The sequence below is a fragment of the Arachis duranensis genome, chromosome 1, assembly GCF_000817695.3.
Source record: "Arachis duranensis cultivar V14167 chromosome 1, aradu.V14167.gnm2.J7QH, whole genome shotgun sequence".
Classification (NCBI taxonomy): domain Eukaryota; kingdom Viridiplantae; phylum Streptophyta; class Magnoliopsida; order Fabales; family Fabaceae; genus Arachis; species Arachis duranensis.
In genome coordinates this window covers 89456711-89525614 of record NC_029772.3, presented here as the reverse complement: position 1 = coordinate 89525614, position 68904 = coordinate 89456711, and the positions used below count along the sequence as shown (strand labels likewise).

Sequence of the window (68904 nt, the reverse complement as noted above, 5' to 3'; positions counted from 1 at the left end):
AAGGTTTCAGAAAAGTAAGAAAGAGAAAGAGAAAAAGCTTCCTTCCTAAGCTAGTAACCAAAGAAGCAAGAGAGAGAAAGTTTAAGCTTGAAGCACAGAAGCTAAAACAGAAAATCCAAACGAAATCATGCTTAGGTTAAAGGTAATCCATCTCATCTTGCATGCATCAGATCTTCTTCTCTTCTTCCCAACTCTCTGCTCTATCCGAAAATGGCATTCAAGGGAAAATTGTTCTCTGCCCTATTCTGCTTCACATCTACGGTCACAAGTGATACTTAAGGACCAAGTAGTTTTTCAATGGCTAAGATCAAGTTGACCATGAGAAGATTTCTATGGTTGCTATTTTATGGCTTTCGGTCAAGATGAGGAAGTCAGAAGCAAAGTTTCTACTCTGAGGATTAAAGAGGAAAAGTGAACATGTGGGTTGGTGAAGCTCAAGGCTCAAGGTGTTGACCTTGGAAGAAGAACCCAGCAACATGCAAGGAGATAAAAGAAGCTTGATGTTCATTCATAAAGCAAGGAGAGAAAACCAGAGAGTGAGAACAGTGTTTTGTGAAGAAGTTCCTCTACTTGGATAATGCTTTCTTTCAAAGAAGCATTCGGCCAATATTGAAGAACTGCATCTAAGGTTTGCGAATCTGGTTTTGCACATAGCAAAGAGGCTGCTGATGAAATCAATCTCTTTCATATTTTACTAATTGTAATGTACTTCTCCAAGTTTATCTTTCTGTAATTTCTTGAGAGAAAATGCATTGTGAGAAAGCTTAAGAAAAAGCCATGAGTAAGGCTGAGAGAAACACTTAAGAGAAAAGCCTAGAGTTATTTTCTGATTTCTTTAGGTTAGTTAAGTGTCTTGTTTCTTGTACCTGTTTTGGTATCCCTTTCTTAGTTGGGTCAGCACTAAGAGAAATAGTTAGGTATTAGCATAGCCACTATAGTGAAATTCTTCCATAATTGTGGAGGAGACTGGATGTAGGTTGCATAGCACAAGGCAACCGAACCAGGATACATGCTGGTGTTAGCTTTTCTCTTCTCTGCTGAGTTCTATTTTTTGATATTCATGAGACAAAAATAAATTGTCTCATAAATTTCCGCTGCTAAGTTCAAACAGAATCAGAATTGTAATTTTGTTTAAAAGGGTCAAAACAGCAACTTAAAAGGAAGGCATAGATTCAAACCCCCCTTCTCTAAGCCTACCACAACATTCATCTTGTATTTGACATTTTACATATATATTGTTTAGGGTTTAGGGGTTAGGGTTTTAGGGTGTTAAGGTTTAGGGTTTAGGGTTTAGGGTTAGGTTTTTAGGGTTTAGAGTTTTAGGGTTTAGGGTTTAGGGTTTTAAGGTTTATGGTTTTAGGGTTTAGGGTTTATGGTTTTAGGGTTTAGGGTTTATGGTTTATGGTTTTAGGGTTTAGGGTTTAGGGTTTATGGTTTATGGTTTTAGGGTTTTAGGGTTTAGGGTTTATGGTTAGGGTTTTGGTTTTTAGGGTTTAGGATTTTAAGGTTTAGGGTTTTATGGTTTTTAGGATTTTTAAGGTTTTGGGTTTAGGGTTTAGGGGGATAGAAGTTTGGGTGTATATTAAGTAATATTGGGTGTATATTAAACTTTCCTTAGGTGTAAAATTTTATAATTTGTGTTTATATCTGGTTTGATGTTTTTCTTCATATTTTACCACCTGTAATACAGAGCTTTTGAATACAGCACATACAGTTTAACAGCACAGACAGTTTAACTATGGAAAAAAATTTCATTGAATAGAAGTTGTTTATAATTGGCAAATTTTTACACCATGTGTTCAATTTACAAACTAGCTAGCAGTTACATTACTCAGTTTCTATATCATTAGAATCTATCTGACAAAATGGACTCAATAATACTGAGGATGGATTGGACAGTCTTATTGCATTACTCCCTCTAATTGCTTCAGCTCTGTCTTTATTCATTTCACTGAATAGTATCCGGGAAGCATATTCTACTCTATAGTGGTCCACCTCGTTCTACAATTAAAAAGAATATCCTGTTTAAATAACAATATTAATTCAGTAAAGTAATATAGAGTTATATAGTTTTAAAGACAGTTACCTGTGTCCAATTATCCCACTCATACTTCGCCCTTTTAATGTTTTCGGGCTCAATTAACTCAAGCCACTTCATAACGTAAATAGCACAGTCATAGCTGAAAACGAAGAAAATAAATTACAAATCACATTTAAGAAAGTTTAATGTTCAAAGTCACAAATTTATACCTTATCTTTTGGCCTGAGATGTTAACGTATAGTGCTGTAATTTCCTTCTCCTTCTCCTTTCTCTTAAGAGGTGCCCCGCCAGCATATACTCTCATTCTTGAAATTACATATCCCTTAAAAAACAAAACAAATCAATAATACACCCGAAGGAAATACACCCAAAGGAGAACATACTTACACCCAAAGCAAAACATACATACACCTTATATTGAATTGAAATACACCTAACTATTAAAATAAAGAACACAGAGCCAACTTACAATGAATTTATTAAGCTCCTTTCTCTCATCGGCTGGACATTTCGTGTGATACGGGTCGAGTATATAAAATCTCCGCTTTCTTGTATCAATCAGCCATAACCACCAATGGTTTGAGTAGCAAACAGGTGTAAAAATCTGAAGCATGGCCACATTTCAATAGTGTTTTATTTTATTTGCCATATAAGTAAAGAATGGTACTAACAAATTTTACAAATGAAAACTTACATATGGATGCGATGTTAATTTTTTTGCATCTATGAAGGGAATAAACATTGGGTAGTCTTCCACCCTGAATTCTTTATTGGTTTTAGGTGATATGAATTCCCCCTTTGGATGCTTCGCAATGGCCATGTTCTGCAACAATTGTGAAACAACAAATGAAATACTGAAAATACACCCAACTGAATACTTTAAATAAACCTAAATGAATACACAACTTACACCCAATTGAACGTAAAAAATACACCCAAATGAATACAAAAAATAGACCCAGTTGATCAGAGAAAATACACCCTAAGAAATACAGAAAATACACCCAATTTTTGTAGAAGTAACACTTACCACAATATCAGGGGGGAGACAGTATACTTGTTCTTGAAAACTTTTATCATTTTTCTGGTTGAGGATGAGGCACATGGCAGATACAATCTAGAAAAATATGCCGAAATCAATTTACATTAATAAATATTGCAGTTAACTTTGGTGTAAAAATATTAATGTTATTCTAATATTACCTCAGCTTCTATATAACTTTCTACTTTGAGTGATACAAGGTGCATTCTTGTCAAAATGTATTTATCTTGGGCAATAAGAGTGCACACGTTGTCAAACTCATTAGTGCTGCCATATGCGTATTTCTTCAATCGCGTCCCCCAGATGTAGCACTTCTCATTCATCTTAGCCGTATTCTGATTTATTCTCGCAGGAGTTTCAAACTTCCCAGAACTTTCTCCACCTCTCTCCTTTTGAATTTGTCGACTTTTACTTTCTGCTTTCACCCCACTGCTTGCTATTTTTTCCACCAAATCCCCTAATTGTTCTAGCAGTTTTGGGGGTTTTGGAGTTTTTTTCCTCCCTCCTTCTTGCGTTGACGCCCCCTCCTGCGTTGCTGCTTCTTCTTGGCTTGAATCAGTCAAGCCAAGGCTGAATGATGGCAACGGATCTACTTTAGATACATACGATGCTGTCCGTGCCATCATCATCAGCACAGCAGTGTCTTCTGGGGCTAGATTACTGCGTGATCATGTATAACATATTATAAGAATAAGAATATACGGATGATAACCAAACATTGATTTTACTTTGATGAACTTACATTTTAGATTGAGCTAGGGGAAGCGCGGGTGTACTTTCTTCAAGTTGTTGGGGGGGTTCAGGAGTGCTGCACAGTACATAAATTTAATCATGATGTAAAAAATTAGTCCTGGATCAATCGTGAAAATATACACCCCAACAGGGGCAATATACACCCAAACTATAACCAAATATACACCCAACATTATTTATTATCTTTTTTAGTTTCTTCAATTTGTAGTAGAGGGGTTGGTTCATTTTCTGTCTCAGGTGTTTGTTCATTTTCCGGTATAGAGGTTGTTTGAAACAGTGGTAGACAAACTTGAATCAGAACTTTAAACAAGAAGAAAAATAAAAGGTTAAGAATGACTTCGAAAATAAAAATGTTATAAGGTTGAAATATTTCTGAAAAACTCACATTGCAAGCCCTTCAGATTGTGTCTCTTCCCTCACAACCATTATATTCTCTTCAAACAGACTCAACCTAAAATACACCCCAAGAAAATCAAAAATACACCCGAATAATTCAAAAAAAAGACAGGCTTTGTTTTTTGAGAACTTACATACTTGCAGTTTTTACTTTTTTTTCATGCCTTTTTTTCTCGAATAAAACAATAAAGGGCTTTTTTTTCTAAAAAAATATATACAGTATTAGAAGTAGAAGGTAATAAAAGAATAAAAGCAATGGTTATTTGAAAGAGAAATTACATGCTCTCTGCCGATTTGTTTACGCTACTTTGTTCTGTGTGTCCTTGAGAGGAAGGATCATCACTTCCCAAGTTTACGTCCAGTATTCTATACATAATAAAGTACATGTTATTCACAAAAAATACCATACTGTTAAATCATGATAACAAGATTTTATCAAATAAAGCTTCTTACGTTTCAGATGAGACATAGTGACCTTCCGTCGATCGCAGGTCGGCTTCCTTCTCCCTGTGAAACAAGAAAAAATTATTAGCAAAAAAACACCCCTAAAATCTGAAATATACACCCCAACAAGACATACCCCTGTGCAGCAGATTTTTCATTGTTTTCCCTTAAGAATTCATCTAATTCTTGAGTTCCAATTTCAGATCGGACAGTACATACATAAAAGAACATGTTAACAAATATAATTTTGATGATATATGGTAATATAGCTTAGAAAGTACTGTACCCATGATAGGATTGAGCTTGCTCAGGAGATGAATCCTGCACAATGACCTTTTTCTTTTAGGATTGTGTCCTGGGGGGAAAAATAAGTATGAATCAGAAATACAAAATTAATATGATCACAGAACACTATCCAAAGAAGTGCTTACTTTTTTGGTGTTCTCTCAGTCTTTTTCTTTGTTTTTTGCTTCTCCACTAGTGATGATTCTTCGCTTCTATAAGTTAATCAGAGACACTCTGTTAATACATGAAATCTTGATAATAAACCTAAAGGAAAGGAGTAATAATTTCAGAACATTACTCATCAGTTGATTCAGATTCTGAATCAGAATCCTCCTGAATCTTCTTTCTTTTTTGGACTCCATTCTGGAAGGCAAACAATCATATTTAAAAACATAATAAAAGGGATAAAATACACCCAAATGAATGCACAAGGTACACCCAAATGAATGAACAAAGTACACCCAATTTGATAAACAAAATACACCTAAGTGGATAAACAAAATACACCCAACTTGATAAACAAAATACACCCAAGTGTGTTACTTACTTTTTGGCTTTCCGGTTGGGTTGTTTTCTTGTTGAATCCTCTGAGTCTTCCTCAGTCTCAGATTCAGAGGTAGAATGGTCACTTTCAGTTGTTTCAGTCTCAGATGATGATGTTGAACTCGCCTTCCTTTTTTTGTTTTTTTTTCTTCTTTTTTTCTTTTTTCTTTATTTCTTTCATTTTTTCCTTTGTGTCGGCCATCTTTACAATCTCATGAAACATTAAAAATTTTAGTTAGCAGCATTCAGGTAAATAAAATACACCCAAGATATTTTGTTCACTTACCATATGATCCTCCATTTCTGCCCTCATTCTTTCAACCAACTGCTCCTTACTCCAGTTGGCAATTCAGGGTTCTGAAGGTCTTTCTACCCTCTTCTTGTCTTTATTTTTTGATAAATGAAAGTAAATTATCATCAGGGCAAAGAGGCAGCCATCAATTGCCTTTTTCTTTTTCACCTTGTAATCTGTTATGCCCTTGATAATAAAATTCAAAACATGTCCTCTCCAGTTCCACTCTGTTATTGTGTCCATCTTGAAAATTGGGGCCATGTGCACAGCTGAGATTTTGTTTATTGTCGTTGGTAACAAGAACGCCATCTGTATATAGAGGATGAAAATTCTCTTGAATATGAGGCGATCCTGTTCATTATCAACGGCAATAGCCATCATCTCATCTGTCAGATTTTTTAGGGTTTTACCCTGAAATCTTCTAAAAATTTGTTTGTCATTTTCAGAAAGATCCTTATAATTGACTTTCCGAGGAAGTAGATCTCCTACAAAAAGGAAAATAACATAGTATGAAAATCAGTTCAAATACACCCAAAAATCAATTGAAACACACCTGAATATGGCTCATATACACCTATGTTTGTAGCAAGTTACCTGACGCATTGATGCCAAGCGCAACCCCTATTTTTTTGGTGTTACTTTAAATGAACCGTAGCCCGTTTCGAGTCTATTTTCCCCTAATTTAAAGGAGTTAGCCAACTCCCTTAATATTTGGTGATGCACCCTTAGTGGCGGGATATGCGTCAGGCCACCAAATCCCAAATTCCTAACAATTTTTTTTCTCGCTCATGTTTCTAAATTTCTCACTTAACAAATGGGTTGCACACTTAAAGTCTTTGGTTTGCTGTAAACAAAGCAAAATTATAGTCAAATATATTTCTATTACATAAAACTGATTTCATCTAAGACATATATTTGTTCTTACATTTTTTGCATCTTGGTTTCTGCCTGCTATCTTTTCTGAAATAAAAAAATACACCCATAGATATGATTCAGATACACCCATAGATATCAGTAAGATACACCCATAGATATCAGTAAGATACACCCATAGATATGAGTCAGATACGCCCATAGATATCAGTCAGATACACCCATAGATATCAGTCAGATATCACTCAAACATGCATTAATATACAAGGTCAAGCAACATTACAAGGTCAAGCAATATACACCCATGGACAAGCAAATATTAGAACAGTTGCAACGGTTGACTATATTACAGTATATCAGTTCATAAATATACACCCAACAAATTATGCCATACACACCCAACAAATTACTCCATATATACCCACCAAATTACACAATATACTCTCAAAAATTGGTTACCAGAAGAACTAGAATAACAACAACAGTAACACCTAGAACAACGAAGAAGAACAGTATAACCTAGAACCAAGAATAACAGTAAAACTTAGAACAAGTAGAACATTAAAAACTGTAAAATGAGGCCTAGAACAAGAAGAACAGTAAAACCTAGAAGAACGTAGAAGAACAGTATAACCTAGTTCTTTGATTTCGAAATGTGAAAAATATACAAGATGAGTAAAATAGTAACGTAACATACCTTGAGTATTATAACTTCGTCTTTTGATGGAGAGTTCTATGTTGTGTTGATGGAGAGTTCGAATCTTCGCAACGAGTTCTATCTCTGCAGTTTGTAATGTTGCTCGAAAATGAACGGTTTGCGTTTTCTTCGAATGGCTTGGAGAAGTGGAAGAGTGTGCTGTTAAGGAGCGCTTTTCGCAAAGCGCAACCGTTGAGTGGCGCGCGTGTATTTTACGCTCCATTCAAAGTGAGTGACTGCGCGTGTGAATGAAATCTGGGCTGGGAACTTGTAATACTTGTAGGGCCTTTTTGCTTGTATGTGTGGCAGGCCCGTTATAAGAATTCTGTTGTAAATTTTGGATTTTTATTTTAAAAGATAAAGTGTGATATTTTATTATTATTTTTTTATTTTACCTATAAAATAAATGAACCTAACCAATTAATTCTATTTTTTTATTTTTTTTATTTAGTCACCAAAAAAATTAATTGTATTATTTTTTGGTACATAATCATATTTTTCATTTTAGATAACGACATAAACAACAACTAAACTTATCACCTTTTATAAGTTTCCCTTTGTCTCTCTTTCTTTTTTCATATATTTGTTGAATTTGATTTTTTATTGTATTTAATTTTACATAAAAAATAAAAATTTTATATAAAATACATTAAAAGAATAATGCAAATAACATGTAGAAAACTTAACATGTTAATAAAAATGTGTGTGGTTGACTTTATCAACGTGAGCAGGTAAAAACCTAAGTATACGGTTGTTGTACTTGGTTGTCTTGTGTCACGTTGTATATAGTGTGATATGATCCTACGTCAGCACCAAAACAAGTGGCTTGTGTATTCACTAATAATCACTATACTTTAACCGTCTTCTACTTCAATTCCTTCTAATCCGTACGTCCCCTCGTTCTTCCCTCTTCCATTTAAATCCAATCACACTCCATCACTCTTTAATTTTCATTATTCCATTATCTTCTCAAGTGATGTACAATAATTTAGTTCCAATATTATTGTAGATGGAATTGGAGGAAGAAATGACGAAATAACAAAAGATGGTGCTTATTATTATTATCTAACGATGTTGTACGTGCAACAGCAGCCGATGATTAAGAAGGCGGAGAGGAGCGGCGGCGGCAGCAGCAGCTGGAGCAGAGGCATAGAGGAAGAGAGGCTTGAGATTGTGGACCTCAGTGGCATGTCTTTGGACTCCCTTCCCAACCCTTCTCTTAACTTGGCCATCATTTGCAAGTTGGACCTCTCTAACAACAATCTACAGGTAATTACAAATACAACAAATTTGTAAATTCAAGTACGTCACGTGAAGTTGATATCTAATATTTGAGAGATATTAGATGATTTGACTGACTAAATTTTTATCTAACGACTCTTAGATATCAACTTCATATGAAGTCAACTTCATCTGAGTTTTCACTATTATTTAACGATAATACAAGCATTTAAATAAGAGGATAACTACTTCAAAATTGCAAATTTTCCAAATTTATCATTTTTAGTTATAAGTTAATCCTTTAGTTTAGTAATCTAATAATATATTTTTAGTGAATAATTAATTATTAATATTTAAAAGTATAAGATAAAATATATTATTAAATTATTAAACTAAATAAACTAAACTAAAAAAAAGTAAAATTAAATTAATTACTAGTAATAGTGAAAGACAATAAATTCTGAAACATTTCTCTTTTCTTTGTTAGCGATGAAACGATGGATTGTTTGTACCTTTGACGTATTGACATGTTGTGACAGAATATTCCGGAGTCATTGACAGCAAGATTGGTGAATTTGGTGGTGCTGGATGTGCACTCGAACCAGCTTAGAAGGCTGCCAAACTCCATTGGCTGCCTGTGTAAACTGAAGGTCTTGAATGTGGCTGGAAACATGATCCAATACCTTCCAAAAACCATTGACAATTGCAAATCATTGGAGGAACTAAACGCCAACTTCAACAAACTGATACAGCTTCCAGAAAATATTGGTTTGGAACTCAGAAAGCTGAAGAAGTTATCAGTAAACTCCAATAAACTACTCTTCCTTCCACGCTCCACCTCAAACCTCACCTCTCTCAAGCTCCTGGACGCCCGCCTCAACTGCCTCCGCTCTCTCCCCGAAGACCTCGAAAAACTCGTCAGCCTTGAAACCCTCAACATCAGCCAGAACTTTCACTTCCTCCGTTCTCTCCCTTGCTCCCTCGGTCTTATCTTCTCCCTCGTCGAACTCGACATCAGCTACAACAGAATCACCTCCTTGCCTCCTTCCATTGCCTGTCTCAACAAGCTCCAGAAGCTTTGTGTCGATGGTAATCCGCTCATGTCGCCGCCACTAGAAGTGGTGGAACAAGGCTTATATGCCGTGAAGGGGTACCTCTATCAGAAGATGAACTCTCCGTCGTCGTCGTCGGAGAGCCCATCAACGAAGAAGAAGTCATGGGTTGGAAAGTTGGTGAAGTACAAAACGTTCAGTAATGGAGGAGAAACGAAGAGGAGCAGCAGCCATGAAGAACGCGAAGCTTTCGTAATGCCGGATTATAAGCCCATTGATACTCTTGCTTCACCGCGTTACATGGGAATCTTCTCACCTCGCCGCCTCTTCTCGCCTCGTAATTACTTCACCAACTACTCATGAACAATTCATTTCACTTCTTCCATTTTTTCTTTTTACTACTCGCCTCTTTCTTTTACTCCATCAACAATTGCCATTTTTTATTCTCTTAGAATAATTTAACAACGATTATTCACAGCTAAACCAAGGTGTCTATGATTTTAATTAAGATATCATCGATCATCATTTACTCTATCTCAAACTTATCCTTTAATTAGTTTCATCCAATGGAAGATGTTGTCAAAGTGATACAGTACATGTAGTTTGATGCCAGAAATTTAAATGGAGTTATAAATGATATTTAAATGTAGTTATAAATGGTATTTGGTGAAAATTCAGGTGGAGTCGACTTTACGTAAAGTTGATAGTTGAGAATTAATAGATAAAAATTTAGTCAAATCAGTCAAATCATCTAACGACTCTCAACTATCAACTTCACATCAAATTTTTTCACCATAATATTTGATTTATTAATCAGTGAATAAATTTTGCATAAAAAAATATTATTTATACATTAAAATTAATTACTAAAATTAATCATTTATATATAAACATAGGACATTCAATTTTAGTTATTTACAAAAGGAATCTCTTGACTACATAATTTGTCTGTCTGTACTCTTAATCATTCAGGATCTGTATTTAACAAAGAAAACAAAATTATATTTATATTTGCGTCATGTCTTAACTAATAAATCGGGCAAGGAGGGCGTTCCCCACATGGGGCCCAGAGTTCCTTGTCGAAACCATTGTTTACACAAACTTTGTTTATTGAATAATTGTCTGAGAGGTACCTGGAACAGCGACAACATTCATGTGCAATATAATGCTGCCAATCCATTTTTCTCTTACTACCTTCCAAATTGGAACTCATATTAGCAATAATATAAAAAGGACAAGACACCCTTTTGGAGTTGCACGTGATCCACAACATGTTGTACTCACAACTCAAATTGATTCTTCTTGTTTCAATTAATTTTTATATATATCTCATTACGGTGCTCACTTGTGTGTTTCTTAAATTCTATCTTAAGCACAGACACCGCTGATTCCTGCTCATAAGCATGGATGATATTGGTGAGATTATAAGGAACTTGGACACATGTCATGTCTCTGATCTAATCTCATTACTTTGATTAATGCATTATTTTTGTCTTATGTACCAAATACAAATGATTTTAGACTTATCTATCATTTCCAAGAACCTTGCGTTGGTCAACCAGTACATGTTTAAAAGTTTTCATAATAAAATGCTTGCAACAACGTATAATTATTACAAATATAACCATTAATATTATCTTCTAACAGATATTAATAAGATGCAAGAAGGTAACATGAATTAATAATTTTGCTCTAATTAGAGCCGTTTACTATCATCTATGTAAGTCACATGGCTTGTAAAGACTAAACTAGAGTTGAATGTTATTAAATATTATTGGAAATGCGATTGTTACCATGATAGAATTGGCGATGCATATATAAGTCAATGAGTATATTTTAATAATGTGAAGATTAATATTAGTATAAAATGTAGAGTTTACTACTAATGACGAGTTTTCGTGCCATGAGTTCAGGCTTTTAATTAATTTCAATACTTAGAATGAGGCCATTCTCTTGAGTCTTGACCAGTGCTACCGTTAATCACGTAGCCAAAGTAAAATTCTTACATTAAATTGCTTGATACGATTTGCTACATTGATATTGGTGTTACCAAAATTCAAAATAAAAATGTGAACATCTCTAATAATTAAGGCTGATCTATAATAGCTAGAAATTTTGCAACAAATAAAATCAAAACTTTGATATGAATCAATAGTACTATACTACTATATATTATATCTTGTACAGCATCACACACTTGTTTAGTTTCTTCCAAGATAAGTAGCTAGATAGATTCTGATTAGAGTCCAAGGAGCACGTAGTAAAGAATTGTTATGGGCAATGCTACCAGCATTCCAAATATAACCCTGCACATATATTCTTAAGTCTTAATTAATATAATCACATTATTAATTAATTAAGAAAAAATTCAGGTGCAGTCAATTCAGTATAAAGTTAATAATCAAAAACCGTTAAATAATTTGATGGATTTGACTAAATTTTTATTTAACGGAATCTTAATTATCAACTTTACTTTGAAATTGACAACTTGAGTTTTTACAGGAAAATAAATGCGACTTACGCAGTGCTGAGTATATCCGCGTGGAGATTGTATTCTTTGGCGAACACAAAGGGAACAATACCCTGGGGAAGTGCAGCCTGATGAATCAATGGCTTAGTTAATAATAATTTAATTAACAAGTATATATATATAATATTATTATTAGTAGTAGTAGGGAATTGCATGCATTGACCTGAACAATTGCAACATGCAGTAGAACTCCTCGAATACCAATGCCAATGGAGGTAGCAGCAATCACAGCTGGACCTGTCAAGAACCTAACTGCCATAGAAAACGCCGCAACAGATTTTCCACATGCAATTATCTTCGGCTGCAATGCCATGAACAGACCTGAAAATTAAACCATTAAACAAAAACATACAATAATACACAGAAATTAAAGGGTTTGAACAAGAGACAAATTAAAGACAAGTACCTAGACTGAACATGGCCATTCCAAGACCTGCGTCAGAGAGTATAGATATGGATCCTTTTACAATACTCGGCATTTCTATGTGAAATCTAAATGATATGAGAGACCATGTGAGTCCCAAAAGGCTTGAATAAGTATTTGGATTTCTAATCAGTTTCCTCCAAACCATGATGAGGATGAGCCTTGTCATCACACTTGCCGGCGGCATGTGTTGCTTCTTCTTTGCATCTCCTTCTTCCATCTCCACCACCTTCTTCCCTCCTCCTTCCTCAATCTCCGCCTCTCTACGTGCTGGACTCATGTTCTCAATCAACTCTTGCACAGCTGCATGCATTCATGCACACATGCATTACACTCTACTCTCTCAAAAATCTAAAAACTTTACGTGAAGTTGATAACTAAGAGCCGTTACATGATTTGACTCAATTTTTATCTAATGGCCCTTAACTATTAACTTCACGTGAAATCGACTGCACCTAAGTTTTTACCAGTTAATTATTGATAGAAAATAAGGTACAGTTAAACTATTAGATAATAATTTAGTCAAACTTATCAAATTATTTAAGGGTTATTAATTATTACCTTTGGAGGCAAGAGTCTCTGGTGTAACCGCCTTATCAAAATCAGTAGATGCAGCACTATGAACAGCTTGTCTGAGATTCCCCTCAGAGACTGGGGAAGCGCTTGAACTCCATACAAACATGTGCAACTCCTTGTTGTTAGGAGGAGTAGTTCCGCTGCCGCCGCCATCTTTCTTCTTTAAGCCGCTTGTAGATCCTGAAAACATAGGGTTCGGAGGCGGATAAGAAGAGTTGAACAGTTCGCCACTCATGCTTCTCGCTCCTCTTTTCTTATTATGCATCTTCATCGTCATCTCCTCTTCAAAATTCGATGTCCTCGGAGTCGCTCCTTTGGAGTACTCGCCATTGGTGTAACCGTGTTTGGGACTGGGTGCTTTGCTTGCATTAAACATGGCGAAGAAGTCCGTTTGATTGAAACTGGAAGCTCTGGGTGTTGGTTCCCTGGATGATTGAACGGAATAGATCTCAACACCGGTGAGATTGGAAGCTCGAGGAGTCATGGAAGTTAAATGAGACTTGTTGAAGGAAGATATCATGGAGGAAGCACCTGATCTCTTCACCACAACATGAAGCTTTCCATCTTCACCAATCTCTGCATCCGCTTGCAGTGGATCCCTGCCGTTGAGGGACACCACATCGGAGTCAACCCTGAAGGAGGTGATGGAGCCTGCAGTCTCCGGGAACTGCTCGGAGATAAGAAGCTTAGCACCCCTGTATTCGAACATGAAGAGCATGAGAGTGTACCATATAACGCTCTGCAAGACAACGATTTGGACCATGAGGGTGCCGGAGAAGTCGCCGTACATGGCCTTGAGGAGAGGGATTCCCATGACGAGTGTGTTTGGGAGAGTGGAGAGTGAGAAGAGGGTGATGGTCCAATCCAAGGTACCGTGTTTTGTGAAGGTGTTCCATAGAAAAAGCGCAGCCAAGATGACAAGCTTCTGAAGAGAATCGGCTGCTATGAAGTGGTAGTTCATGGCGTAAGGGTCATTGGAGGAGATGAAGTGGAAAGAGAGGAGTGGAACTGCAAAGACCGCAACGAAGCGGTTAATCCCGGAGCATTGGTCCGGCGTGAAGATCTTCCACCACCGAACAGAACCATATGCTAAGATCATAGCCACATAGAGTGGCACAATAGCTGCAAACACATCGTAAATATCCTTACCCGTGATCATGCTTGTAGATAGAAGGATAATTATAAAGAGGTTGAAATCTTTATTCTTAGGCCTCTCTTATAGATACATACATACCTTCAAATTTATTTATTTATTATGACATGATATAAACATAAAGCAAACCAAACAAGTGGGTGGTTTAAATAATAATAATAATGAAAGGGTTGGAATTTCCATGATATAGTATAAAGAAGCTAAGGGCTACTAACTCGGCGGCATTGTAGTGGTTCATGCACATGTGAATTGGGCAGTATTCAGTGATCTGCGCTTGCAGCAAAGATCTTCTTCCCAAGGGAATCCTATTATTTTAATGTAAACAATAGTCTTAATCTCTCTTAGCCTTAGCTTATGTATCAAAACTAGTTTATGACGTCCTCTCTTCCAATAATTCCTCATCTAACTTTCTTTTACTTCTCAAAAACAAAACAACACCATACGCAGATCGTCCATCTGTTGTTCATTTCTTTTTTTAATTTTTAATCATTAGTTCACAATTTAGTAATAATATATGTTTCACTCTTATTTTGATTTAGTGTTGTTGTCCTCCATACTAACTTGCATCGCTCCTTTCCTTTAGGTTTTATGAACAGACATAAATTAAGACCAAATTCCATGATTTACATAATAAAATTGATGATAAATTTGTAGTTAAATTCCTTTTAAGATATGTTGGTCTGGTTTTGTTATAGACAATAACTTTTGTAAATAATATAAATAATAAATTTTAAAATTGATATAATAAAATAAAAACACACTACATAACATTGAGTTGCAAATGTACATATATGTAAATNAAATATTAATAATAATTAATTAATAAATATAAATTATAAAATATACTCACCTTTAACACTATTGTTTATTACTATTCTATTGGACAATATATTGATTATTAATTTATTATAAACCAATATATCATCACACTTAATCTTTGCTATTATCCATTTTTTAAACAATTCTCTTATCTGTAGAATGTATAAGCTTTAATTATCTATTTAGCTAGTATTATTGACTTTCTAACACATCCATCATTTCCACATTCCCAATATTTTTTTTAAGCAATATTTTTTAAAAAAACATTGTTTAACAATAAAGAAAATGTTACTTTAACTTTAGCAATATTTTTTTAAATACTATAGTCATAGTACTTATGATACCGAGACATTGACATAGAAACATTTTAAAATTTTATATGACACTAGAATACGGTATTTTTTATATAAATTGTAATGATATTTTAATATTTTATTAATATTAAAATATAAATTAAATTTTTTAATTATTTTTAATATCTTATTTTAATTATATCAAGTATTTAAAATATTTTTTATTTTAATGAATAATAATATATACAATATTTAAATTTATTTTAAAAATATATGTTAAGAATAAAACTGACCACGCTGACACATGATGGTATTTAGATGTGTCTAGACGTGTCTGGAGAAGAATTTTTTTTATTAAGACAATTGGATAAAACAAACATGTGTGTCGGATAAATGTCAATAAATATCGCATTCAAAATATATCCGACATACAGACACAACAACTCAACTCAGCAAAATTTCCGTTTACTTAGTCACGATAACATAGTTATGTTGGAACGATTCTTTTTTATTTGGGTATATAAACGGGGCAAAAGCCCAAAAGAGTTTGTCTCTCTCGTTTTGTTTTCCTGGGCACTCAATGTTAGGCCTTATCTTTGGATTTCGTTTTCTGGGTGGGAAACGCTCAACAGATAACAGCCCAATACAATAAAAGCTTTTTGCAACGAAGTACATCTTGGTCAATGATATTTAAGGTTAACTAAATCTATATTTTCAATTGATCACCAAAAGCAGAATGTTTCTTACAATTTTCTCATATTAATATACAGAAAACACTTGCACATCACGATTCTTTTCTTCTATATTCATTATGCATCTTCTTTTTTTCATTAGCGAATCCCAACTCATAAACACTTAAAAAACTTTACTCGAGCTTTTATATAAATTTGTTGGGTCATATCATGATGGTTGGATTGATATAAGAATTACAGGAGAGAAAATAGCTTATCTAGCTAGTTCCTATCTCCCTGTTTCAAGTGACATGTATTTTCGTTGTAGTCCACATAAATAAATTTGAGTCTTGTCGGACATAGGTTCAATATTAAAATGGAAAATAGCAATTAAAGTAGTGGGACTCGTTCAAGTCATTATACATTGAAATTTCTTCTTCAATAGGTGTAGCTGAAATGGCCGTTGGCGTTAATTATTATATGATAATTTAATCAAATTTATTAAATTATTTATCGATTCTCGACTATTAACTTTATATAAAATTAATTGTGTCTGAATTTTTAGCTTGCATTTACGAGTTACAACATTGATCCCGATAGAAAGATAATAGACTATTGAGTTATAAAATGAACATCTTTCATATTATCTAAAATAACCATCCGAGTATTGGGGTTCACCAAAAATCGAACTTTTAATCTGTCGGATTTAATGCTCTAATATCATATCATGAGACCACTCATCCCAAAAGTTTCAACTGATGAAAAAAGATAACACTAATGATTATATCTCTAATACTCCATAAACCTCAATTGTATCCATTGTATAAATATTTTATTGGCTCCTCATACTTTCTCGTCTCAGTTATATAGGTTTTCATGCAAGATTCAAACTTCACGGCACCTGCAGGGTCTTTGTCTACAAGGTTACGTTGCTCACCAACAATTTGTTTCCCTGGACCACTTTCTTACCTAAATATCAATTGGTTTGAGTTTTACTTAGAGATAGCGCAAATTAAAGAAGAATTTCTTATAATATTATGTGTTTGGCAACCGTATTTATTGTTTGAATAGTTACTCCTTCCCAAGTCCCACGTGCTCCAATTTGGTTGACGCGCACTCATGTGCTTCTCTTTATTTAAATAAATGTCGCACAAATCTTAGGTCAACCACCACCACATGCATCTCGCCCATTGGACTAATCCCACGGTGCTTGATCGTCCTTATTCATCAACTCACTATGGGCTTTAGGTTTCAATTAAATCAAATTGGAATATTAAACATCTGGCTCATCATGAAAAGCATATTATCATTATTATTAGCATAGAATAAATTCTTCTCGTCAGCTCTTGATCCAAATCAAATCAAATGGGTGTTACTTTATGCGATTTCATTTCAATTTACAATTTATTCAAAATAGCAAGAAGTACTACTCCTCCTATTTTATTCTCATATCGTTGAATTGAAGTAACAAAAATATCATAACATTATATTTTGGTTGACTATATTTTGGTTGACATGCCATCATAACGTTTCTCTTCCTCTATGTCGTGATGCTGCCCAAATTAGACATTGACCTAACAAAAAGATTCAAGTTGAGTACTCTTGATTACGTTGTTTCATCTTTATTAATATTATAGAATTTAAATTTAATTAGTCTATTATTACTTCTATCATTTTATAAACTTATAATTAAATTATATATATATTTATAAATTTAATAAAATTATAAAGGTAATAAAATAATTAAATCTATATTTTACTTTTCTCATTGTATTGGAAATCCAAGCTAGCTAAGAAAAAAAATTAATTCAAAATTAAAACTCCATTATTTGCTAGTTGCTGCTTTAATAAGTAGAGATATAGTCAACGATAGGCAAAATGACAAAAGGAAAAAAAGATAAAGATAAAGGGAGAAACTTCCGAGGAGGCCACTCCACTAATTTTATATATTTTGTTAGTGGACTATAGTACTATACAGTGTGGAATAACAAAGCTTTTCCATCATGGCCGATAAGAAAATAACCCCTCACTTAATTTAAAAGTAACAACTTGCTTTTTAAAGACTTGAAAAGTTATTTCAGTGGTAAATATTATACATCGTTGATGTGATTTATGCAGAGTCTCCTGAGCACCAACAAATTGGCATTAGTTTTCCTTTCCTTTTCTAATTATTATTAAAGCGAACCAAAGTCAAAACCGTATCACAAACGTCTCTATTTTTTATATATATTTAAGCTACTATATATGCTATGTTGAATAGGAGTCTTAAATTTATTTTACCTATTACCGTAAATATTTATTACAGATTTCATTATTTTCTCCTATTCCTAACATGAATATAGAAAAATTAAGCAAATACAGCAAGATATTAATTGATTAGCGTGTTGAAAAAGGAGTACGTGAAAGTGCGTTGACCATTTTGGGGTTAGAAAAAAACCTTAAGAAATGCGGTATTAATTAATAGAAGTAATTAGTTAGTTAAAGGAAGGATATGAATTATGGTTGTTTAGCAGTTTCGTAGGAACAAGTGGGGAGGACCCACCACGAAGTATTAAGTAATCTGGACCGTTGGATTGAAGAGACTTGTTTGACTTTCCCAACCCCCAATCTCTTTTATAACAAGCTCTCCTTCCTTTATCCCTCTCTTCACCACAACCCAAGATGGAGTCACAGATAGCCATACAAGAAGCTGCTTCCGCTGGTTTGAAGAGCATGGAGCATCTCATCCGACTTCTCTCTTCACAATCCCCTTCTTCTTCTTCTTCTTCTTCTCACTACCGCATCGATCTCAATAACCGTGACTGCACAGAAATCACCGACTTCACAGTTTCAAAGTTCAAACAGGTTATTAACTTGTTGAATCGCACCGGTCATGCTCGCTTCCGTCGCGCACCTTCTCAGCTTGACGACGACAAATTCAACCATGTCCAATCAAAAGTCGTAGTGCCACCTCCTCCTCCTCCTCCTCCTCAGGGTTTGACTCTAGATTTTGCTAAGCCCGTTCAGGTCAACAAGCCATCAATTAATAATAATAAGGATACATCATGTAGCACGTCGCTTTCTCCTCCCATGTCCACCACCACCTCCTCCTTCATGTCCACCATCACCGGAGATGGCAGCGTCTCCGACGGTAAGATAGGTCCTTCCATTATCGCCGCTGGGAAGCCTCCCCTCTCCTCATCTCACCGTAAAAGGTGTCACGACGCCACCCTTTCGTCGGGAAAAGCCACATCCTCCTCCTCCTCCCAGTGTCATTGCTCCAAGAGAAGGTAATTACTAGTTAATGACTAGTTTTCTTCGACTAAGAAGTGTCCTAATTAAATTTAAATAAGATAATAAAATTATATTATTTTACAGGAAATCCCGTGTGAAACGAGTGGTTCGAATGGCGGCAATAAGCTCAAGGATTGCAGATATCCCAGGCGACGAATACTCATGGAGAAAATACGGTCAAAAACCTATCAAGGGATCACCCTACCCTCGGTATTATTTTATTCTGTTAATTAGGAAAATGAATTATGATTATTTTAAAAGGTGTAAATGTTAATTTAGTTTTAATGTTGGATGGTGGCAGTAGTTACTACAAGTGCAGTAGCGTGAGAGGGTGTCCAGCCAGGAAGCACGTGGAGAGAGCACAAGACGACCCCAACACGCTCATCGTTACTTACGAGGGTGACCACCGCCACACCCAAACACAACCACAACCCGTTGGATTTTCCCCTCACCATCTTTCATCAACGGCACTCACGCGTGCCACCTGAAATTCACCTTTGAAAATATCCAAGGCAAAGTCAACTTTTGCCTTTCTTGTGACTTTTGTGGACGCCAAACAAACACTCGTCTACAACTTGATGTAAATTTGACACCAAATAGTATGAAATACAAGTTTTCCTTCTTTGATGAGATTATTCTTGTGATTTTATATTATTGGGATATCTAATATGAAAGTCAATGGTCGGGGTTGAACAAATGAAGAATTGGAATAACTTTTATGTATGAAGTGGGACAAGTACAAATACGGGTCCCATGCCAGCTAATTCAAATCTTCTCACTATATATTGTGACTAATATCAATATGCCTTAGATTAGATTAGTGTCTCCACCAACTGGATTATATTAGTGGAAGGAATTCATTTCTTAATATAAAAAAAGAGTCCTCTAGCTTTAATCTTACATACTCCTCCTGTATTATATGCTTTCGTAAATTTCAATATCCCACCATACTTAAATAATTATTATTCCCTCTTAGTTTCAAAGGTATTCACATGAACTAGACAATAATAATGAATAATGGAATAATCCTCATCAGTCGTCACTTTGCCTAATTTTGTTGGATTTTGTATTTGACCAGTATTAGCTGGAGAAGTCAAATATAGTTCATGAATCAGGACAATGAAGCTAATGTGAAACACTGTTCACATGGCGCTCATGCATGGTCACACTTCCTAGTCTCAAGTTCGCAATCATAGTTAGGTGGTCAAATGATTTCTCATATGGCCCCATTTAGAAACTTCATGAGCAATTCTTTGAATTCTACACAGCCTTTAATATTGCATACGCTTACGAGAATTGATCAAAATATAGAAAGATTACTTCAATCTAGAAGGTGAACAACAGACTTTTTAGGTGACCATGGAGTAGGTGATGAAATTGACAACTAGCATAATATTAGAGAGATAATAATCAAAAGTATTTAATTTAATTTAATATTTATTATTTTATACATGTAATATTTTTAATTATATATTTATTATCTTTAAAATATTATCTAATTATTTCAATAATAATTAAAAAATATAAAATAAAGCTAGTAAATAATAATTAAAGAATATAAAATAAAATATTTTTAGACTCTATTAATATGATTTTTTTTTATTTTCTTCTGAATATTTTTGGACAAATAGTAACTCCACGAAGGTTATTATATAACAATAATGCTAGAGAATAAAGAGGGAGTTCAGCCAAAAATCTATCAACTCCTGTTGGGCTGGGACTTCAAAACCTACTTTACCTCAGTAATATCCAAAATTCACCTAGGTAAATAAAATTAACCCTAACAAAACTCTCTCCTCTCTTTTTACTGTTTCATTGCAACAAAACTCCAAAATCATCCACGGCAGCGCCACACTACCAGGTTCTTCGTGTGACGTTCTCCTCCGCCGTCAATGGATGCAGCGCCTCCGTCCACCACGTGCGGGCAACAGCCGGCCTCCAAAGCTCGCTCCAGAACGCCGCAAAGCTTCCATCCCATCAATGTGGTAATTGGCCCGTTAATCAAAGCTTCACCCATTTCCACCGCAGCGACGTCGTGCCACCCAGGTGCGAGGAACAAGGGAGTTCTCCTTCTTACCAAGAGTACGCTGCTGCTATTGCATGTCGCTGTTGGCAGCGCCATTAAAGCTTCCCTGTTCTGCTCCGACGAACACAGTAGGACGTCCACTGCTCCAGCCTCGAAATCTTGCTTGACATAATTAATTGGTTAGTGTTTAATAATTAGTGTTGATTGATGTAGGGTTTGAGTACCATGGATGATACTTGTTGGATGTTGTCTTTGATTTGGGTATAATTAAAAAATTGTTAGATGTTACTTCTGATTTCATCTGCATGTTTTATTAAAGGATTTGGACATGGTGTTTTATAATTGTTTCTTGTGAATTTTTGTGTTTTTATATGAACCAGAAAGTTGTATTGGAAGCCTACTCAAGCAGCTTTGACATTCAGTTTCTACCTTTTAATGCGTAGCTTTGAAGCTAAGAATAGGTGGATTTTTATAACAAATGTCATGCACCAGATCATGTTTTCATTTTGCTAGATGATCTTTTCTATTATATTTACATTCTTTAGGTGGGAACTATTAAATGTATACATTAATTGAGTTTGATTTTCGAGAGATAAAAGTTGATTTTTCTATTTTACTTTATGATGTAGTATTTTCTCATCTACTTGCAGATTAAACTTGGTTTGCATATATTTTTTCTTTATTATTATTCGCTTCAAGATATAGTTTATTAGGATTGTGTCTTTGATGTGCACAGCAATTTCATACTGATTTAAGAAATAAGCTATATGTTCACTATTTAAGACTTCGCACTATAAAGTTTTGATAAACCACCCACACAAAAGAACCACGAAATCTAGCTAAGTATGAGAAACTACCCACACAAAAAAATGTACAACTAAACGAAAGGATAACTATCTATGTCCAAAAGAGTTCAATAGGAGATGAATCTGCCATCATATGATGCATTCCAAGTAGTAGAATCCTCAAATCCTTTCTCTACAGAACCATCATAATCATTATCTGTTTGAAGGTCAACAACATCCTACAAAATGCACAACAAAAAACAAAAACAACATATATGAATCAACAACACCATCCCAGAAAAAAAATTGAAATATACCTCACTTCTAGCACATACCGGATGCGATTTTCTCCTTTTTTTGCATCAATTTCTTAATTGACTTGTCCAACTATGCTTCAAGTCTCTCACTCTTTGGCCGTTCCTTAGTTTTAACTCTTGAGGGTCCCTGTATGTCATGTACAACAACACCACCTGTGCTATGTGTGGGCATGGTATTCTGAGTCGCAGCAACAGTAGTGGAACGTATGCTGACACGGTAATCAGTCAGCTTGGACTTTGCGTTCCAAAGGGCAGATCGCAAGATGGCTGCTTCCTCATCACAAGTAACGAACTCCTGAGCAACGTTATAGAACTTTGAACACAAACGCCTGAACAGGTTGTGACTTTTATCGGTCCGAGCCATATCATGGTTACTCTTAAAATAGGTGTGCTTGTGCATGACGTTCTTACTCCACCGAGAAAGAACATAGCAGCTCGGTACTCTATCAACTTTGTAGTATGACCACACAGCAAGGGTGTGGCAACACAATATATCAGTGGATTCAAACTTGTTGCACTCGCACTGAACCTCTTGACTCAATGGGTCAAAATCTACTGGGAAAGTATGGTAAACAGTCTTCTCCCAAACTATCTTCTGCTCGTCCATTTTAACAGAAATTGAATCACCCTGTTGTTCAGTTGACCGAACCATGCAATCGATTTTTTTCCTTACCTCCAGCTGAACATCCCTGAACATATTACTGGTGTATTCTCGCTAAAATTGTCTCTCAATGCCTGTGCTTCTTATACATAGGTTGACTTCTTTCGAGTCCGCAACATCATCTTCCAACTCCTTCTGCTCCTTGTTTCCAAGCTTATGGATGAACTGGACCAAACCACTCTTGCAATGCAGAAACCTCTCGTAAAATACGTACATACTTTCACTCCGCTGTGTACTCCTCATACCAGTCCAAAATTCACTCTTGAAGAATATTGGAGCCCATTTCCGTCGATTGGCATAAAGGTCTACATAAAAAAATAAAGCATAAGAGTGTCGCTTAGACACAACATGATGACCGCTTCCAAAGAACTGATAAAACAAATAAAACACATCCAGTTTCCTAAGAGAGAAACCATCTGTTTGTGTATTGAAAAGAACATCCACTGACTAGGTAAAAAAGAAACATTGACTACACTCCTAAAAAAACACAACAACCAAATCAAACCGGCAGAATTATCAATAGTGAATAATAGGCAATATGCAACCAATAGACGGGAGTTAAGTTAATGATAACAGACTTATTAACCATCTGTTCTGACCTAGGTCGAATTCTTTGATGAATCCAGCCCAATCAACTTCAAAAGAGTTAGCAAAAGGAGAATTCCACACAATGTGATTCATCTTAGCATTCAATTCTCCGTACCTAGTGTAATCTCTAAGCTTGAATTGTGACATCTTCAGTATGTGCCAGATGCATCATCGATGAACAGTATCCCATAGCACCTTCCTAATAGCACCGGCCATGGCTTTGCACTGGTGTATGATGATCTCCCTTGGCGCAGTCTCGACGCATCTCACCCATTGCGTGAACACCCACTCAAAATTAGGGATCTCCTCGCTCCCATGTAAAGCATAACCAAGAAGAGTAGACCATGCCTGCGAAAACACCAACAACAAATGATAGACCCAAAAACAAATTTAAAAAATAACTACTTTTGCGATTGACCATAAGTATACAGACCTGTTTCTTCTATAAGTGGTGTCGAACAACACCACATCTCCATAATATTCATACGAAGTCCTGCACCTTGCATCTACCTAGAGTGCGCTCCTGAACTTATTAGCATCGTCAACATCTATGACGTAAAAAAAGTTTGGATTGATCTCTTTCATTCGAACGAAATAATTCATCATCTCCTTAAAGTTTGCATTGTCATCAGCACATTAGAGTTTGCTTGTGATGTAATTTCTGACATTCTTTTCTAAAAAACTCAGGTTTGAAGACCCACCAACCTTGTTTGTGAGTGCTAGATACGTCTTGTTGGGTCTTATGCCAGTCTCGTCGTTATTCGTAATGACGCACTTAGCATGAATCGTCAACTTCGTGTACTCATGATAGTGGACCGCTTTCTTAGCCGAACAGGTGTGAGAATGCCTCAATTCTAATCTAGACATAATCCAACTTTCCTTCTCCCTGTCCAGCATGACATACATCCTTACTCTGCATCTCGTGGCTGTAATTCTGTTTGTCCGAGTTGCTACCTTCACCCGAGACTCCCAATAATCCTCTCGCGTGTAGTGAATAGATTGATTAATGGATATTTTTGATTCCTTCTACGTCTTGTCGAAATTCGTGTTTCTGACTTTAGTTACGAAACCAACTTTCTTTTTATAATTTGCATTAAATTTCTGTACCAGAGGTAACGAATCAAAACACATTCTTATGACTAGGATTTCTTCTTCATTGATCCCACTATGATCTGGCAACTTCTTCATTGATCCCACTATGATCTGGCAACTGTAATGTCAATTCACAAAGCCAAATACCAATTAAAACTAGCATTAACACACTAACTATAACATGGTAACAAATAATAAGGAATAATTCAAACCTCGTGTCTCAATTCCAACTCATCCTTTCTCATCACAATGATGTCGGTAATTTCGTCAACCTTTAATTAAAGATACCGAAAAAAACTTTTATCAACTTAAGATCATTATTATATAATAAATCACTCCAATAAAACATATAAAAAATAGTGCAAACACACATGGGCTTCAAGCTTACTTTATTAATATCTCAACTAACCACATCACTGTACCAGATATTTTCAAATAAATCAACTTAAGAATCATCTAATTAGCATGAATAAGAAACATTCACATAACACATTGTCATAAAATTTCATCCAATGCAAGACCATCCTATTCAACATACCATAGACCCCTCTTGAATAACTTCACCCACACTCAATTCTTCATTGCCTTCATTTGAATTGATCCAGGTACTATTCGATCCGTCTTTCGGAGTTAAAAACTCCATAAACGATGCTCTTTTCCGGAAGTTTTGCACCGCGACGGCAGCTTCTTTGTGCAGGAAATGCTCGGCGTGATGGTCTTTGTGGGAGAACAAGAACGTCATCGAATCGGGAATACAACTTGAACGACGCTCACGAACGTCATGGCCAATGGCGGCACGCACTGGGGAGAAGCGACGAGGGAGCCACGAGTTGAATGATTTGATGGAGAGGGTGGGGGCAATTAATGTGCAGAATAGTGTAAGGTTGCACCGCAACCGGGAACGTCTTGCACCACGATCAATCGCAGCATCGCTAATGGCGACACGGACCGAGAGTTACCGAGAAGGGAGCGCTGGGAGGATGCCTTGGATGGAAGAGGTTGGCGCCTTTGCTGTTTGGATGAGAGAACCGATGCACGGCAGCCGTGGAGAGGGAGAGAGGATGAAGACTCGAAAGCGTTGAGTGCACTTCCGTGATTCCCGTCGCAAGGTTCTGAACATATCATACCAAACCTGATTTTGGTATAAAAAACAATTAATAACAAATATTCTAAATTATAAATGAATTAAACTAATTAAGATAATTATAATTAATTAAGTTGTTCAATTTTTAGCTGGTTAGGAGTTAATTCTATATACTTTTCTTTATGCAAAAATTTTCTAACGAATAAAGAATTTGTATGTACTTGATAATTAAAGAAAAAAAATATTTTTGGTACTGAAATTAGGCCACTAAATAAACGAAAGCACAAAATCTATTATATATTAAGATTATTTAAAAATATTATTTGTATATTAAAATTAGTTATTATATATTTTTATATAAATATATATAATTAAATTTATTTTAATGTATATTTTATATTTCAATGTATATTTTAGATTAAAAAAATAATTGGGTTTAATGTTTACCTAAAATTATAGATTATTTGGGTCACAAACTTGGTGATTGTTGTGTTGTACTAGTTTTCTTATTAGTAATAAGCCCAACCCATCATGGGTTCTTATGGGTGAAGATTTGACTGCTTTATTACACCAAGATTAAATTATAAATTACTTAAGTATACATTTTTTGTATACATCTCTTATTTTTGAGATTGGCATGACAAGAGTTAGCAGTGTCCACCAATTTGTATTCATGTGTTCCTTCCAATAATGAGTGTTAAGAAGTGTACTCAATTTTTTTGTTGGGCCATGACAGCAGTGTACTCATTTTTTTAGTGTTGGGCCTGGTCCATGAATCCCAGCCCAGTTATTCATATGCGAACTCCATCTCTGGGTAGATTAGTTGCGTGAAACAATGAAGAAGAAGCAGGAGCAGCATGCAGAGGCTGCATACGCCAAACGGAAACGGAAAAAGAAACTGAAACCCTCTGGTTCCGCTCTTCTTAGTCTTGAAGGTTCCGATTCCAATTCCATCTTCGGTTTGTTACTTGCATCTCTTACGAAGCACCACCGTCCCCTTATCAACAAATGCTTACTCACAATTCGCCCTTCCCTTCTCTCCCAATCCTCCTTCACGCCCATTCTAGCTCTCCTCCCTGCTCTTCTCAGCTCCAACTGCTCCGAAATCGCGTGCCGCGCCGCCGATATCGTCGGCGCTGTCTCGCTCGTCTCCTTGGAGGCGAACGAGCAGGTTGCCTCCGATTCCCAGGCTCTTAAGGGTTTGATATCGCTGTTGGAGAGTCCCAAGAGAAAGGTTCTGTTATCTGCATGCAATGCGGTGTTGGATTTATCCGCCACCACCTTCGGCCAACGCCAGCTGCTCAAGTTTTATGCTTTGGAGAAACTAATGTAAGCATTTAATTGAATCGGTTATGATTTTAGTTCTGATTGTATGATTGTGAAGATGAAAATTTATATGCTTGTTTGTGTGATGGTGAACTAAGTAGAGTAGCTAAACGGTTGGCATTCCTTAGGTATGTGTTTCTCCAGATTTTTAAGCGTGTAGAATCAGTCTCTCTGTGGTCTGAAGGAAATCGAAGTTTCGGCTCTCTTAAGATTGGGATTAAGGAAGATGAAGTTTCAGCTGGGTTTGTCAGTGCAACTGTTACTCTTATCAATACCTGTGAAGTTGAGCAACTGCAAAGTATCCCAAGAAGCCTTTCTGACGCATTTCTGAGGCTTTTAAAAGCGTTATGGACAAAAATAAGTGATCAAGTGGTAATGAAAGCAGCTGTGAAATATAATGAAGGAGGTTACCTTTGTAAAAGCAACATTGGAGTTAGTAACCTTGCTGAAGCCATTTTTAGGCTTTCTGCTAATGCTTGTCGACTTACTGTCTCTATGCCGTTTGAAGTGATCAAAGCAGGACTTTTTGGAACAAGTGAGTCTAGTTTTGAAGATTTTTTATCAAACTACTGGGAAGTTTCGCCATTTCTGTTACATGGGACAGTGAATGATCCAGATGTCTATGATATGTTCAGCCCATTTAAAAAATCTTTGAGTTGGACAGGGTGTGCTCCTTCCCTTATTTCCTCAATTCTCCATAGTCTAGTGTCATGTTTTCCTATTGCCTCAGATGAACTGAACATCTTCAATTTTCTCAATGAGGTGAAAGACAGATTGGGTTGTCCCATAATCTATAAGCAGGATATAAGAGTTGTAAAAGCAGAATGGCAATCAAGAAAAGAGATGCATTATTTTCAGGATTTTCATCCAGACTGCATTAAGGAACCTCAGTATTTTATGATTGATGATGTCTTGAAGTGTGTCCAAGCATATAAAGAGGGGTATACTATTGCCCTGCGTGGTTTGGAGTTTCGTTTTCAGAGCATTGCTGCTGTTGCAGAAACATTAGCGCTTATGTTTGGTCAACCTTCAGTAGGTGCCAATTTGTACTTAACGCCACCTAATTCTCAAGGGTTGGCTTGTCACTATGATGATCACTGTGTATTTGTATGCCAGATTTTCGGTTCTAAGCAGTGGACTGTATTCTCTCAATCCAGTCAGCTGTTACCACGGTTATATGATGATCTAAATGGTTCTGATATTGACTATACTAAAGCTGGAAAAAGGGAGTTCTTTCTCAAGGAGGGTGATGTGTTGTATATTCCCAGAGGTTTTCCTCATGAAGCTTACACAACCTCTGGAGATGGTTCTCCTGAGTTTTCTTTGCATCTTACACTTAGTATTGAGGTTGAACCTCCTTTTGAGTAAGTAAAATTTAACTTACTTTCACCCCGCTTGTTTTTTTTCTGCCCCTTCAAATTTGGTACTGATGGTTAACATATCTCTGATAATGTTATGCTTAGCATAATATTTATGTGTTCTTTTTGTACAGACTTTTCATGTTTAGGGTGATCCTGGTATGGGGTTAAAAATGGGGAATATAGCTTCACGCATGGGAAGAATTTTTTTTATTCTAGGCTTGGATCTGTTATGAAAATGAAAGTGCTGCTTTTCAAAATTGAAAATCTTGAAAGCAAAACAAGTATATGATGATTAAAATACAGAGAAAACCGTTCACAGGTTGCAGTTCCTTTTTACCTTGCATTTTTCTAAAGAGAGTTACTGCTACAATGGAGCTGAACTCAGTAATATTTTGCCAGTATAGAGGATACTATGAAACAGATCATACTGAATCTTTCATGCCCATGCATGAAGTTTGTCTATATATTGTCAAATATAATGTGCCTATTGAAATGCAATTAATTAATCCTTTTAATGCTCAAAGAAATGATAGTAGAAAAATATATGCTTTCTTTCTTCTTCTTCTTTTCTCCCCATAAAAAGGATGCAATATTTATTGACAATACCATAATTTCATTTTGTTTACTCTCAATGGAAAACTAGAAATTATATTCTGAAAAAGGGAAGTATTATCTACACATATTCTTACTGGTCTTGATTGTTATATTTGACAAACATACTCAATCTCAGAAATCACAATCAATTAACCGTTATATAATAGTTAGGTCTTGATGTTCTTGTCCCATAGTCAAAGTTGGTCCATCTTTGATTAGTTATCTCTACTATGCCCTTCTGTCCTTCAAAATGACCATAAGTTTGATTAGTTGGTTATCAAATAAAGATGGGAGTAAGGGACATCCTGTTAATCAAATCAATAATTCCTCATGGTCTGATTTGTTGTAACATCAGAAGTCCTACCTGTAGCAAGATTGTTTAAGTACTCAGATTTTTCGTTGATGCCAAGAGTCATGATTCATTCTTTTCTCGTTGATTTATCCTTTTCTTCCCACAAAGTTGAGCATGTATAATATTGACTTATTATAAAATTCATTTATTTTATGATAGATGCTTTTCCTTTTCTTACCTTTCCTTTGAGCAGAAAACTGAAACAATGCATGTGGAATGACCCACACTGAAGTCAATTATTAAAATTAGATAACTGTGTCTGCAGGACATAGGGTCAAGATTTCAGAGTTCAGACCCATGTCTTTGGAAAGTTCGTTCATAGATCAGCATTTTTGGTCACTTAATCTAATAATGATTCTATGTCAATTATTTCCTATTTGCAATCTTTTATTCTGCTGCTGGTGTGTTCTCAGAAAGGCCACATGAGAGCGTGAAGTTCGGAATTTACTCAGTTTGGTTTATGAGATATGTACAACTACTTTATGTTATTTGTTATTTGGGAAGATAAATCATTAGGATTTCCTAAATTTATATTGAATTGTCTTCTACTACTTTATTATAATTTCCATACCCAATGATTTCAGGAAGTTGGGTATCCTTTTTTTTTTGGGGGGGGGGGGGGGGGGTTAATTTTACTTTACCATGCTTTGATTTTGATAAATGCAAGATTCTTCTTACTACTTAATGTTCGCAATATTGTCTTGATGTTTAAATTAATTTGTTATATCTCTGATGATTTGTTATATGAGTTTCACTTATTATATTCGGATTTCATTTATAGGTGGGAAGGAATAATACATTTTGCACTTCATTGCTGGGGTGAAAACCAGAAAAGACCTTGTTTTGATGGCTTGAACTCTCTGTCTCAAAAACTCCATCTTGTGTCTGTTAATCTGTTACATGTTGCTATCGGGATCATTGGCAATTTGGATTCTAGCTTTCGGAAAGCATGCTTAACTGCTGCATTTACCTTGCAGCCAGATGTTTATAATAGGATTTCTCAGTGTCAGAAAAATTATTTTTTGCTCTTAGTTGATAAAGTTCGTACTGAATCTAGATTCTTGGAAGTGCTGAATAGCATAGAGGTTGCAGTTCAGAAAAATGAAGACCCATTTCAACAAATTCGATGGCTTTGGGTTCATCTGGAAAGTGGGACCAGTGATGTATATAAAAATAAATCTTCGATGATTGAAGACATGCTCTCTCTGTGCGACCAACACAAGGATGAATTAGAAGCTGCTTTTGTTAATTTAATTTCCAGGTTTTGTAGTGAGGTGGTATTTGAGGATGTAGTAACTAGGCACATGCTGCTACTTCAGAAGTATAGCAAGATTAGAAAACAATATATTGATGGTATGGTTTCACTTCATGATAAATTATAGTATAACCGTTTTATTTTTTTATCTAATTTTCCGCTGGCTGGTTCAGGGATATCTTATAAACCTCGTGGAATGTCTTGATGTTAATGGTTTTGTAGTTGCCAACTGGTCATATTTGGCATGTTTCGATAAGCTCTATAGCATAGTTGTGGATGTGTTCTTATAGGATGGTTGTGTGTGTATAAATTGAATAAACAACATAAGCAATGAAAATGTATCATGTAATCTTAGCATGTAAACTACAGTTGATCTTTCCATATAGTGAGCATCACATTTCATATGAATAAAAACTAGGATACATAACTGCATATATCTCTCACCAAGCAAAATTAAAACTGCAGCCTATGGTGTGGGATGTTTAGGAGTTGGATGAGTTGTTACTCCATGGTAATCTGTATGGTAGACAAGATCACGAGGAGGAACGTAACCGTCGCTGGTAAGTATTACTTCCATGGAATCTTCTTTGGCCGGGTTACTTTCCATTGCCTCATCTGCTGCCTGCATTTTATTAGCAGTATTATAGAATGAATATCTGGTTTTTGCCTTATAAGAATGAATATGCTGCATCCTGTATCTGATATAAACTGAACCTTTGGTTTTCACTCTTTACAGTCTTAGGTAATTAAACAGGCACAAACATACCTGGATTTCATGGTGCATGTGATCTTGGGCAATGCCTGAAATACCTAACTTCCGAGTTGGCATCACATCTTGAGAATAGCTTGTGTGTTGAGAGAGAAGTAGGGAGAATATGAGAAGGCAGTATAGGAGGAAGATTGAGGAACTCATCGTGTGATCACTCTGAAAATTAAGGTTGCCACCCATAGGGCAAGTTATTGCATTACTTTAAGAAGGCATTATATAGAAGAGCATGCCAGAGAGGTGAGAGAGTATGCAATTATTGGTTGAGGAGCTGGGGAAACATGTCTGAACCCTTGTGTGCCCACGGTTCTGTTACTTGTGTTGGACTAGCCTGCCTATTTTCCTTTCAATCACCCTTTTTACTCGCTCCTCTCTCATAGTATATGGGTTTTTCTTTTCTTCTCCTGATATTACAGTCAGAGCAGGTAAACAAAGCAAATCAGTTCATTTCACGTGCACGTCTCGTGCCAAAAGAAACCAATCACACTGCTTATGATCAATCCCATATTTTGTCGTCAACAATAAATACTAGTTGTGATATGCCACCCCTTTGGCTGCTATATTTATATTGATCTCTCACCCTCTCATTGTCTTGCAGATTTTGTTGTGATCTTAGACACTTGTTGATTGCTGCCATATCCGTTTGTACCTTCATTTCATTTTCAGCAAGATTATTGAGCTTCCGGCAACCAGCATATCCATTCAATACATCATCCTAAATAATTCTAATTGGAGTAGAGAAACAAACATCGGTTTGACGGGTGGCTATAGTTTCATAATTAAAAGCAATGTGTCACGAATCAAATTAACTTACGTCATCAAGCCAATACATGATTTTATCTTTATTTCACACACTACTAATTCAAACAAAGCATGATCTCCAAATCAACAGTAGTTTATGTATTGAAATTGAGGAGCTAGATAGGATCATGTTTGTACTAAAGTTGTGGCGCATGTTCCGTTAAAGGCATTTCAATCATGCTGAAAAATTGATGAGTAGCATAATGATCGTCTGAGTAAAAGGTTAAGAGTGGAGCAAGTAGTGCATGAAAATGACCAGTTTGGATGTACTTGCTTCTAGTTCATGACTTTCCATGACCAAATTCAGAAAGAGTATAACCCAAAATCAGAGCAACATAGGCAGGTTCACGCTTGGAATCTGAAACTAGCAGACATGTTATGTCCACTTTGGGTCCACACCCACATGGATCATCAATTTTTTTTTTTGTTAGACGGATTAGACAGCTTTCAATCCTAGACATTACAAATTCACTTACCCCACACAAATACAATATTAAGGATTCTATCCACTACTTAACACCAGCCAAATTTTAAACTCGGGTGTACTAATTGCAAAGTATAGAAGATGATCACTAGACCAAGCCCTTGCGTGCTATGAGTTATCAAATTAAGGGTGCCTTACCTAACGGGATAACAATAACATGAACCCTCATGGCCTGAAGTGACTACACAACTAAAATGATCAAACTTAATTTGGATTCAAAATGAATACTATACTAGTATATGACCCCGGAAAAAGAAAAATGGAGAACTTGCACTTGTTCTTTCCTTTTGAAATGTTATTGTCCTTACACAACTTTAACACCTTACATTTTCACAAGTGGGGTTATCAACTTCATTCAAGGTACACTCATGAGTCATGGGGTTCTTAGGTTAGGCCCCACTGACCCAAAAACTCCCGAATTGATGAAATGAAATACTTGTACTTAAAACTTTGGTAAGATATCCTCAGGTATGATATAACATTTCTCTAGTAAAAAACCGGTGATAAATAAATGGCACGGTAACAGTAGTAGCAACTAGCAACGGTAGCTCGGCACAAAACTGAGTTTTGCGGGCTACAACAAAAACTGTCGCAAATAGTTAGGATCGTACGTGTACGTCGCTTTACCTCTGCCGCCAGCTGCTTCAATAAATGAATGCTTTTTCTGCCAAAAGTTTAACCGCTATTCTTATTAGGGATAGGGATAGGGATTAGGGGAACCTCACCCTCTTAATCTAATAAGGTAATATATCAATTTTTAATATGTGATTAAGGGCTATTTATTAATACAATTAGAGAGAATAGTTTTGATCAATACTCATTCAAATAATGAAGAGAATCATTATAAATGAAAAATTTTGACTAAAGTGACCGTAATGAATGTCTTTAAATTATTTGTTAGAAAATCCTTAATTAAATAATGATAACTGTCGAATAATGGGTACACATGCCTTTCAAATTTCAATGTTAACCCAAAATCAGTTTTGCCTTTGGCTTGGGTAACACTGTTCAGCCGTTTCTTGAGTACCGAATAATTTGACTACTATATGGAAACGCTAAACCTCCATCAGTATGGTCCAACCTCAATAATTAACAATTAAAACTTAATTACTAATTAGCATTAAATTAACATTCTGTTTCACTAAAATGCCCCTCATTCTCTATCTTGCACATGGAAAGCATGCCTTCTAATATGGGAATATTGCTATTGCTACCGCTACCGGGACCAATGTTCGGTTAAAACAGTTACATAGCATCTTTCATTATTTGGTTTTAATTTTTCTGTTCAAATTTTTTTCTGTTTAATACTTGAAATATTATTATTTGTGTCATTGTGTGACAATAAGTACGTCAATAATATATTTTTGACGTTAATTTAATGAATAAAAGAAAAGTTAAGAAATGTGATCGTGTTCGAAAGAAAATTATTTGATATTAAATCGGTAAATACAGTGTTTTAACTTATAGGTAGTAGCACACCTAACCTTTACTTTAATTTACTATTTATTTAATTAATTAAATTGGTAGTCTAATAATAAGACTAAGAGTCTTGTATGTATGTGATTTTTGAAAATTGAATGATAGAGTTGAATAGAAGGCAATAACTTAGCGTCAGTGACAAGTATTTATACCCATAACAGCTTATTAGACCCCTATTATTTTACTCTCTGTTGGTGATTATGATGTTATCATCTACTAATAATAATAGAGTGATGAAGATGGAAGATGATGCAGAAGAAGAAGAAGAATGCATGACTGGGCTTTCTCTTGCTCTAGTGCCAAACAAGAAGAAGAACAAGCCTCTTATGGTTTCCCTTCATCAGAAGAAATTCTGTTCTACTCATCAGAGAATCGATGATGATGGAGGACACCACCACCACCACCATCACAACAACAAGAAACTCAGGCTTACAAAGGAGCAATCAACCATGCTTGAAAACAGCTTCAACCAGCATACCACTCTTAATTCAGTATGTATTTATATTCTTAAACTAAATCCACAAATAAATTCCTAAAAATTTATATTTTAGACAGATTAAATTTTGAAGAAAAAAATATAAATAAAGTCTTTTACAATCATAAAAATAATTATCGTAAAAGACTTTATTAGTATAGTTTTTTTTAATTCATTCAGTATTATATTTGTTGCACTGCGAAGCGATCAACTTGATAATTGGTTGCAAATGCAGGCCCAGAAAAAATCACTTGCTGAAGAATTGAATCTAAAGACAAGACAAATTGAAGTTTGGTTTCAGAACAGAAGAGCTAGGTTAGTGAGGATGAGGTGGTTAATTAATAATTAAGAAATAGTTGAATTAATTTATGAATTATTTTGATAATCAGGACGAAGCTGAAACAGACGGAGGTGGATTGTGAGTTGTTGAAGAAACGGTGCCAAAGTTTAACAGATGAGAACCGAAGGTTGAAGAAGGAGTTGGAGGAAGTAACTGCTGCACTCAAAGCTACAACAACAACATCGCCACCATCATTATACATTCAACACTCCAAAGCTTCACCGGCTACCACTCTCACTATGTGTTCTTCATGCCACAAACTGCTTATTCCAAATTCAAATTAAACCCACTCAATAATAGAATAGATTAACTATACCTAGCTAGGTCGCTGCTTCTCTTTTTTAGTTCATTATAATTTACAATGCAAGTTCATCAAATCTTAATTAATTAATTAATTCATCATCGTAAGTGTTTGAATGGTTGAAAGTTGAAACCCAAAAAGAAGAAAGAATTCCCATAAGTGAGTCCATTAATTAGAATGAAACTAGGGTTCGATTCAAGGTTGGAATATTGAATGAATCTGCGGAGCTAGACAACATTTCGTTATATAATGGTCATCCATGACGCACCATCCAGCTATGTATTTGTTAATGTTGCAAATACTAAGAGTAATATATGAAATTAGTCTCACATTAAAAAAATAAAAAATATATTTATAAAATAAAAAATTCATTAAGTTATTAAATTTAGTACTAAACTATTACTAGAAATTAAAGGATTGAAAGAGAAATTCATTCCATGTGAAAACGTGTTAACTATTTCTATCTTGATGTCATGTCGAAACCAAGTCCTGTTAATTAATCTTTGACTTTGATTTTCTGTTTGACGAGTTTGCATTATAATGACATGTATATAACGTATGCCGGCTATATAACTCTATATTACTTTTCTCTTAGCTTATATCTTTACTCTTTAACAATAACAACTAAGATTCTATTGGTATTAATCTTTGAAAATCTATATCAATTAAGCTAGTGATAAGTTACTAATAAATTGTATATTATATTATTGGTGCGCTTATATTCGGTTATTGAACCAATTCTGCATTAGTTGGTCCAAAACCATAAGAGTGGTTACCAATTAATTAAGCTAAGTGCCAATACTTCTAATCTAAAAATATAATAAAATCATTACCAATAGATTTAAGATGAGATTACAGTATTATACACCATACATACATATGCATGGCGGTGCAAAAAGGTAATAGAGAAATTTCATAAGCGCGTTTTAGTGGGGTCATGGGCTAGCTAACCAAGGTGGATTAAGAATTGTTCCCTATCCCAAAACACCTATAAAATACTAAAATCAAAGAGACCAATAATATGAAACTGCACCAAAGAATAAGGTAGTCAAAATATCTGTATCTTTCTAGTTTTCATCCTAAGTACTAAATCCCCTTATCAGATCCTATTATTAATTAAAAATTAGAAGAAAACAAATTATTAATTAAGAAACTTTTTTTCCTATACATGCTTTTAATATTGACCCCTTTAATATAATATAGACATTAATGAAAGAGCTTAAAAACATTCTATTTTTTGTTTCTTAAGCAATTCCTCTAAGAGTGCATGTGGTTGACATTTTTTGTTATACAAAGAAGACCTCACCAATTCTATGGGCATATTATTATATATAATTTTTGTACTATACTATATATTACTTTGTCAACTAATACTATATTTGAAAAGGACCCATAATTATTTAGTTGACCAAGCATAAGTAGTTTCAACTGACTACAAATAATTAAACATTCTGCATTTCTGCCAACTTTAGCCCAAAAGATGAGCAAGCGTTACAAATTAAGGTCTTAAACCATAATTAATTGATATAGCTAGTGTCACAATGACCATTATGAATTGGTTTATAACTTAAATAGTAGCAGTAGCATATATACTTAATCTTCTTGTGTAAGTATTAACCATTAGTTATTACTGTCATGTCATAAACAAGTACACTGAATTATTAAATCTTATAGACTAGTTAGTAGTAACTCAAAAAGTTATGATTTACTGATATGAACGCAAAATAAAAAAAAAACGTAGGCTTGAAATTAATGAAATAAATTATGGACATATAAAAAATTTAAGTAAAATTGATAAAGCATATCAGGACGTGATATTTACATGCATATTTTTCATGCTGAGAAAACCATCTCCTGTCCTTTTTGCATGTGTCTACTTTTTTGACACATAAAATTCCATAGATTTCGAAACCATCATGTCCCCATAAAAGGCATGAAGAATGGCTATGGCTGGTTTAAGCAATTGTCGAATTTCAATAATGGGTAAGGAGGCATATAGGATAAGATACTTGAACCTTATCCAATGGTTTCTGCCATTAACTGAATTGTTTTTTCGTGATGGACTAAATTATTTTAAAATATGTTTAGGAGGATTCATTAAATATCACTATAAAAATAGTTAAGAGTTTCAATATAATTATGTCCGTGGAATTTTTGGAAAAAGATAAACTTGACCAAATCGTTGAACAAGGATTCTTCCAACATGATTATCCAAGGACCCATTTCCCACTGAACAAAATTTCGAGGCTGATAGCTTGGGATTCAAGCTAGGTCCTCCTTCTCTGTTTAACGCTTTTAAGTTTTAATTTGACTTTTTCCCTTGTACAACGCCACATTATCATAAATGCTGTTAAGCCATAATGATGATGAATTATTAGATTATTTTATCTATTGAAAAATCACTTCACCATGTTGAATATAAAATTGGATTTTGTTATCTGTGTCCTAACAATATTGATTAAGCATATTATAAAAAAATATTTTAATATTATTTATTGTAAAAATAATTTTTTTAAATTTTTAATTCATTAAATATATCAAAAATATTAAAATATTTTTTTATAGTATGCTTAATTAATATTTTTATAGCACAGGATAGTAAAATTCTATAAAATTTTACCATTGATTAATAAGGTGATATTGGCTAAGACATATACTAAAGATAAAAATTAGTTAATTTGTATCTTAAAAGGTACATGTTAAGAGTACATTAATAAAAAATTTTAAATTTTAATGTATTAATTTTTTTTAAAAATTAATTTGTTAATAATTTTTAGTCAGATATTTTTTTATGGTATTTCTAAAATGTGCTCTTAGAATATAAGTTAGTAAAATCTTTAAAAATATTATCAGTACAAATTTTTAAATTTTGTCTTATAAATATACACAAACATATTAAAACTTAAATTTTATTAATTTTTTTAATTTATAACATTAACATGTTAGCTAAACCTTAATATGAGAATTAAATTCTTATAGTAAATTTATTTTAAAATTTTGATATTTAATGAATTTCATTTCAAACTTTATATGATTAATGAAATATAGTTGGCCTCTTCTTTTTATTTTCAATACATGGGTACTTTTCAATTGAATAATAACACAAACAAGATTTGGCTTGCTTCATGGAAATATGAATACATAGGCTCATAAGATTGCGTTGAAAAATTAGTATGGTTCCAGAAAAAGTCCGGTTTTGACATTTAACTCTCTGAACTTGACTAGATGCTTATAGTAATGATATAATAATGGCTATATTGCAGAGAGTGACCTCTGCGCACCAAGAATTTAGTCAACTTTGCGAAAACATTGAATCAAATTATTGAATACGTAGACATAGGATCACAACTTAGATTTGAGTATAGCCCCACCAAAAATCGCTACCCTCCTACCCATAATGATGCCACTTAACGCAATTTGATATTGGTCTTGTATAACAAATAGTTTTTGGTAACTTGTTAAGATTTTTAAAAGAAAAAATAAACTTTTATAAAGGGCATTAAATATTTTGATATATACATAAAAAAACTTTGAAATATACATCTTTAACTCCTCCTTTTTAAAATAAAATGTATTGTTGAGTTTTTGCAACTTGTGTTTACTCTCCTTGGCTGTCGTAGCAGTCATGTTAATTTGATGTGCAACATTTTTGGATTCTTCCCAAGGCACAACTGATTAAGTCTAAATACAGATGTTATATTGTATCTATAAGTAAGATCAGATCTCAAAGGGTGGTGGGTCAATATTGCAAGATTTTTTTTGTCTAGTAAGCTCCGATTTGTTAAATTTTCTGTGAAAAAATATGTGCATAAATATTTTATTGTGTTTAGTAAATAAAGATATTTATATTTGTAGTTTTTAAAAATTAAGTGTGTTTTTTACAAGCATTTAAAGAGGTATCTTTTAAAATTAATTTGTATTTATTAAAATTAAAAAATTTAATATAAACTTATATATTAATAAATATTTAAATTTATGCTTAGTTAAATTATTGATTCCAAATTTTAGTTTTCACTTATATTTATCATCATCATTTTAAACTTTGAAAATAACTTTATTGAATACAAATGTTAATAATTTGTGTTTATTAAAAGCCTTTTAAGTCAATTTAACAAATACATGATATATCTAGTACAGTTTTAGTAACAATTTTTTAAAAATCAACTTTAATAAGTTATTTTTAAAAAAGCAAAAAAATTAGTAAACCGAGACGAATTGCCTAACAAATCAATTTAAATAAAATAAGAGTCCTGCTAAAGAGCCAATAGAATAAGAGTCTTGACCTTTCGGAGCTCTGATACCATGTCATGATATCACTCATCCCAAAAGCTTACGCCGATGGAAAAAAGTAACACTAATGGTTATATCTCTAATATTAAATCGAACATCCCTAAACCTCAATTGTATAATTGTACAAATATTCCATTGGCTCCCTATACTTCCTTGTAAAATAATAGTGTAGTGTAAACAGATGAGCATTTCTATATTCACACCTCATTTTAACAAACCTTTTTGCCATTGATTTAACATAATTTTATAAGTTATGCAGGTCAATATAACAATGATGTAGATTTAGCAATGTACAACAAATAACATTCCTATATTTGTATAATTGTATCAAGAGGATTCAATAGATGGAAGCAAAACCTAGACATATACAAGAAGAAAGTCCTCTCTTGTTTCTTCCCTTGTTTCCCGCACAAAAATGTTGAACTCTCTTTGAGTCTTGAAAGGAGGATGGTTTGAGTTAACTCCTTGAATTGGCTTGTTGGAGAACAAGGTTGGCATAAATGAGCTCATTCCATGCATCAGGGACCCCAGGAAGACACCAATGGCTACAGTCCTGCCGCCTTGTTGAGACTCTTTTTAGGCCAGTGACGTTCCGGCCATAAACCGATGGATGCCCGTCCTTGCGGAAGTTGGTCATCCTTGTGACATTTAGTAATGTTACTGGAAACTTCATTCCCTGAATTGCTTCCTCCACTATCTTCATTTTCAGGGGATAGTTATCTAGGATGGACCCACTAAGAACTGGTTCAATTTCACCATTGCATGACCCACCTGAGTCCCAATCTCCACCTCTGTTAACGATTCATATGCAGTGAGATATGATTCAAAGAGCAGATGGTACTGGTTTCCAGTAAGTTTTTTCTTTCACATGAACCTTTGTACAGAGAAAAAAAATTACCTGAAATGGGCAGAAGAATATCCACGATAATAGACAATTTGTTTCTTTGGATTGATGTTATGATCGATCCATTTTGCCCAGGTCTTTATTGCCCTTCTGTATGCCTCAACTGCATCAAATTTTGGATAAAGTTGATCGCCTTCTTTGTAATAATTTACCCTGCAAAAATGTAGAATGTTCCCTGAAACACTTAATCAAGTTAAAGGCCAATGAAAAGAGGGTTATGATTTGATTCGCATACAAACCCTCGAGCAGTTTTTCCATGAGTCCACCAGTGACCAGTGTTAAAGACAAGAATGTCAGCCTTCTTCCATCGGCGAAAAGTCTTGTCAATCCGATCTATTGACAATGTAGGATTCGAGCCGCCTTGTGCCTTAACTCGAACTCCTTCCCTCACAAGGAAATGAGATCTCACAAACTCCACAGTACAATTATAGTCCTGACCCCAAGTGTTTCAAAATCTTAGCCCAGTAAACAGCATTGATGGTGAAAACCAGTAATTCATTCTGATGCTGAGCTCAATAAATATACATGTACAAAGGCTGAGTTGGCATAACAGAATCCTAACTAACTAACTTAACTATCTTGATACCTTTGTAAATACAGCCATCATTATCACCAACTAAAATAACTACCTAACTAATCACAATTATCTAATAGAGTACAAGTAGAGAGAGAGAGAGAGAGAGAGAGTTTACCTCAAATTTAAAAACAAAGTAGCCTCTTCCTTTTGTAATTTTGTATCCATGAATCTCATACATTTTAGTCTTATCTTGAAGGCCTTCACGGAGCATGCACAAGATGGATTCAAATTGGTTCCTGTTCATGGAATCTCCAACCAGCATGAGTCTTTTACCTCGGAGTCTTTTCAAGAAGTCAGTGGGACTAAACCTGGGAAGATCACAGCCATGGGGCTTCCAGCGCCACTTGGTGTAGTCAGAATCCTTTCTACCGTTGGCCTGGCAATCGTAAGCCTCGTCCACGTAAGGGCAACTACTAGGTTTGTAAATTGGGTAATTCCCTTCATCTTTAACCCAGGTTCCACTGTACAAGTCGCAATCTAATTGCTTCTTCACCGCTCCTACCTCATCATCAGTATCACTGCTATCGTTATCACCGTTGCTTCCATTCACTGTGTTTTCGTCTTGGGCGTCGGATTCTGCTTGAGTGTCGTCAGTGTTATCGACTGAGATTTTGGTGTCGGTGTCGGTGTCGGTGGGGGTGGCGACGGCAGACTCGGCTTCGGGTTCGGTTTCGGTTTCGGGTTGAGTTTGGGTGTTATTGGGAGGGTGGACGTGGATGGAGAGCGGAGGAGGGTGGAGAAGGAGGAGATCTGAGCGGAGGGTGAGAGCGGGGTCGCGATTTCTGAAGAAGAAGATGAAGAGGAATGCTGATAGGAGGAACAATGTGAGGAAGAAAAGCGTGGAAACAGAAGGACGGTTCTTATGAGAAGAAGAAGAAGAAGAAGAAGAAGAAGCCATTATTGAGAAAGAGAAGAAACATGTTCCGTTCCGTGAACTCAGATGAAGCTACCACAGGGACAATGCAGAGTGTAAAGTGCAAACACAGGCACCGCTATTTTTCTTTTCTTTTCTTTTTTTTTTTTGGAGGGGGGTTGGGGATGATGTTAGGCCCAACTTCCATTAACTCAATAGGCCCAGCCCATTTTCCTTAGCCACTAAAAGTAACTCAAATTTTTACCAAAAATATTTACAACAGCCCACGAACAAAAAGAAATGTTTAGTTAAAATTTTCCTCCATTTTCCTCATTCTCTTTAGTATAAAAAAATTTTCAGACAGTATTGGTCGCTGAAACCTTTGTAATTACGATGCTAGTATTCCTAAATGAAGGTATAGAGGAGATCATATATATGAATTGGAGATATGACTTATATGAAGATGGCAAAAGTCATGCTGATTTCGATGATGTGAAAATATCAAAACACAAATCCTTGGATAATTGACTAAAGCCGGCACTTCGAAATTTGTAAACCGAGTAAAACAGTAGAAATAAAGAATCCTAGTATCTTTTTCGTTTTAATATTAAATTAGTAAAAATATTGCTAAATGCGTGTAACAAAAATAGGTGTCTAAGGTCTAAGAGGAGTTATTATTATGGGTCAAATGGGTGAACGCTGACCTGTGTTAGCTAGCGTTCCCTTTTTGTTGTAATTAGCTTTTGAAGAGAAGCGTAAGACAAGATAGCAAGATTTGTAACTAACCTTGTTGTTTCAACTGAAATGGCCGCCTTTAATGAAGCACCAACTGTCATTTCATCTCATTTGCATTCACATTCACATCTATCTTCACTATCATACAGTAATAATAACCTTACTCACATATAAACTAATAAATTAATTGTTTAGTTACGTGTTTGTTTGCGTATATATATAGTCACTACTACTACACAAGACAAAGCAGGGAAGAGCAGAACCCCAAAATATGTCACTTCCATCATTCATGAGGGAGGGAGCAAGAAGACTTGCTTTGAAAGAAACCGATGATTTGATTCAATCCAATTGAATTGAATGTATGGCACAGTCAAAACCAGCCATTAAATTCCCATTTTTCCTTTTTCTTTTGTCTCACATATAGAAAGAGAGAGTGTCAGCTTTTCAAGTATGGCCCTCAAATGGAGCAGCACGTGGGTGGAGGAGACATGCATATACACAAGAAGGTTGATGCATTGTTAGTGTTAATGTTAATGTTAAAGTGTTAATGCTTAATGCTACAGGGCTACAGTACCTACCTGTCTGCAAAAGTGTTAACTGTCAAAGGGAACAGAATGTTGTAGCGCTTTGGAGAGTCCACTCCATGCAGCAAATTCCGTTTGGTTTGAATAAGCAGCTATAAATTGCTCATGCTCATGTTAGTAGCTAGTAGGAATTTAAATGCAATTAATGAGGTTTGGTGTGACCACAGCAAAAACTGTGATGTATCATAGTAATATTTAACTGCATATCCGAGGAGAAGGTACCATAGTTAATGTCCCATTCCCTACTCTTATATATCATACCCACCTCCTCTTTCTCTCTAATAATATCACCATCATCACCCTCATCAAAATCATTTCCTATTTCCTCTTCTCTCTCTCTCTCTCTTTTGTTGAGATGAGATTATCAGAGCTAGTGCTTCTGCTGTGGCTTTTGTTCTGGGCTTGTGTTGGTTCCAACACTGCCGGTGCTAGCAATTTGTTTGAAGGAGCCAAGAACAATAACAGAAGCTTGCAACTCCAAGATAATAATAATAATAATGCAAACAAGTTCAACGGCCTCAAGAACACCACTACTACGTCATCAGAATCAGATGAGAAAAGAGTGGTTCCTACGGGTCCAAATCCATTACACAACAAGAGATAGAAGAAGAAGATTCGAATGAACTACTTCTTGTATGTATGCTTTTGAATTTGTTGGTTGTTTATCAGTTATTTAATGTTTAACATCATTGTAAAAAGAAAAAAAAAATGAGTGTTAAATATTAAATAATGTTGAGTCACAACCTTTTTTTTTTTGGTTTTCGGTGAGCAATATTAGATAGAGTTTTTCTATCTGTGTGTTAGTTGCTCTGTAGTCAACGCCATTTTTCTACTGTTGCTGTAATGGTAAATGAATTATTGAAATGTTTTTGTGACATTTTATACGTATTTAGTGAAAATTGGAGTGTGAAATAGAGAAAGTAAAAGCATTGAATGTGTGTCGGGTATGGTGTGGACTTTGGAATTGGCGGTGAGATTAATATCGGTTTTGCATTTGTCTCTGTCCAACCTCCTTCACTCCTTTGTATTTATCGAGGTTCTCTTTACTATTTCATACCACTGTTCTATTCCCCCTTTAATTTCCCCCAATGCCATCAATCTAAACACATTATATTACATCTTTTATTAATCATAATTAGATTTCGGTGGAAACTTAGGTGCAGTCGACTTTACATGAAATTGATATCTGAGAGCCGTTAGGTAATTTAACTGATTTGACTAAATTTTTATCTAATAGCTCTCAGATATCAACTTCACGTGAAATCGACTTCATCTGAGTTTTCACCTTAGACTTTATCACCTTTATGATAGTTTAAAGCATTCTACACAGTGCAATAATATGTAGATAGTTATTACGTAATTGAATGCACGCGTAAACCTACTTTACACTTGTCAAAATTAAATTCTTATTCAAAATACATTCAAATGTTACTAAAAGATTTTCATATATACATATAGTACAGCTGTTCCTGTTAGTTTGATCAGCGATCTTCAGATGTTGGAAGATTAGAATCAGTTATGATTGGAACTGAGAAAGTGTCTGATATGGCTTCCCAAGAGGGCATGTCCTCATCGTGCTTCTTGGGTCTCCGATCAAAGAACGATGGCCTCATTGGTGTTGACACCATTTCAACTTTGAATGTCAACAGTGCCACGATCTCTGACATGGCTGGTCTCAGACCTGCATGAGGCTGTAGGCACAAGAATGCCACGTGGAATGCTCTCATCACATCCTTCTCCACCAATCCATGTTCCCTTAGCTTTGGATCCACCAGTCCCATCACCATTGACTTCTCATAAAGCTTCCATGCCTATAGAGTTTAGAATAATGAACATTTACTTACTCACAACCATATCAAAACATTTAATTTCAATGTGTATTCAACATATCATTTGTATTTGTTGCACAACATTATGTTACTATATTCAAATATTATTACCTTAATTAAGATCATAGTAGAGAAGAGAAGAACTTACATATTCAGGAAGGTATTGCATTTCTGATGGTAAAGTAAGATCTGTATTCTTTCTGCAACTTATAATTTCAAGTACAAGAACTCCAAAACTGTAGATATCGGCCTTTTCTGATAGTTCTCCTCTAATAGCATATTCAGGAGCCGTATAACCTCTAATCAAAAGACAACAATTAAATTGTTTGAGTGAATTCATGTTAACAATGAGTTTGAGGAGTACTATTTGAATGAAGTACTTACAATGTTCCAGCAAATTGAGTGCTAAGGTAAGCTTGATCTTCTGGAAAGAATCTAGCTAGCCCAAAGTCTCCAATCTTTGGCTGAAACTTTTCATCAAGAAGAATGTTGCTTGCTTTGATATCTCTGTGAACAATTCTCAAATGCGAATCCTCATGTAGATATTGCAATCCCCGTGCCACTCCAAGAATAATTTGGAATCTAGTGCTCCAATCCAGGAATTGGTCACTTTTTCCTGAAAAAGGAAAATCCAAAATAGTTATGATGAATATTTAGATATACAACATAAAGAAGGGATATATATACATAGTTATGTACCATATAGGATGCGGTCCAAACTTTTGTTCTTCATGTATTCATAGACAAGAATCCTTTGAGATCCATCAGTACAACAACCAAGAAGGCGAACAAGATTCTTGTGTTGGATGCTTGTGATTAATCTCACCTCTGCCAAGAACTCTTTTTCTCCTTGTTGGGATTTCTCAGCAGACAATTGCTTAACAGCAACTAGCCTTCCATCTGCCAACTTTCCCTGTCAAAATTCCATGCATATCTCATTGGAAGGACTATATATTTGCATAGTAAAATTGTGTGAAACAAAGTGTGTACCAATACCTGATAAACAGGGCCAAAACCACCACTTCCAAGAAGATTTTTGCTATGAAAATTCCTGGTTGCCCTTCTCAATGTGTTCAGGTTGAAGTGACTAATTGTCCCAAGGCTCCCACTAAAGAAGTCCATTGATCCTATATACAAACTTGCAATATTATGATTTTACATTCAAATCATGCTACGATTTCATATTTTACTGCTTTGAGTATTACCTGGCTGTTGTTTGCTTGAAAATGTTACCTTCACCACCTCATCTGCTTTACAGTATAACAGAAATTAATTACAAGCACACAATACAAACATAGTAATATTAGTAATAAAAGTAGATGAATTAATTACCATGGTGTTGACTCATTATTGAAGGTTTCTTTTCCATTTTCTCCTCTGCCTCTTGTGGTGATCTCCGTTTAATAACCATCCAATAGACAAAGAGAAGAATGAGCAATATGATAAGCACTATTATCCCTCCAAGGAAGAAAAACAATGCTCCTGAAGTGTGATGGGACCATGATGAGTTCTGAGCTCCCATAGAGGATTCTGGATTATTGTCTGCAATAATAGTAATAATAATAATCACTCAGTTGAACATTGTTAAACAAATTAAATCTGATTTAGCAAGTATACAATGAAATAGTAAGCTTGGAGTAATAATCTTGGAGGCATTATTATTAATAATGTTGGGTAGAAATGCAAGCATTATAGGCATGATTCCAAATAAGTTGAATACACAACTGGCAACACTGAAAAACAAAAAAGAATGAGAGTTGAAGAATGATTCCAAGGTTGTGCCATAGGATTGATCGAAACATTGTTAATATTGTTGCACACTACAATTCAATTGGAATACAAAAATCCAAATCCTATACGTTTGTCTCTTGGGTTGGTTGTAGTTATAAATAATATTAAATTAAAAAAAAAGGAATATGATATCTGAATCACGGTCATGAGCTGGTGTCTGTGATGCAAGTATTCATTCCTTACAAGTTACAACACTTCTCAGTCTCACTTCCATGCTGCTTCCCTTTGATTTGAAACATTCTACACTCTTCCGTGTTATAAAATGAACAAATAAAAAGGTTCAATAATCAATTCCCTAATCACTCTGATTTTGCTTCTAATGCCGTCCTGTTCTGTCACTAGTCACCCCAACTATCACGGTCACACCGTACGTTCCACTTCCTTTTTTGTCTTCATGGGCTTTTTTGTTGGTTAATGGATTGCTCGGCCCAAATATTTTCATGGTTTTGTTACCAAATCTCTTTTTGGTGCCTCTTAGAGTACTGCATCCGCAGCCGAGGCCCGGGTCAGATGGTAATTTTGTTTGCCTCCCATTTAGCTGCATAGGATTGGAGGCTGCATTCGAGTTTAAATCTTTGCGAGTGCGCCAAGTATGGAATAAATGCATTTTTAAATTTTTTTAAGTATATAATTTTTTAAATTTTTGTATTAGTTCTCTTAATTTTTTTCTCCTCTTCTACAATTATATTTTCTTTTATATACTGGCCTCTCCAAAAAACTACTCTAGTACTTCTGTCTGATAAACAAAATAATTAGTATGACTAAAAGGATGATTTTCTTGCCCCAAAAACTTTATAATGGTAAAAGATTTACGGAGAAATACTTGTTACTTATGCTTCGGAGTTTAAAAGGAATTGAGCATGCGTCATTGATCCGTTCATACTTCATGATAATATGAACGTGAAAATTCAGATACAGTTGACTTTACGTGAAGTTGATATCTGAGAGTCAGTTGAGTTTTCACCTAACATGAAACTTAATAATATTCATTTCTTTTATTGAATAATATCCCACGTGGCTGTATTAATCCAAGCGCATGTATTCTACAGTAGTCATGTCATGATGGAATTGTCATTTAATTCAGTTTTGTCATTTGTCGAAATTGTGATGATACAGTTTAAAGTGCAGAGGTGAAAAACCACGTTTTTCAACGTGCATGATTTTATTTAGGAGAAATGTTAGAGACACAGCAGAATTTGTGATGTATAACCATCAATTAGTTATTATTAATATTTTTAATAGTGTGAGATAACATCTAATGATGTAGGATTATTCATTTTTCTTTTGATAGTTAAATGCTGGCCAAATTTTAATAAAAATGATGTCCCCTAGACTTTCTCTTTATTTATTTTTACCCTTCTTTTGGCCTATTTTGACATTGAATTATTTGATCAGCACAAGTTAACGATGCATGGTGGTTATGGAAAAAATTGGAAACCTTCACTTACCTGTATCAATAATTGACTTAATCTTTTCCATCCATAGTTGAAAAATTAAATGAGCTTATATATACTAGTGATATTAAAGGATAAAGATGGCTAGTACTATATATAGCACGCATAAATATCTCAGAAGTAGCAAAAGATAGAGAAGGATAAGCTTTACTAGTATCAAATTTTTATTAATTGGATGTACAATAAAAGATTTCGATCACACATATTCTTAATTCTCTTTCTATCGCTTATTGTTACAAATAATCCCTCCTTATTAAAATTGCCACAATAATATAATATAGTTAAGCCAAGAAAAAGGAACACAATTATTATATAGTATATGATATGATGTTGGGATAGGACTTAGATATAGGAGTGATTTGTTAACTCAAATGAAACAAGTGAAGAAAAGAAACATGGCTTTGGTAGTGGATGATGATTGGCTTTAGATTTTGTAGTGGATTGCTATAAAATCTTTAAGAGTATATATTTAAATAAAATTTTAAAAAATTTTATATCGGATATTTTTGTTCTAAAAAAATTATTTTATATTAAAATTTCTGATTTTTATAAAAATAAGACAATTTTGGCGTAAAACTTTTTTGGGACCTATTAAAATATATACTCAATATTTGATTTACACAATCATTGAAGACAGAATTGTATTGCAGCATGCCTTATTCGTGAGAGTAACCAATTAAGATTGCTTTGACTCGAACAATAATTGGGTCACATATATATTTAAGCTTATGTTAAGTGAGGCAATTAACCAGCTGGTCTATGCAACTGTTGTCAAAGATAGACATGAACTCAAGTGTAGAATTGACCCTTCACCAAATCACCTTTAGGAACAAGCATATCCGTTTCAACTTTGCAACTAGATAACAAAAACATAAAAATATCCAAGCTACTAATAGTTGATTAAAGGTGCCTTAATTATAATAAGATGCTTGATATTATAGTGTTTACAGTAATTATGAAACTTTAACAAGATTGGGAAAATATACTAAAATTATAAAAAGTAATATTGTGAAATAACCTAGAAAGTTTGAAGAGTTAAAAGAAGAAATTATTAAATTATCTAAAATAACGTGTAAAAATAAAATCATGATTTTAATTAATATATATTATATAGTTCTGATGGCAAGAATTTTTAAAATTATTAATACAAAATCTTAATTTTATAATAAGTTTTGTTCAACAAAATCAAAACCTGCTGGAAATAAATCTATTTCCATGGATTTTTAAAAAATTGTCCTAATTAATATATAAATAAAATAAAAGTTTAATCTTAAATAATAATGAAACAAAATCATTAATAAATAAAATTGATCACTTATAAAAATATTATTTCAAAACTTTTGTATCTAAGTCAAATCATGATTTTTGGAAAAAGAAAGAAAAATATGTGATCAAATTAAAATGTATTGTCATATGTTTAAAATAGTGGTAAAATCGTGTTATATCTTAAACAATATCAAAATATATATAAAAAAAAGTTGAGAGATCCATTCCCCACTATATTTACCCATAGACATTACTGAATCAACTTTGATTATAGCCTACAAATCATATATGTGAACTTGATCTTTTCCAAAACTCGTTCAACTCATTAATTCTAGTTTAATTTTATTAAAGTTTAATGCTGCTCCCACTTAATCATTTTAATTTGGTACAACCATTTCCTTAAAACTTTGAACTAACCCATTAAGTCATCCTTTACTTTATTTGATATCTTTTTTTAGATTGTTCGATACAAGCTCGACCTAAAAGGAAGAAATAAAATCAACCTATAACAACTATGTATTTCTTTTGTCATTGCTATTAAGGATAACAAAACCTCAAAAAGTGGTTCCAGACAAAAGAAACAAAAATTTAGTCTAACCATAATAAAATCATACACCCAAAACGAAACATAATATAATAACAATCAGTAATTTTTTTTTTTACTCTAAATGACATCATTGTACTCATTGCTAACTTACATTCTTCATATCACATTCACACAAGCCAATTCGCTCATACTTTATCCAATATCTATTTTGTGTATATAAAAAATACTATTTACATAATAAAAATTAACTATCAAATTAGTTATTATGTATTTGTATATAAATATATTTATATTATTTAATTTATTTTTAACATATAGTTTATATTAATAATTGATTTTAATTACTGAATTTGGTGTCCACCAAACATACTTAAAGTATATGCATGTAAAACTACTATGACATATCTTTGAAAAGAATGATAATTTTCTAACAGCTAGAGGTGTAATATTTATAGATTAAATTTAAAGAGATATAAAAAAATACAAATTTTAACAGTTAGAGGATAATACTTGTAGAACAAAAACTAGTCAAGAGTAAGCAAGCGCCTACTTTTGTATTTATTGGTTAATTATTAGTAGTGGGGTTACTCTTTGCCGTAATATATATCAACACGGTATAAGACGTTTGTATTCATACTTAAAATATAAATTAGATAATGAAATCTTTGTATCTATATATATACTCAAAAAGGAATTAATCTCCTTTCCGAAGGAGCCAAAATCTAGGTATTGGTATTGTTAATGGAAGACAACCATGCAACAAATAATGTGAATGTTAAAATCTATGATGTCCTTTTACTACTTTTTGATATGTACAAAGTTGTTATTTAAACATGTTTAAATGTAGTTTTAATCACGAAGCTTCCTCCTCAATTGTTAATTCATTGGTTAGTGAATTAAATAATTAATTATTGTTAGAAGCATAGTTGTAGCACTTAGCTGAGATATGATATAGTAATTATAAGTGGTGAACAACTATATAGTATTTCATGTCTTTTAAGACCTCTATATATTATGATTTGTTATTTATCAAGTAAGGCAGGCATGAGGATGAGATTAAGATTTGGAAAGAAATTAATTACAAGTCAATTACAGCAAGATTGCAATTACTTAGGGACATGAATGAAACTATCTTTGGTGAGAATCTAATTGGTTCAACTCACATTGCAACCACTTCTTCCGTGTGGTCCTCACCACCCCAACATAGATGCTTTCTTTTTTTGCCCATTTTTTCGTGTACATATTCTATGCTATGAAATGATGACCCACCCTTTTTTTTTTGTGTCATTATTTTGATGCTGATCAAGAAAATTATGTGCTCGACACAAATCACATAATAAAAGAATAATATTCTATCTTCTCTTATTCTTGTCATAAGTTTGAAAATTTCATATTATAATGGGAGTAACTCTTTCAATGGAAAATTTTCGAAATATAAGACCTTATCCTTAAAATTTACATAAAAGAAAGCCAACATGTATTACTTGAACTAACTCATAGGTTGGTTGAATTCAATTTATTTAAATATTATTCTTTAATATCAATTATATTGGTGGGGGAAAAGATAGGACATTAAAATGGTGATGACTTTATATATTTGTGTATGTGAAAACTGAAAAGTAGGTCTAAAGTAACAAAACTAATATATTATAACTAGTGAGCTTCAAAGTAATTTAGCATGATTAGTTCTTGCTGAATAATGTGTTGGGTATTAGTATTGTGAATTAAAAATTAGTATCATAAAGACTATAATATAGTTTATATGTTATGCATTAAAGTATGTATACTAAAAAGAGAGAGAGTATATAACACTCAAATAAAGACGTCTAAAATATTTTATTTTTGAAAATGCTTTTTAGTAATCTAATATTTTTTTATAAAAAATGACTACAATATTTTTATTATAGAAAATAACTAAAATATTCTTATTATTTATATTAATTTTGAGAATCCTAAATCCTAACTCTTCTCTTCTTTTTCTGTCGTTATAGAGTTAAGATTTAGAATTCTCAAAATATAAGAGTATTTTAGTCATTTTTTATAATAAAAATATTGTAATCATTTTCTATAAAAAAAAAGATATCAATTTAGATTGGTTTAAGATTTGGTTCATTAATTTTTCAACTGAATCAGTTTTTCCAATCTAATTATGATAGAAATAACATGGTTTAATTGATTATATATGTTAAATTTTAATTATTAAAAAATATCTTTAAAATAATATATATATTTTAAATGTGTTTATTTGAGTGATTCCGATAATATACTATATACAATACATGCACAGATGGGAAAAATTTGAAATAACGTCCTAATGAATTAAAATTGAGACAATAAATGAAATGAGAAAAGAGAGAAGGTTGGATCAAAAGTCAGAAGTGACTACACCAGCCAAGAAGAAGAAGAAGAAGCGTATGCGATATTCTACTTGTCATAAATGGTGAGAAATGCATCTAAATATATTACTAGTAACCAGCTTTGCACGAAAGCAACATTTGACCAGCGTAAGACCCAATCTTATTAGCACAAAGCTTGAAACTAGAAACTTCTAATTTTCTCTATTATTCTCTAACTTTATTATATATATAGCCCCAAGTCCAAATAAACCGGTGATTCCTTTTATAAACTCGTAAATAATAATCCATTGAACACTACTAAGACCATTGTTTTTATGTACGTCACCACGTTTGAAACTACTCTCCCCCCTCCCTTGACATTATAGTACGAATTATTTCAATTTCTAAGAAGCTAAGAGCTCATGAAGGTTATTAATTCATTGACCTAACTACTATTCACAATTTTAAAACTGATTGTATGCATGTATGTTTGTTACATATTTATTATTGAATAGTACAAGCATCACATATAATGTATTTGTCTATTTATGATACAATCAGCTGAAAGAAGACTAGTACAACCTAGACAGCTGCCATCCGATAATTTTTCAAGTGGGTAGAAAAATCAATGTGTGTCCTAAGAACTCATCATACAAAAAGAGCTATTAAAATTGAATCTAGTTAAATACATACATATATAGCACTTGGATATAGATGAGTCCTGATTATATAGCTGGCATGGTCCCTACCTCTGAGGGCTGAGGCAGCCATTCCATGAAAGCCAAGTCAACTCAATTCTTTCTTCTATTTGCATTGTTCTTACACGCTTGTAGTTTCTTCTCAACCACTTCCACCACCACCTTCCAAAACCCAATGACCCCTCACTTTCATAATTGCCTTCTCAATCTCTTAATACACACTCCTTCTATTCCCTATATATATATAACTTTGCATGCACATCATCGATCGCTCATATACTTCTCTTGGCTTCTTTTGCTTCCTTCTCTCTCTCTATACATATTTGCCTCCTATTTTCCAACCAAATCAAATTAAGGGAACCATAATTAATATGGGGATTGAGGTACTTATTATTAATATTGTTCTCCTTATAGGGTTTGCGGTTGCTGCATCCGCAGGTAACTTCAACCAAGACTTTGAAATTACATGGGGTAATGACCGTGCCAAAGTCCTCAACAACGGACAGCTTCTGACGCTGTCCCTTGACAAGGCCTCCGGCTCCGGCTTCCGTTCCCGGAACGAGTACCTGTTTGGAAAGATCGACATGCAGCTTAAACTTGTTCCTGGTAATTCAGCAGGCACAGTCACAGCCTATTATGTAAGTATATAATATATCCTTAATTAGCTTGCATTTATGTGTGTATCTTAATTCATAAGTTAACCATATATGCATGCATCTGATTGGTTGCAGCTAAGTTCACTTGGTGACACTCACGATGAGATAGACTTTGAATTTCTGGGGAACTTGAGTGGTGAACCATACACTCTGCACACGAATGTATTCACGCAAGGGAAAGGCAACAGAGAACAACAGTTCCATCTATGGTTCGACCCCACCAAGGACTTCCATACGTATTCTCTTCTTTGGAATCCTCAAAGCATCATGTATGCATATACCATATTACCATCTATCTTCTCTCTACTAATATTGATTATTATTAACTATTTAACTATAACTATAACTATATATTATTATCGTCAGATTCTCTGTGGACGGCACACCAATAAGGGAGTTCAAGAATTGGGAATCAAAAGGAGTTCCATTTCCCAAGAATCAAGCAATGAGGATATACTCAAGTCTATGGGACGCAGAAGATTGGGCCACAAGGGGTGGGCTTGTGAAGACTGATTGGACCCAAGCCCCATTCACAGCCTCATACAAAGGCTTCAATGCACAAGCTTGTGTTTGGACCTCTTCTTCAGGCTCCTCTTGTTCTTCAAAACAAGGCCAATCATGGTTCACTCAGTCACTTGACTCAACTGGGCAAGCAAGAATCCAGTGGGTTCAGAAGAACTACATGATCTACAATTACTGCACTGATACCAAACGATTCCCACAAGGCCTTCCTCCTGAATGCACCCTTGCATGATCAACACGTTTCTTATCATTTCTTTGCCCTGTCTTGTATAAATTGAATAAACAAAAAAAAACCTAGGATCTTCCGTTTATATTTTATATATACTTTATTTATTAGGCATTCTACTCTCTGCAATTCAGATTCGTTGTAATTTTTGGTTATGAATAATAAACTTGTTTAGATTGTTAAACAACATTATAAAAGAAATGTGGACTATGTTTACGAATTAACGGCTGTTCTTTCTTCTACAAGTCAAGGGTCAAATAAACACATATTAGAAGTAGAACCATGAGGTAGATGATGTTTTATCTACGTTCTTGCTTGGTCAAGGCTAAAGATAATTCCTCCAAATTAATGTTGGCATAGAAACTTGGCCGATTGTTGAGTTTACCTACATATATTTGAATGTTTCAGTACAAATACAGATCTAAGTAATAAGACGACCAAGTTTAATGTTCTAAACCTCTTCTGTTGCTAAACACAGTGACACAACCCCAACACAATGCAAATGAGATTCTTTGATGCCTTAGCTCGTAGCAATCACAATCACAATCACAAATTAAATGCAAAATAGCCATCACCATAAGCTATTATTATTCATCATTCGAACGTGACCGTGGATTCATTCCATTGAATGAACTCGAGAAGAAAGCGAAAACACATGATGAGGAACTGGGAACCAAAAAGTTATGCTTTGACCAGAAAAGAACGAATTTATGTACTACTAGAAGTTGATATTACACACTGCGCTTTGTTTAAAACAAATTCTTCAATGGTTAGACACTTTTGAGATTATCACTAGTTCTGCAATTCTGTGATTGAGCTCAAGATTGAGAGGAAAGAAATGTAAGAAAAACCTTAAAATATTGTAACTATAAATCTATGGGCCATGAACACGACATAAAAGAAGAAAATGATAATTGTAAGCTCTTCCTACAATATCTATAGCACCAAAATTGAATTTTTATGTTTATGTTTCGACAAGAGAGGGCTACTTTTATTTACAGAGACAGAAACTCAAAACACCTATAAAATCAACTGCCTCAACATAAGAAAGTTATCACTGATTATCTTATAATTTCACCCAGTGGAAGAACCAGAGCACTGCAAATCCAAATGCGCTTTACCTTAACACACCATGCCATAGGTAAACCGGTTGATTTCATTACGACCGAGGAATCAGCACTCACCTTTTCCGCAGACCCTTTCGACCTCCCTGTTAATCATCAGAAGCAGGGTATCATTCAAATAACACCAACATAATTTAAATCAGAGAACCATCATTCTCAATTTCTCATCAGCCTTAAACATAACACAGTGGCAAGTAGGGACGCAGCTGATTGACTCTTTCACAAAGCCCCCCATGCAATTTACAAATAATACAAATACTCTAATTACTATCCACATCTTTCAAAATGGCTCTTACAAAATTCTTGTGGCTTTGATGCCGAATTCGCAATAATTTCAATTCTCTCTGATAATTGAGAGGATGAACAAGAAAACAACATAAAAATTTTGAAAATTAATAAACCAATAAAGCTTTTATCCTCCTCTAGTATGACCAAGTGATGTCTTTCAGCCACAAAACATAAGGAAAAGAATCAATGCGAAGCACTTGAAATCATTTCACTAGAACAACAAACATGGCATATCAAGCAATGATAGTGAGAAGTAGATGAACTACATATTAAACAACATCGCAATCTTGAAGGCATGGCCTCAACTCCAAGTCAATTTGCTTTCACTTGGTGCAGAAATCAATTATCAAAATAAACTCCCAAGAATTTCATAATAATGACAAAAAAAAAGGAAGACAATCATGTCAAAACAAAGTCGTATAACCATACAAAGCAAATCATGCAGAACGAGTTCTTAATTTCTTCAGTCTTTTGACAGATCCGACAACACCCTTAATGACCCTCCTCGCCTTCTTCGCTTTTGGCTTCTTGGTAGGAGAAAGCATCTCCCTGATAGGACCTGGGGGCACACCCTTTTTGAGTGCACTTCCTCTGGGAGCAGCAGAAGGAGGCAACCTCAAGCTCTGAGGAGGTAAAGGAGTGTGTGGCTTCCACACCAAGTTACTTTTCATGGAAAATCTTACCTTCTTGGCGCTCTTCTCCCCATTCATTGCCACAGCAGCGTCATCATCAGCATCTCCACCATCAATTTCAGAATCCTGGGACTTCTTTCCTTTCAAATTTTTTGTTCTCTTCCTCTTCTTAGACATAGCTCCAGCAGATGTAGAATGAGGACTATCACAGGCACTTGCAACTCCATCATCATCTAAACCTTCTTCAGCAGCAACCTTCTCAAACTGCTTCTGGAGGTTTGACATCACAGCCTCATTCAACAGTAGAGTGCCCTCATCATCAACCTGTTTGCCATTCAAATCCCCACCATTCTCATCAGCTACATTTTCACTGTCATCCTCGGCTTTGCCACCCTTCTTCTTCTTCTTTGCTTTCTTAACACCACCAACCTTATTATCCTTCTTACACTTCTTCAACACCTTACCATTAGCAAGGTCCTCGCCCTCCACCTTGGCCTCCTGAGCATCCACCTCCATGCCATTACAAACGGGAACCAAAATTGAGACTTCCTCATCATCATCCTGATCAACAGAATCCGGAATTGAGAACTCAAATCCAGATGCGGCAGCATCCTTCTCAAGCTTCAAAAACTGTTCATGAAGCCCAAACAATACCTTCCTATTCCCTTGACAACACCCAGGATCTGAACCAATACCATAAAGCTTACCAGAAAACCCCATAACCAAACCCACAGTCCCAAGAACCGCAACATCGTCCCCCGAAGCAACCTCCTCGCCAGCCTTCCTTGCCTCCAACAATCTCCTCCCATTCTTCAGCAACACATCAAACAAGCCAGACTTAATCTTCCCTAACAAAACCCTATCAGGCACCCTCCCCATAACAGAATAAAACGGTGCAAACAGAATATCGAGAACCTCAACTCTAACAGGCAGAAACGGCCTAAGCTCCTCCAGAAAAACAGTGGCAAAATGGTAATTAACGCCATTACTACCCTGAAACTTATCCTCGGCGGAGAAAGTGCCCTTGTCCAAAACGTCGATGTACCGGCGAACAAGTTCCAAATCCCAGGAATTCTTTTTCAAGAGAGAGAAGAGAGTAGAAATAAACCTGCGGATGAGAAGGTAGAACTTGTCGAGGCGGAGGGCGTCAATGGAAGGCCACTCGCGGCGCATGGTGAGGAAGAAGGTGGAAAGGTACTGGAGAGAGAAGGGGATGGAGGAGAGAGAGAGGAGGAGAGAGGAGAGGCGGTTGGCGAGTTCGGCCTGAGGGAGGGGCTTGTCGGAGTGCCAGAAGCAGTAGAAGAGACCCTTCCAAAGCTTCTTGGCGTCGTCGTCGGAGAGGTGGTCGGAGAGGGAAGGGAGCCATGTTTTGAGGAGAACGCGGAGAGCCCTGTCGCGGGTGGTTTTGTTGCAGCACGCTAGCTGCTTTACCAGTGAACGACCCATTTGTTGCTCGGAATCGTTCTCCATTGGGATCGGGGGAGCACTTGGAGATGCAGAAAACCCTAACCTAGTGGAGAGACGAGATTGACGAGCCCAGATTACAGAGGCCAAGAGGGATTTTGGGGGGTTTTTAGGGATTTAAACTTAGCTTTCGAAAAACCCTAAACGCAGGGAAAGAAAATACTCTCTTCTTTTCTTTTTTATGTTTTACTTTTTCAATTTAATTTTGATGAATTATAAGGTAGTTTAATAGTTTAGCTGTGCATTCAATTAGATAATACTATAAGTCACCAAAAAAAAATTAGATAATACTTTAAAAATAATTATTTTTATATTTGATTGTGAAAAAAATAATTCAAAAAACGAATAATCTATTATTTGAATGTTGTAAGAAATCTTTATGCGTTCTCTGAATATTAAAATTAGTATCCAATTTAATTTAGTTAGGTAGTAATATTATATAACATAGTGTTCAAGGTGTACTACTTAAGAAATTCATAAAATTTTCCGTATTGTAAACAAGCTGATATATGCGCTGGCCGATATAATATAAATGTATGTTTATTAAAAAAATAAAGTCAATAAATCACATGAGAAAGACAAAGTTTTCCTCCAAAAAAGGCGAATAATATACATTCCTTTAGGAAATATCTATACACACATTTTACTTTTACGAAACAAAAATGAGAATGAAAAGGAGGAAGCACTATGATGCGTGAGGCATAAGTTTGTTGATGGAGACACTAGGTAACTCGTCTTTGATGAGATAGCATTATTATCATTATCACTGAATGGAATAGGTCTTGAAACAACTGGCTTCCATTTCCATATAAGATTAGCATACTCAGGATGATCTACAAAGGGATTCCGATTATGCTGATACATTTTGCATATTCTTTCATTTCTCAACTTCTCTTCCCTCGAAGGGGGATCCACTTCGTTCCACTTCAATAATGTGGAAAGCAACCCCATCTCCCTGTTCTCTGCACCAAACACACAATTGTTACTTCCCTTTCAACTTTAAGGTATAGCACAAATTTACCTTGCCCAAAAAAGTAATGAAAGCTAGAGAGCATCAATTTTCTTTCTTGAAATACTTAAGCATCAATTTGACAAAATGACAGCACAAGATATAGTTAAACAGATTGAGAAGATATTTTTTTTCAGAAGTTACTATTTTTATTTTAACTTGTTATAAAAGAACGAAAAAACAATTCGAGAAATGAAAATCGAATTGTATTGCTTGTCATATCAGATGCCAAGTTTGTTACTCACGGATAAACAAGAGATGATAAAATCACTATCTAATGAAATGAATACCCTGGGTTGACAAAACCAAATACACAAGAAGCAAGATAAACCACACTGAAATTTTGAGAAACATGCAAAGCATATACATTCCCACTGGGAAACTTTGGTCAGCAATCTAAGCATTGCAGCTGAATGAAAAGTTGAAAACAATAGCCCAACCTACCAATATTTGGAGTATCTGAGAGGCGAAGACCTGGATTCCCCCCCGGTTGCTGAAACCCATAAGCAACTGCCATGTACATTAAAGCCCTTGCGATATCCCCTCTAACCTGAGGTTAATTAGTCTAACTTCAAATGTATATCCAAATCAAAATTTGAATAAATATGTCCATATGAACTGACATCACAGGCTCACAGCTAATTGGAAAACAGACTGATTTAAGTACTTACCTATATGATCATCCTTTAACATCTGATATTAGCTCTCCAGGTACCATTCGAGTTACTCATGAACATCAATTAGAACGATTTTAATAGAAATCCAACGTGTCCAACTAAAATGGCTAAGCTCAGGTGCTATAATTCTGAAGTGACAAGACTATAGTGACATACGGGATATGACTGTACTGCCAAGCCAGATCTCTTTTCAATTCATTACAGGATCAGAAATTAGCTACAATTTGCTCAAAAAATACAGAAAAGATTACCCTTGCAGGCGGTGCCCACCTCTGCTTGTCTGTTTCAGTGTCCAATGCAGCTTCTTTGTTTGCTGGACTCAAACATTTGTTTGAGCTAGTCATGCATTCACCATAATACTTATTTCCCCTTGATGAATTGACTGCAAGAAACTTGTAATATAAAGTGAAATGGCAATATTGATTTTTCTAAATACCGAGCAGTGGATTTTCTTACCATTGACATCAGAAGGGCGAATATTGTGTAAATCAGTCAAAGCAGGACCTCCCATCAACCCATAAGAACGAGGCCATAGATGCTCCCCTGTAAAAGCTTTAATGTCAATGAGCGGATTGATCCTCCCTCCCCCCAAAAAAATACTCAACCAATAAATAAATAAATCTTCTCGAGCACAAAAATTGCTATCTATAAGCAAGAGAGAACAAGGCATGCTACAGAAAGCACTAAAAGCAACTGATAAAAATGTATAGGTAAATAAGATTGGTGAGAAACTAACATCCTACATGGAAAGTCCAACAAATTGTTTAGTTGACTCACTATTCCATCCCTGCGGTTTTCCTGACAATCGTTTTGAGACAACTCTCAATGAGTATATTTCCACTCTGCACAGAGCATACACGAAAAATCAGTTACATATCATAAACAAAAGACATTACTAAATGAAATTACAAAGTCCATACATCCCCGAAGAAGCTTCTGGATTATCAATATCAGCAGCGTCAAGAATCTTGAGAGCATCCCACACCTGTAAATTAGATTGTAATAATTTCAGATCTACAGATTTTGAATGAAGTGTCGTACACAATTAAGAGGCGGAAGGACCTCTTGATAAGACAAGGAATGGTGAGGGGCAACGATGCTGTTCAATTTCTTCTTGAGTGGTTCACCTCTTAAATGCATGACAGGGGAATAATAAGCATCAATGTGCTCGCAGGCATAAGAAGTAGAGGAAGCTGGATAGGCAGAAGGTGCAGCAACGAGATTGAGAGAGAGCAAGTAAAAGGAGACAAGTCTAGAAAACCATCTCCACCAAATATCACCAAAACATGTTAGCCACCACAGTTGTACCCTAAACGAAAGGTAGAAGTAGTTAGCTTCACAAGATTTTCAGAAATGTTTAATTTGGTGCGGATCTCGAAAAAAAAGAAAGATCAAACCTGTGGTGAGTAGTGGAAGTTGGAATGGCCGTGTTTCGAAGGCTTGACGTGGCAGAGCAGTGGTGGAGGATAGGGTTTGCGGTCGGTGGTGAATGGAGGTAAGGAGTGGCCATTGTCGGGAAGAGGCGGGTCGAAAATGAGGGAAGTGGTAACGGTTTAGTGCCATTGATGCTGTTCCTCATCTTCAAGGAATACCATTATCTTATCGGTACATCATAAATTAACGGAAACTCCTAATCGCGGTTTTTTTTTTTGGTCTCTAACAATTAAATAACTGGTATCTTGGCCTGCTAGTCTACGTGTGTGTACAAATGTTCAATAAAGTCAACTAGAATCCGTGTATTTTGTTTCAAAAGAAAATTAATTATTATTATTTTAATCGTTAGTGAGTTAATTATTCTACTAATTCAAATTCCATAAATCTAAGGCTCAATGTTTTAATAATGTTTCAGCGATAAGAAAAGAGGTACTTTCAGGGATCTCTAGTATCTGATTTTGTCAAGATCTGGGAAGATATTTGGGAGTTAATATTAGTCATGATAGGGCTTCTAGGAAGATAGCGCAGGAGGTCATTGACAAGATACAGAAAAAACTTGCTAGTTGGAAAGGGTGCTTGCTTAACAAGGCAGACAGACTCTGTCTTGTGAATGCGGTGATGGCTTCTATTCCGGTTTACAATATGCAAGTTTCCCTTCTTCCTAAGTATGCGTGCGACAAGATTGATTCTTTGATGCGCCAGTTCTTATGGAAAGGTCAAGCGAATAGGAGAGGGTTGCCGTTGGTCAAGTGGGACATTGCTATAACTTCTAAGAAGGCAAGTGGCTTGGGTGTTAGAGATACTCTCTATGCGAACATGGCTCTACTTGGCAAGTTGGTTTGGGATTGTCTAAATAATAAGAACAAGTTGTAGGTGCAGGTTCTAACTCACAAATACCTCCAGAACTCCAAGGACTTGGGCAGCAGTCATTGTCACAATGCCTCAACTACTTGGAGGAATATTCTAAAGGCTTATGATATCTTAAAAGAAGGATTTCGATGGAATGTGGGAAATATGTAACAATCGATTTGGTATGATGAGTAGAGTCCTCTTGGCAAACTTTGTGAGCTTACGTCTTATGTTCACATATCTGAAACAAATTTTTCTCTTGCTGATTTGTGGAGCAATGGTACTTGGGAGGGGGATAAGCTTGTAACGCCAATTTCTCATGAGGTCAAACAGTTTCTTCACAGTCTTGGGCCTCCTTTAATGTCAGAATCGGAGCCCGGATGGATTTGGTGGCCTGCATCACTAAAAGCCTATAGCTTTCGAGAAGGTTATCGTTGGCTCCTAACAAAGAAAGTGAATTCGATCGAAAATAGCAACTGTGGGTGGATTTGGCGCCTTAATTTGCCAGAGAAGATAAAGATGATGATGTGGTTGGGTCTACAAAATGCGCTTCCGACAAATGCCTTCCGGTTTAAGCGTCATTTAACTGATTCGGACAGATGTTCGAGATGCAATGTAGATCTGGAAACAATGGAGCATTGTCTTAGGGATTGTGAGAAATCAAGATGCATTTGGCAAATGTTGGATCCTTTGCTTATTGATTCATTTGAAGGTACTCCCTTGGAATTTTGGATTCGGAAGTTCATGCCGGGCAATGAGGCAATTGTAGGGGCGGGTCTTTGGTGGGTGTGGAGGCATCGTTGCAATGATATTTTCAATAATGGAGATCAGTGGTCAAACTATAAGGTTGTTGCTATGGCTCGGATTACTGCTAATGATTTAAGAAAGTCTGCCAGTACCAAGTGTATAACTTTCAAGGATCGAAGGAGGTGGAAACCTCCAACAGGTGACACTTTTAAAGTTAATTGTGATGCGAGTCTGTTTTCTGATTGGAACCTAGCAGGAATTGGTTGTGTTATTAGAGATTCTAATGGGCGTTGGATTTCGGGTTGTTCTAGTAGCTATCCTCCAGGGCCTATCGTCAGATGTGAGATTTTTGCTGTTTGGAGTGGTTTGATTTTAGCTTGGGATTATGGCTTGAGAGATATTGTGTGCGAAACAGATTCTCTTGACATTTTGCACATTTTAAAAAATCCGGAAAATGGGCTAAATTATGATGTGGTTGATATTCTTCAAAAGATACATGAGCTCCTATCAAGACCTTGGGTTGTGGATTTTGAATGGATTACCCGTGATGCTAACGCTGTGGCAGATTGGCTGGCGAGATATGCGGTCAAGACCAATCCAACTCATGTTATTTGGTCAGAACCTTGTGATGAGTTTCAGCATCTTATGCTTGTTGATTTAGGATAATCTCTTTTTTTTCTTTGTTTCTTTTTGTTTAGTCACCAAAAATTGGTTGATATTTGTGGGCACTATATTCGATGGTCCCAAAACGTTTTTATTTAATTATAAAAATTATTTTTTATTTTATAAATTATTATTTTATCATTCATCTATTATGTTTATTAACAATCAAAATAAAAAACAATAACGAATCAAATTTTTCATTAATCGTAATAAACTTTTTTGCCGTTCCAATCGATAAAAAGTTTATATTTGATCCGTGACGTTCGTGAGGGCCGTGAAATCGTGTTTATTTGAAAATCAATCGATTAGATTATTAAAACAATCGATTGAATTTCAGGTTTCGCAAAAATCAATCGATTGGTCATATTACTCAATCGATTGAACGATGACTAAAATGTTGATTTTTTAAAATTCAATCGATTTCTTATACTACCCAATCGATTGAATGCTCCAAAGCAATTTGAGGTCTCATAATTCAATCGATTGAATTGTGTACTACGCCATTTTCAATTTTCTTATCCTTTTTATAAATTATTATCTTATTATTCATCTATCTTAACTTTAAAATTCTATCTTCAATTTTTAAGACTTTATTTTGATTTGGATACTCTAATCTTATCTTTTCTTTAATATTAACATTATAAATTGGTGAATAATCTATCATCAATTATTCAATCCCACCCTTAGAATCATGTATCAATCTCTTTATGTATCATGAGAGAGTGGTGCATGCTTATAACTCGATGCCTGGGTAGTTATAATGTCTCTTGACTTATCCTTTTTTGAAATCATGTATTGACTGGTAATGAATGTTCTTATTTTGACCGGAAATTCGTTGTTTGAAATATTTCTCCTTTTTGAGAAATTCATATCAAACACCCCCAACTGAAAATACCGGTGGTGCAGGGATATCGGTGGTGCAGGAGATATTCAATATTCTCCTGTTTAATTACTTTTTATGTCTGTTCAAATGTTTTGTATTGAAATCCAATTATCCTTCTGTGCTCTTCATCGTGCAGAATAGCGAATTGCCGAGTGATGCTGGTGTCATCTCCGGAGATGTGAAACAGATGTTCGATATATTGGAGGCTTAGAATGCAGAGCACATCATGAAAGTAACGTTATTAGAGCTTTACAATGAGAAAATAACGGATCGTGTGCATCTTGAGGAAACGGTAAAATCTGAATATGATAAGTCTAAAAGTCCTATTCCTCTAATGGAGGATTGGAAAGGGGGCTTCCATTGTTAATCTAGAAAGAATTGATTAAAAATTTGTAATATATATACTTCATATATGTCTTAACAAAACATTCAAAACAAATTAATTATAAATTAATTTTATAAATTACCAATCTATAAATTAATTTTATGTACCATTACAAATCGATTGAAATTGGCAAAACATTCAACTTCATCACCTTCCAATCGATTGGATTACATTACCAATCGATTGAATTTGGCTAAAACTTCAATGTCATCACTTTCCAATCGATTGTATTTGGCAAATCCATGTTGTTTTCGTGAATTCAATCGATTGAGTAACAACAACAATCGATTGTTTTGAGGCATTCATTCGATTGGAAAGTATAAACAATCGATTGGTATAAGCTTTTTACCATTCTACCTTACAACTTTCAATCGATTGTTTTGTGATATAGTGTAAACCAATCGATTGAGTTATCATTCAATCGATTGTTTTGAAAAACCAATCGATTGAATTTCAAGGAAACACGATTTGGAAGCCATGGACGAACGTAACGAGATCAAAGTTAATTTTGTGGACCACCGAATCCTATGCCATCTAAGTGTATTTGATAAACACGTTGAAAGATAAAAAGTAAGTTTAGATTTCTTGAAAACTTGATCATTGGTTTGACAAATTTTTTATTCATGAACGCAGAAGTGATTTCGCATTCAAAATCACGTTTATAAGAAACAACAATTTTAAGTTTTTGTGTTTTACCAATGAACTTTTAGCCATCAACATTTAATTTTATTTATTTTTTACCAACTTTATCCTTTATACATGTTATTAAATTATTTATAAAATTCTTATCATTTATGTTTATATCAACTCTTGTTCATACCCTGGCCCAATAACAAAGGCCCAGGTCCAAATAAAAGGCCTAGTCCAAAGGATTAAGCCTAACTAAGTACCGACCTTCACATAAGAAGTCGGTATCAACCACGACTCACTCTAAAGAAGTCGGGCATGAGATTAGCTGGCAGATAAACACTCATTCAAATGAGTAACCGCCCCCAAAATCTCTCTAACCGCTTCATAAAGCCATATCTTAACCTCCCTAAGATAATGGGACGGTTAACACCCTAAAGATACGGCACTACTCCAACGGTGGTTATTGGCTCACCACTATAAATACACTGACACCCCTCAGGTATCTCTAAGCCCAATACTCTCTAGACCTGCTAACACCCTTGCTAACTTAGGCATCGGAGTGTCTTTGCAGGTACCACCCCCCATTCACTCACGTATACAAGTCGGACGGAGTCCCCCGAGCTGCATACTCATTCGGAAACCTCCTCCTTCACACATTTGGGCCAGCCAACGTCATCCATTCTATAAATCTCCGGTTACCCACCGTAACATTGGCGCCGTTGCCGGGAACCCGAGAGATCATCCATCGATGGCGGACAGATCCCACGAAGAAGGCCACGTGGAGACAGATTCTGAGCAAGAGAATCTGGACACTGGCAATAACGATGCGGACCTCGCCCTCCACCAGGAAGTTGACAATCAGCACAGAGAAGGCACCTCCGGGGTAAAAAACCCGAAGGTAAACTCCTCGGAAGGGCGTGAGTCGGAAAAAGGAAGACCATCCCACGTAACTGAACTCATGGGGTTAGTCCACAGCCGCCTGGAACAGTTAGAACAAGAGCGGGAACGGCAAAAGGAAATTGAAAAGTACCTAAAAGAGGAGATGGAATGGCGAAAAGAGTTAGAAAGAAAACTCTTAAAGCTGGAATCCTCCCTCAAGAGTCACAACTCCCGCGACAAACAAGAAGAGCCGCCCTTGGGTGAAGAGGATCCTTTCAGCGAGGACATAATGAGGGCAAAAGTTCCGAGAAACTTCAAAAGCCCGGATATGGACCTCTACGATGGAACCACGGATCCAAAGCATCATCTAAGCAACTTCAAAAGTCGGATGTACCTAGCTGATGCTTCCGATGCTACGCGATGCAAAGCTTTCCCGACCACTTTATCGAAAGCAGCGATGAAGTGGTTCGATAGCCTTCCCCCAAGATCTATCACTAGCTTTGAAGACCTTTCAAGGAAGTTTTCGATGAGGTTCTCAATCCAGAAAGACAAGGTGAAACATGCACCAAGCCTCCTGGGAATAAAACAGGAGGTCGGAGAATCTTTACAAGCCTATATGGAAAGGTTCAATAAAGCATGTTTGGAGATCCAAGACCTGCCCACAGAGGCAGTCATAATGGGGCTAGTCAATGGACTCAGAGAAGGTCCCTTCTCACAGTCCATATCTAAAAGACACCCCGTTTCTCTAAGTGATGTACAAGAAAGAGCTGAAAAGTACATCAATATGGAGGAAAATGCCAAATTGAGAGACTTGAGTTGGCGACCTGGACCCCCTCACTCAACTAAAGAGAGGGAAAGGGAAGCCAAGAAAAAGGAAGAACTCGGTCTCGAGAGGCCAAGGAAATATCACTCTTATACTCCCCTAAAAGTTTCTATAGTGGATGTATACAGAGAGATCTGCAACACTGAAAGACTGCCACCCCCTAGACCCATTAAAAATAAAAAAGGGGTGAGCTGCAGCGATTACTGCGAGTACCATAAAATATATGGTCACTCCACTAACGACTGTTACGACCTCAAGAATGTGATAGAAAAGCTGGCTAGAGAAGGTCGGCTTGATAGATATCTCATAGAAAGGTCGGACAGTCATGGAAAGAGAAAGCGAGATGATATGGATAGAAGAGACCCGCCACCGCAGGCTCCAGAGAGGCATATCCATATGATCTCAGGAGGGTTTGCGGGAGGGGGACTTACCAAATCCTCTCGCAAAAGACATCTCAAAAGAGTCTACCAGGTCGGGGAGGAGTCACCCGACCTTCCCACCATTTCATTCACAAAAGAAGATGGGCAAGGAATAATCCCTGGACACGATGATCCAGTGGTAATAACCATGATCCTAGCAAATGCCCATCTCCACAGAACCCTAGTAGACCAAGGAAGCTCGGCGGACATTCTTTTCAAGCCTGCTTTCGACAAGCTAGGGTTAGATGAGAAAGAGTTAAAAGCCTACCCCGACACCCTATACGGATTAGGGGACACGCCAATAAAATCACTGGGATTTTTGCCCCTCCACACCACTTTCGGAAAAGGGGAAAAATCAAAGACTCTGAGCATAGACTTTATAGTCATAGATGTGGGGTCAGCATACAATGCTTTGATCGGCAGAGCTACCCTTAATCGACTCGGAGCAGTGGTATCCACTCCCCACCTCTGCATGAAATTCCCGACCTCAGCGGGAATAGCAACGGTAAGGGGAGATCAAAAATTGGCAAGAAAATGCTACAACGAAAGCCTAAATCTGAGAGGAAGAGGCAAAGAAGTTCACACAATAGAGCTCGGCGGCGCAAGGGCCAGAGACGAGCTGCGACCACAACCGGGGGGAAGAACCGAAGAGATACAGGTCGGTGACGAGGAAGGAAAAAACACTTATATAGGAGCCAACCTAGGGGAAACTCTAAAACAAGGGTTGGCTGAACTGCTAAAAGAAAATTTCGACCTCTTCGCCTGGAAGGCCTCTGACATGCCTGGGATTGACCCCGAGCTCATGTCCCACAAACTTTCGGTCTACCCAGGGTCCCGACCTGTACAACAAAGAAGACGCAAGCTCGGACCAGAACGAGCCCTAATAGTAGAAGAACAAGTACAGGCGCTTCTGGAAGCTGGCTTCATCAAAGAAGTCAAGTACCCAACGTGGCTAGCCAATATAGTGCTAGTCAAAAAACAGAATGGCAAATGGAGAATGTGTGTCGACTATACCGACTTAAATAAGGCATGTCCCAAGGACCCTTATCCCTTGCCAAGTATTGATACCCTAGTGGATTCCAGCTCGGGGTACCAGTACTTGTCATTCATGGACGCCTACTCAGGATATAATCAAATCCCGATGTATGAGCCCGACCAGGAGAAAACATCATTCATCACACCCAGAGCTAACTTTTGCTACGTGGTCATGCCGTTCGGATTGAAGAATGCAGGAGCCACATATCAAAGGTTGATGAATAAAGTGT

General features: G+C 35.4%; 11 protein-coding genes across 15 annotated transcripts; 5 read left to right on the top strand and 6 right to left on the bottom strand.

The window, feature by feature from the left end:
* The first annotated feature begins 8375 nt into the window (after positions 1 to 8375).
* Positions 8376 to 10030, top strand: LOC107458473 (plant intracellular Ras-group-related LRR protein 6). The gene is made up of 2 exons (XM_016076680.3): positions 8376 to 8635; positions 9127 to 10030. Exons 1-2 carry the CDS (start codon positions 8438 to 8440, stop codon positions 10000 to 10002), a joined length of 1074 nt encoding a protein of 357 aa, XP_015932166.1. The 5' UTR covers positions 8376 to 8437; the 3' UTR covers positions 10003 to 10030.
* A 1524-nt stretch (positions 10031 to 11554) lies between these two features.
* On the bottom strand, positions 11555 to 14376 carry LOC107496493 (auxin efflux carrier component 2). Of its 2 annotated transcripts, XM_016117762.3 has the most exons (5): positions 13155 to 14373; positions 12576 to 12896; positions 12333 to 12490; positions 12161 to 12237; positions 11555 to 11945 (listed from the first exon to the last, which is right to left on the bottom strand). In XM_016117762.3, exons 1-5 carry the CDS (start codon positions 14326 to 14328, stop codon positions 11879 to 11881), a joined length of 1797 nt encoding a protein of 598 aa, XP_015973248.1. In that variant the 5' UTR covers positions 14329 to 14373; the 3' UTR covers positions 11555 to 11878. The 2 variants fall into 2 exon arrangements, 1 of the variants encoding a protein (XP_015973248.1); XR_008002412.1 differs by lacking the exon at positions 11555 to 11945 and having other exon boundaries at positions 12333 to 12470; positions 13155 to 14376.
* Positions 14377 to 18742: 4366 nt separating this feature from the next.
* On the top strand, positions 18743 to 20008 carry LOC107496502 (probable WRKY transcription factor 11). Its single transcript, XM_016117781.3, has 3 exons — positions 18743 to 19374; positions 19463 to 19588; positions 19683 to 20008. Exons 1-3 carry the CDS (start codon positions 18767 to 18769, stop codon positions 19864 to 19866), a joined length of 918 nt encoding a protein of 305 aa, XP_015973267.1. The 5' UTR covers positions 18743 to 18766; the 3' UTR covers positions 19867 to 20008.
* A 6758-nt stretch (positions 20009 to 26766) lies between these two features.
* On the top strand, positions 26767 to 30972 carry LOC107496518 (uncharacterized). The gene is made up of 3 exons (XM_021143644.2): positions 26767 to 27260; positions 27386 to 28621; positions 30346 to 30972. The coding sequence occupies exons 1-3, from the start codon at positions 26767 to 26769 to the stop codon at positions 30944 to 30946; spliced, it is 2331 nt and encodes a 776-aa protein (XP_020999303.1). The 3' UTR covers positions 30947 to 30972.
* A 158-nt stretch (positions 30973 to 31130) lies between these two features.
* On the bottom strand, positions 31131 to 32013 carry LOC110281428 (uncharacterized). The gene is made up of 2 exons (XM_021143650.2): positions 31586 to 32013; positions 31131 to 31441 (listed from the first exon to the last, which is right to left on the bottom strand). Exons 1-2 carry the CDS (start codon positions 31766 to 31768, stop codon positions 31286 to 31288), a joined length of 339 nt encoding a protein of 112 aa, XP_020999309.1. The 5' UTR covers positions 31769 to 32013; the 3' UTR covers positions 31131 to 31285.
* Positions 32014 to 34589: 2576 nt separating this feature from the next.
* On the top strand, positions 34590 to 35491 carry LOC107458480 (homeobox-leucine zipper protein HAT3-like). Its single transcript, XM_016076693.3, has 3 exons — positions 34590 to 34840; positions 35060 to 35139; positions 35214 to 35491. Exons 1-3 carry the CDS (start codon positions 34622 to 34624, stop codon positions 35446 to 35448), a joined length of 534 nt encoding a protein of 177 aa, XP_015932179.3. The 5' UTR covers positions 34590 to 34621; the 3' UTR covers positions 35449 to 35491.
* Positions 35492 to 39983: 4492 nt separating this feature from the next.
* LOC107496529 (protein trichome birefringence-like 5) lies at positions 39984 to 42194 on the bottom strand. The gene is made up of 4 exons (XM_016117804.3): positions 41352 to 42194; positions 40899 to 41092; positions 40654 to 40812; positions 39984 to 40546 (listed from the first exon to the last, which is right to left on the bottom strand). Exons 1-4 carry the CDS (start codon positions 42132 to 42134, stop codon positions 40213 to 40215), a joined length of 1470 nt encoding a protein of 489 aa, XP_015973290.1. The 5' UTR covers positions 42135 to 42194; the 3' UTR covers positions 39984 to 40212.
* A 2657-nt stretch (positions 42195 to 44851) lies between these two features.
* On the bottom strand, positions 44852 to 46766 carry LOC107458489 (cold-responsive protein kinase 1). The gene is made up of 7 exons (XM_016076702.3): positions 46570 to 46766; positions 46443 to 46484; positions 46234 to 46364; positions 45937 to 46150; positions 45622 to 45853; positions 45386 to 45536; positions 44852 to 45219 (listed from the first exon to the last, which is right to left on the bottom strand). Exons 1-7 carry the CDS (start codon positions 46757 to 46759, stop codon positions 44890 to 44892), a joined length of 1290 nt encoding a protein of 429 aa, XP_015932188.3. The 5' UTR covers positions 46760 to 46766; the 3' UTR covers positions 44852 to 44889.
* A 6830-nt stretch (positions 46767 to 53596) lies between these two features.
* LOC107496534 (probable xyloglucan endotransglucosylase/hydrolase protein 23) lies at positions 53597 to 54957 on the top strand. Its single transcript, XM_016117816.3, has 3 exons — positions 53597 to 53967; positions 54061 to 54254; positions 54352 to 54957. Exons 1-3 carry the CDS (start codon positions 53701 to 53703, stop codon positions 54737 to 54739), a joined length of 849 nt encoding a protein of 282 aa, XP_015973302.2. The 5' UTR covers positions 53597 to 53700; the 3' UTR covers positions 54740 to 54957.
* Positions 54958 to 55628: 671 nt separating this feature from the next.
* Positions 55629 to 58407, bottom strand: LOC107496541 (uncharacterized). Of its 2 annotated transcripts, none has more exons than XM_016117828.3 (2): positions 56575 to 58407; positions 55629 to 55943 (listed from the first exon to the last, which is right to left on the bottom strand). In XM_016117828.3, exon 1 carries the CDS (start codon positions 58245 to 58247, stop codon positions 56583 to 56585), a length of 1665 nt encoding a protein of 554 aa, XP_015973314.1. In that variant the 5' UTR covers positions 58248 to 58407; the 3' UTR covers positions 55629 to 55943; positions 56575 to 56582. The 2 variants fall into 2 exon arrangements, with proteins under 2 accessions (XP_015973314.1, XP_015973323.1); XM_016117837.3 differs by having other exon boundaries at positions 56829 to 58407.
* Positions 58408 to 58765: 358 nt separating this feature from the next.
* LOC107496556 (uncharacterized) lies at positions 58766 to 61572 on the bottom strand. 3 transcript variants are annotated; one of them, XM_052260991.1, is made up of 8 exons: positions 61325 to 61572; positions 60990 to 61236; positions 60848 to 60912; positions 60705 to 60769; positions 60384 to 60479; positions 60179 to 60309; positions 59695 to 59800; positions 58766 to 59203 (listed from the first exon to the last, which is right to left on the bottom strand). In XM_052260991.1, exons 1-8 carry the CDS (start codon positions 61504 to 61506, stop codon positions 58872 to 58874), a joined length of 1224 nt encoding a protein of 407 aa, XP_052116951.1. In that variant the 5' UTR covers positions 61507 to 61572; the 3' UTR covers positions 58766 to 58871. The 3 variants fall into 3 exon arrangements, with proteins under 3 accessions (XP_052116951.1, XP_015973336.1, XP_052116978.1); XM_016117850.3 differs by having other exon boundaries at positions 60384 to 60470; XM_052261018.1 differs by having other exon boundaries at positions 58978 to 59196.
* Positions 61573 to 68904: the final 7332 nt, after the last annotated feature.

Excerpts from the sequence above, each read along its gene's own strand:
- LOC107496556 (XM_052260991.1), bottom strand. The coding sequence starts at position 61,506 with ATGAGGAACAGCATCAATGGCACTAAACCGTTACCACTTCCCTCATTT. Across the intron at positions 60,310-60,383 it reads TCGCCCTTCTGATGTCAATG|TCAATTCATCAAGGGGAAAT; the intron begins GTAAGAAAATCC and ends AGTTTCTTGCAG. Across the intron at positions 59,204-59,694 it reads CTCAGATACTCCAAATATTG|AGAACAGGGAGATGGGGTTG; the intron begins GTAGGTTGGGCT and ends TGTTTGGTGCAG.
- LOC107496493 (XM_016117762.3), bottom strand. The coding sequence starts at position 14,328 with ATGATCACGGGTAAGGATATTTACGATGTGTTTGCAGCTATTGTGCCA. Across the intron at positions 12,897-13,154 it reads AGAGACTCTTGCCTCCAAAG|CTGTGCAAGAGTTGATTGAG; the intron begins GTAATAATTAAT and ends GAATGCATGCAG. Across the intron at positions 12,238-12,332 it reads TGCATGTTGCAATTGTTCAG|GCTGCACTTCCCCAGGGTAT; the intron begins GTCAATGCATGC and ends TTGATTCATCAG.
- LOC107458480 (XM_016076693.3), top strand. The coding sequence starts at position 34,622 with ATGACTGGGCTTTCTCTTGCTCTAGTGCCAAACAAGAAGAAGAACAAG. Across the intron at positions 34,841-35,059 it reads AGCATACCACTCTTAATTCA|GCCCAGAAAAAATCACTTGC; the intron begins GTATGTATTTAT and ends TTGCAAATGCAG. Across the intron at positions 35,140-35,213 it reads TTTCAGAACAGAAGAGCTAG|GACGAAGCTGAAACAGACGG; the intron begins GTTAGTGAGGAT and ends TTTGATAATCAG.
- LOC110281428 (XM_021143650.2), bottom strand. The coding sequence starts at position 31,768 with ATGGGTGGCAACCTTAATTTTCAGAGTGATCACACGATGAGTTCCTCA. Across the intron at positions 31,442-31,585 it reads ACATGCACCATGAAATCCAG|GCAGCAGATGAGGCAATGGA; the intron begins GTATGTTTGTGC and ends AATAAAATGCAG.
- LOC107458489 (XM_016076702.3), bottom strand. The coding sequence starts at position 46,759 with ATGGGAGCTCAGAACTCATCATGGTCCCATCACACTTCAGGAGCATTG. Across the intron at positions 45,854-45,936 it reads TTTGGACCGCATCCTATATG|GAAAAAGTGACCAATTCCTG; the intron begins GTACATAACTAT and ends TTCCTTTTTCAG. Across the intron at positions 45,537-45,621 it reads ACTCAATTTGCTGGAACATT|AGGTTATACGGCTCCTGAAT; the intron begins GTAAGTACTTCA and ends TCTTTTGATTAG.
- LOC107496502 (XM_016117781.3), top strand. The coding sequence starts at position 18,767 with ATGGAGTCACAGATAGCCATACAAGAAGCTGCTTCCGCTGGTTTGAAG. Across the intron at positions 19,375-19,462 it reads TGTCATTGCTCCAAGAGAAG|GAAATCCCGTGTGAAACGAG; the intron begins GTAATTACTAGT and ends ATTATTTTACAG. Across the intron at positions 19,589-19,682 it reads AAGGGATCACCCTACCCTCG|TTACTACAAGTGCAGTAGCG; the intron begins GTATTATTTTAT and ends TGGTGGCAGTAG.
- LOC107458473 (XM_016076680.3), top strand. The coding sequence starts at position 8,438 with ATGTTGTACGTGCAACAGCAGCCGATGATTAAGAAGGCGGAGAGGAGC. Across the intron at positions 8,636-9,126 it reads TCTCTAACAACAATCTACAG|AATATTCCGGAGTCATTGAC; the intron begins GTAATTACAAAT and ends ATGTTGTGACAG.
- LOC107496529 (XM_016117804.3), bottom strand. The coding sequence starts at position 42,134 with ATGGCTTCTTCTTCTTCTTCTTCTTCTTCTTCTCATAAGAACCGTCCT. Across the intron at positions 41,093-41,351 it reads ACTTTGTTTTTAAATTTGAG|GACTATAATTGTACTGTGGA; the intron begins GTAAACTCTCTC and ends ACTTGGGGTCAG. Across the intron at positions 40,547-40,653 it reads TATTCTTCTGCCCATTTCAG|AGGTGGAGATTGGGACTCAG; the intron begins GTAATTTTTTTT and ends AATCGTTAACAG.
- LOC107496518 (XM_021143644.2), top strand. The coding sequence starts at position 26,767 with ATGAAGAAGAAGCAGGAGCAGCATGCAGAGGCTGCATACGCCAAACGG. Across the intron at positions 27,261-27,385 it reads TATGCTTTGGAGAAACTAAT|GTATGTGTTTCTCCAGATTT; the intron begins GTAAGCATTTAA and ends GGCATTCCTTAG. Across the intron at positions 28,622-30,345 it reads GAGGTTGAACCTCCTTTTGA|GTGGGAAGGAATAATACATT; the intron begins GTAAGTAAAATT and ends TTTCATTTATAG.
- LOC107496541 (XM_016117828.3), bottom strand. The coding sequence starts at position 58,247 with ATGGAGAACGATTCCGAGCAACAAATGGGTCGTTCACTGGTAAAGCAG.
- LOC107496534 (XM_016117816.3), top strand. The coding sequence starts at position 53,701 with ATGGGGATTGAGGTACTTATTATTAATATTGTTCTCCTTATAGGGTTT. Across the intron at positions 53,968-54,060 it reads GCACAGTCACAGCCTATTAT|CTAAGTTCACTTGGTGACAC; the intron begins GTAAGTATATAA and ends GATTGGTTGCAG. Across the intron at positions 54,255-54,351 it reads TGGAATCCTCAAAGCATCAT|ATTCTCTGTGGACGGCACAC; the intron begins GTATGCATATAC and ends TATTATCGTCAG.